We start from the raw sequence: 72,089 nt of genomic DNA, 5'->3' as shown, positions 1-72,089 counted from the left end.
AGATCCTGTATTGGATGCAAAATATTTCCATGGAATAGATTATGGTTCTTAGGTTCTACACTGGGGGTTCCTCAGATATACAGCAGGAAAGCCCAAATGAATGGCTATTGGAATCAGTACAATTGATGATTGAATGCATCAAACAACTGCACTGTCCTTACTTCCTCCAGGCCTTTGGTTCCATTCTTTGAACACATTCATAATCTTACCTTGTTATTCTAGTCAGTCAGGGAGGGAGAGGAGCTCAAATTCTAAAATGCTGAACCATCTGTTTGCCTTCCTTAGAGGAGATCATACAAAAAGTAATCTTTTTTCTATAACACTCATTACACGCAATTATATAATTAAATATAATCAATACACTAATATTTCCTGACATCCATCGCAAACACACAAGGAAAGGGAAACAACACCTCTTCCGTTGCCTCACAAGAATTGCCAAGATGACAAGATCTATAGCTTTTACATTTGGTAGCACGAGGTCAGCATGTCAGCATGAATTAAATTATGTAGACAACCAATTGCTGTTTTTGAGAGGCAATAGATTCCTCTTTCAAACATGTACTTCAAGTTAGTAAGGATTAAACAAATATATTACGTAATATATTATAAATCCACCTAATGTAAATTTCCATTGATTTTTAAAGTTAGAAGAAAAAAATTAAATAAGTATCACGGAAGAATATGAAGCAATACTGCATCTCACTACTTATTATAATTACATTAAGTGGGCTTTACTTGTCTCTTTTTCTGGATAAAACTTCCTATAATATATTATAAATCCACCTAATGTAAATTTCCATTGATTTTTAAAGTTAGAAGAAAAAAATTAAATAAGTATCACGGAAGAATATGAAGCAATACTGCATCTCACTACTTATTATAATTACATTAAGTGGGCTTTATTGTCTCTTTTTCTGGATAAAACTTCCTATGTACTAGAGTCATCCATTAAAAAATAAAAAAAATTTTAAAAACTACAGTATTCCTTCTAAAAACTCCCAAATGCAGCAAAACTTTGATGTGTCTGATAATGGAGTCAAGAAAACCTCTGACTTTTGTGTTATTTTCTACATTGTTACAAAAGTAGTGCTAATTTTTATTCTTCAAGAGAACAGCTACTCCAGTTTTTATTTGCAGCTTCCTCTGAACCTAGGACTCAGACACAAATCCATAGAAGCTAACCTGATGACAGAGTGACAGCTCACAGCGTATTCATAATCATCTATTCTCCCCACCCTACTGCTGGAGAGAGCCATGTGCACCAGATATCATATTGGTCCCTTAAGCAAATGCAGTCCTCCTGGCCCTTCCCTCCAATCTACCAGATATGCCCAGGCATATGTATAACCCAAAGAACACAGATTAAACTTAAAATAAGCCATTTTACAAGAGAAGACTCGCCCTCTGCCTCCCAATTTCCAGTCCTGGAAACCTCCAATTCCATCTTCAACCTCAGGATGTCTCTGCTTTTAGAATTATTCCTGTTTCATATTTAGGGGCACTTGTGCTTATAGCTTCAAGGATTGCATACCAAGCCTCACCACTGCTTCTCTCTGGCCTTTGTGCTCCAGTGTTAAAGAAAATAACAGGATTTCTGCCATGTGCCTACAGCCAAGTCCCCACGTGTTTGCGGAGATCAGGAAGCTGAACCTTGATCCCTGCCTCAATAAACTGTATGGGATCCTAACACCCCCAGAAGCTGTATCTGCAAGCGCCTCTTCCACCTTTGTGAAATCATCCAGTAAAGAAGCCTGACCCTTCCCAGGATGACCTTGCTCATCCCTAAGAAGCTCTTGGCTTTTCCTCTGACACCACCCTTCATGCAACAGCAGGAAACCAGGTTGCATACTACTATGAACAGTTGTGAAATCCAGAGAGAAAAGCTCAGAATTGACTCAGTGACAACAAGGAGCCAGGCTAAATTCTCAAGCAGGAACTCAACAGAATGAAAGTGGCGTTTAGGAAAAGTAAGTCTGGCAACAGTAAGACAAACAACTTAACGACAAATCTGCCTTGTGTGCAGCCCATTAGTCACATTTATACTACCTCTGCCTTATCATGGCTGCAAGTTCATTTCACTCCACCCTTGTTACCCTGAAAGCGAACCAGAAATAAGGGCTTTTGATGGCTGGTTATTCTTATTTTCTCTAGGTTTCATTTTCTTTTTTATATCACTTTACATCTTAAAAAACATAAACAAAAACAAAAAAAACCCTGCTGTTTCTATGCCTAGAATAATAAAACTGTGATGATAATAAAACTTAGAAAATGTCCAGAGTAAAATTGAAACCAACTTGGGCATCCTCAAATATTGTAAATGCCTTTTCAAGTGTCTCAGGTCCAGGACGTTTTCTATTTCTTACTGAAACTCAGTGGGCTTTCAGGAAAACAATTCAAGCATTTCTTATCCCTTCACACTTGAGTAAGCCAAATATGATTTGGAAAGCACTATTTGATATCCAAGAAAACCTTTCTTCTTTTTAATGAGTTTTTTTTTTTTTTCTTAAAAGAGGTAGTAGGAATTCTAATGTAAACCAACTCAGAATTCTCCCAGGATAACCAGAAACTTAAGCCACAAATATTCAACTCGATGGGTTTCTTTGTTTTCCAGTAATGTGCCCCTCTCCCTTGTACATTTCAAGAGACATTTCATGTCCATGGTGTAATTCCCACCCTTAAATCTCAGTGTCCATTTTCATGGCCACAACAGAGATCAGCTAAGTCAGTGCACAATAGATTTCAACAGATATTGTTAGCAAATTGACGTGGGTGTAGATCTTACCCCAGGTCCAAAACAGAGTGAAAGCAACAGACACAGGGAGCCCAGGGTGGAATTTGTTGAAGAGCGGCTGGTGAAAAACAGACTGACTTAAAGTGTAGCAGATAATATTTGAAGGAACCCTAGAAATATCAGACACAGAGAAATAAGTTTAAGAATGGGAATTTAACAGCTATGCAATGTTTTTGGGTGCTTTTCTCTTCCTTGCAAGAAGTCTTCAGAATGCTAAGTGCAAAGCACTAGCTTGGACACTAGGAGAGGGCAAAGGTCAAGTACCTGATCAATCACATGGTACAGATGTTCATTTATAAAGGCTATCGATCATCATACTAAAAACAAACACATCTTTTTAGAAGCAAATAATAGGATTTGAAAATATGGGTTTGAGTACCAGCCCTTACAAATTCACTAGCTGAGTAAGCAGAGCAATTCAAAAACTCAGTTTCCTCACTTGGTTAAAATGGATAATAACATCTACTTCACAGGGGAGTCTAAGAACATGTCATCCTAGAGATTCTCACCAGTCATTTCCATATGTGTGCCTCCTTTTTCCATCTGGAAAATAGAATATCAAATGGAATATCTAATGGAATATCTGCACAGATAAGTCTTTCCCTAGCACTTTTATTAGCAATGACTAAGGTGACCGAAAACAGACTTTGAAATGATAAAATGCAAAACAATTTTTTTAAAAAAGATATTGCATTATCAAAAGATATCTGAATATTAGGTAGAAAAATGCAGTGAAGTGCCCCAGGGAGGCAGGGACAAGCCAGAGAATATCCGGGTGAGCTTGGTCATCTTCACTCACCAGAAGAAAGCCAATCTGGATGTGAAACTACCTTGGGAGGGCTGTTTCAGAATGTCTATGAACCTGCATATGTCTGAACCTATGTTATCCAGATATCCACCAAGCCTGCATACCTGCCTTGCTAGTTTGGCTTTATAAAAGACTGGGACTTTTGGATTTTTCATGGATGAGGGATTTTCCAAACCCAGCCAGGTTTCACCAAATTGCAAGACAACTTGTCCCTGCCAATAGGCCTCTGGGCCAAACTAATACCTTGAACTTCTAGAAAAATTATTCAGTCATTAAAAGAAGTTAAGATCCTTGTACCAAACAGATGGTCCACTCAAAGTGGGTAATATGAAGAGAGTTTAGTAAAGAGAATATTTTTCAAACTGTGGGTAGACTGTGGGAAAACCAAAGTGGAGAGAGACAGAGGAGAATTATGGATCTTAAGCCTGAAGTTTTCAAGAAACCCTTATGGATCTTCAGAGACAAAGATCTTTGTGGCTAGGGTCTCCTTACAGAACACCAGCCTGTAGTGACACCTGCTATCCTCAGGGATGGATCCCTTCAGGGGAATAAATAACCCCCATACGACTCCACTCTCCTCTTACATCATATCTCCTGCCATTGCTAAACCCATCTGGAAGCCAGAGGACAAAGGAGTCCCCTGGTGTGATCCATGTAGGCCTGCCTCTCGGGGCACAGAGCAACATGGAGAATGTACTCCGATGTCAAAGAGAAGACACTCAGCACAGAGATTTGCTAGTTGATTGTTGTTATGGGTTGACGAGCATCCACCTAAAGATATGTTGAAGTCTTAATCCCTAGTACTCCAGAATGTGACCTTATTTGGAAATACAGTCTTTACAGAAGTAATCGAGTTAAAATGAGGTCATTAAGGTGGGCTTTATACAATATCACTCCTGTCTTTATAAAAAGTGAAAATTTGGACACAGAGACAGAAATGCACAGAGGGAAGACCATGTGAAGACACACAGGGAGAGTAATATGACCAGAGCAAAGCATCTACAAGCCCAGGGATGCCAGGGATTCCCAGCAAATACTAGAAGGTAGAATGGGATAGGAAGGCTTCTCCCCTAGAGCCCTCAGGGAGACCTGAGCCCTGCTGACACCTTGGTTGAAGACTTCCAGCCTCCAGAACTGTGAGAAAATAAATTTCTGTCATTTTAAGACACTCAGTTTTTGGTACACTGTTACAGTGGCCTCAAGAGGCTAATGCACTTACTAAGGTATAATTGGCCCTTGATTGGACAGCCTTAATTTCTCAGAGTGGGTGTTAGCTTCAAAACGGACCTTAGAAAAGATTATGACTAACTCTTCTATTTTTCAAATAAGAAAATTGAGGCATAAGAGAGACTTTCCTACAGCCACACAACTAGTAACCAAGATTACACAGCAGAGTCTCAGGAAAGCTCTCTGTCTGCCCCACATTGACAAGAGGTCGGAGACACAATTCACAGCCTGGCTGAGGCGACACACTGCATGACACTCTGCCATTCCTCCAGGATGGCATCCATGTTAAAGAATTCTCCAGAATAGATGACAAGTGTCATGCTTTCCTGAACTCCCAGATCTCCACAATACCAGCAGCTTCTAAAGGGGCACCAAGCTAAAAAATACAGTTCAGAAATAAAATGTGTCCTCTGTTCTTTCCTAGTGCTAATGAAAAAAATCTAATGACCCTGAGAAAGACCACCACAAACTCTCCACACAAAGTGACTTACTTCCTTGTGAATTAACCATAATAAAGTTACCTAAACAAAGCTCATTGTTTGAAGATTGATTGCCCCACTTATCCTAAAGAAATGATAAGGAACGACACCATCAGCAGTTTAAAATGTTTAAGAAAAAAAGAAGAGAGAGAGAGAGAAAGAGAGAGAGAGAAAGCAGACAAGTTCCACCCAGAAGCAAATAGATTTCCTGTGGTGCTGTGATCTTTCTTATCTAGAGGAAGGTTTTGTTTTCTCCTCAATCAATCCCAGCAGATCTTCTGAGGACTGACCACACCTTTGACTGGGGAATGCTCAGGAAGGAATGTGGGAAGGAAGAGGGGAGAGGCAATTTCCTGATGGGTCAGATGCTGGCAAGGGTCTGGACCCTGGGAAAGTGGTGGTATAGGAATTCCTCTCCTTGGAGAGCAACCGGAGTAGCAGGAACAATGCTGTGAACCGCTGCTGGTGACTCCCAGGTCACGCCTTGAGCAGGGCGGTCCGCGGCCAGCGGGTTATGCCACAACATGCCCCGGAGTCTCTGCAGCATGTTGTTTACTCTCCTGTTCAATCCAGCTGCCAATGCGAAGTATTGTTCTCAAGTTCTCTCTGAGGGAGATAATTAGCTTCATACAAAAATAAAGCATCAGAATAACTAAAAAGGCAAATCACAGAAGAAAAGTCCCCTAAGGACTTCTAGGTTGCCAGTTTCTTGATTCTTGACTCATAGTTCTTCCAAGGGAGAAGTGTGTTTTGACTACCAAAGTGATCCCCTTATGTGCAGTTTCTGATTCGTCTGCAGAGATGTAAGTACTTGGAATAGCGTCCTCCCTCGTAAGACAACTAGGAAATTATATAACAGTTAATTAAAGAGCCATGGTCCCTGCTTCCAGCCTCGGCATGCCCATGCCTTTTGAGGACAGTGCAGTGAGGAGGCACCCTGCCTTGGCCAGAGTTACCCCTGAAAGTGATACTCATTTAATAGGGGCTAAAATAGCCTGTTTCTACATGAGTTTTTCTCCTATATAAAAAAAATTTCTTCTCTGATTTCCAAAATTAAGCTATCAGTTGAGAAGCGTTTAACCATTATGGGTATTTTCTCCAGCTAGACTAATGCAGAGGGAAGCCAAGATAAACCAAAACAATAACAATAATAATTAAAAAATGCTTTATTCAAAACAAGATTTCCTACTTAAGAGACTAGCTGGGGAGGGGCCGACCCCGGGGCTCACTCCGGAGAGTGCGGCGCTGGGAGCGCAGCGGTGCTGGGAGCATCGAGGCCGCAGGTTCGGATCCTATATAGGAATGGCCGGTGCGCTCACTGGCTGAGCGCGGTGCGGACGACACCAAGCCAAGGGTTACGATCCCCTTACCGGTCACAAAAAAAAAAAAAAAAAAAGAGAGAGAGACTAGCTGGGGAGCAGCATTAGTATAATGTATTTGCCTTTTTTTCTCTCTCACTCAGACATGAGCAGGACACTTGGCTCTTCCTGAGCAGACTGGAAGCCTCCACGGCCTTCAAATCTGGTGCACGGGTGACCTCTAGAGGACAGAATTTCAGTCCAGCTCAGTGTTCAGATTAAACAATCCGTTGCTCTCGGGAGAATATGAATACAATATCAATTTTACAGCTACAAAATAGCTTTTGACTCTTCCAGGCACAAGAGATTTCAAGAAATTATCTCCAAGATGTCAAATAATCCATTTTTCTGTAAATGAGAGAAGTTTGTTGTTGATGAAAATCTAAAAAAAAGATGGATTTTTTTTTCTCCCAAGACATAGCTCATCTTGTCACAGATTCCCCCTGTGGCTGAAACATTCAAGGCCAGTCTTCAGCTCTCTTTTGCCTACTCCTCAGCCCTCACTGTGCTGCCCAGTTCTCCACACAAGTGTTCAAGAATGTCAGAAAAATCACTCAAAAAAGTCATTTCTGAATCCCTCTAAGCTGACAGGGCTTGGCGTCTCCTGGATGTGAGTGGAGCAGGCGGTTGTGCTTCGCCACATTTTCTCTCACCACAGAACTTTTCCACAGAGCTGAGAGGGTTAGGAGGTTCTCAGGGCCCTCCAGGTGGGCTGAGGCATAATTGTGCAGAGGGGCTCTAACCTCCCATAGTGTTCCCAAGAGGCCCTGGGACAGAGGTGCCTTTTCATTTACACACAAAACCAGGAGCTTTGAGTCACTTTCCCTCTTGGGTGGTAGCATGGACTTCATGCTACTGATGGGGACAGAAGTCAGCCTCACACCTCAACTTGTATCATAGGACCATTTAGGACTAGGTTGTAGCATCATTGGGTAAAAATTACTTTTTCCTTAAAATTATAGTCTGGGCATTTTTCCAGGTATTATTACGTGTTATCTCTCATTTTCACAACTGCTCTGCAAGGTATTATTCTCTTCATTTTACTGGTAAGAAACAGAGAGAGAACTTGATCTCAGGGTCATACAGCATATAATGGTAAGCTTGTTTGTATTCAGAAATGCGTGTTATTTTCATTATATCACAAAGCTTCTAACATCATCAAGTGTTAGAGCAAAAAAGGGGTGTTGCCCTCACGGTTTACTCTGTTTGTAAACAAAGAGGCGGAGGAAGTGTAGTGACACGCCTTAGGTCACACACTTTAGGGGCAGAGCTGGAGCTAATATAAGATACTTTAATTCTCAGGCCAGTGCTTGAGTCACTATCAAAAGTCTGTAATAGTTCCCCTCCTGCCTTTGCAGGAGCTATGAGGAGCATTCCGGGATCAGCATAAATACGAGAAAGTAATTCTCCTTTAACGTTCCCTCTCCCATTTACTTCACCTAGATTTCCACATAGGTGAGCTTTTTCTGAGGAACCCAGGGAGGCTCCCAGCTCTAACCCCAAGGCCTCCTCACCACTTGTTCTTCTGAACAGTTGTCCTTATTTCTATCTATGTGGGAAAGAAATTTGGGTTCTCCCAGGCACAAGCAAAAGTCCATTAAAATAATAAGAGCAGCAGGTCTTAAAACTCAAGATTTGGAGAGGGATTTATGATAGAGAGTTGAAAATCAGATAGCTTTTCTAGAATTGGAAGTTTTATTCTTCTCTGAGAACCTACTCATATGACTTCTGGAAAGCCCCATTAATTTCTCAACAAGTCACTTTCTGCTTCTAATATCTTGTTTAGGTTCTATAAAAAGATATTCTTATCTGGTTAAGGTCTACAAATAAATGATAAAACTTTCATATATTGCATTTCCAATCTGCAAGTTCAGATTGGACTATTCTGCAGATAATAAAAGGATGGAAGGATAAGAACTCAAAACTACACAACTGATTTTTTATACTAGAACAGATGTTTAATTTATTTTTGCTTCTATATCTTTCTACTACCCAATTCTTGACCCATCCTCCAAGTTAACACTTCTCAGAAAGGTACTAGCTCTTTTGAAGCTCTTATCAGTGAAATGCTGTTAGCAGTTCTAGTAAAGATTAGTTAAGTCAAGGATTATCAGGGAATTCCAGTGATCTCTGTTAGTGCTGTCCCCATATCATGGCTGATGACAGATTTTTCAGTGATTCATCTTTTTAGTCAAAGAAAAGGGTTTCTGAGAACCACCCAGGTCTTCAAGTCCAGTTGATAAAAGGTAGAAAGACTTCTTCATTACTAGAAATCAAGGACTTCTTATCTGGCCTAAGGAACCAGACAAACTGAATCTTATTAGTTTGACCTTTAAGAATCATTATGGACAATCAGCAAAATATCCATGTTGGGTGGCCAGTGAGCTGGAGTTTTAGCAATCTCTGTAAAAGTACAAGAGGACAAATAAACATGTATGGTAGCTCCCCTCTTATCCGCAGTTTCACTTTCTGTGGTTTCAGTTACCCCCAGTCAACCACCGTCCAAAAATGTGAAATGAAAAATTCCAGAAATAAACAATTCATAAGTTTTAAATTGCTCACAGTTCTGAGTAGCGTGATAAAATCTCATGCTACCCCACTCTGACCTGCCAAATGATGGCATATGAATCACCCCTTTGTCCAGGGTATCCATGCTGTCTACAGTACCTGCCCTTTAGCCACTTAGTAGCCGTCTCAGTTATCCAATCGACTATCACAGTATCAGTATCGCAGTGCTTGTGTTCCAATAACCCTTATTTTATTTTTATCACAGTATATTATCATAATTATTCTATTTTATTATTAGTTATTGCTGCTAATCTGTTACTGTGCCTAATTTATAAATTAAACTTTATCATAGATATGAATAGGATAATTCAAAAGTTCACAAAAAAATAGAATTAAAAGATAATATGAACCTTTCCATGAACTTTTTGAAGTATCCTCACATAGAGAGAAAAAACAGTATATATAAGGTTTGGTACTATGTGCGGTTTCGGGTATTCACTGGGGGTCTTGGGATGTATCCCCTGTGAGTAAGGGAAGACTACTGTGCTATGAAGGGTTGCCCAGTTGTAGAACTAGGATGCTGTAAGAGAGAAGAGAGTTAAAGCATTCTGTGCTTTAATGCTTCTCCCCGAGTTTTGATGTCTGACTTGGCTTGTTCCAATTTCAAGGCCAGCCAGCTGACTGGCACTACACCAAGCACTAATTAGAAAAGCCCTGTTCACCCTTCTCCTTCATCCTTTTGCATAATGGGGCACTTAGTAACAGAACTGCAGCAGGGTTCCCAGCTAGTAATAAACTGAGGACATTTTCATGAGGATTATGTGCTGTTCACCTTTTTCTAGTTTCTGCCCTAGAAAGGGTGGCTCGTATAGTGTTATGAGGTGTTTTTCAAATGTCAGTGGTTTTTTTGCAGTAGTCTCTTACTGATGTATGTCTAGGGCTGAATGGAATGTTATCTAATTTCTCACCACTTCCCAAGTTCTGCAGTGAGGAAGCTTTGGCACAGTAAAATCTCCCACACCATGCCATAAAGCTAATCCATTCTTCTCAGTAAGCAGATGCCTAATAACAATTAAAAGCAGAGTTTGGAAAGAGAGCTTTTAACTGAGAAATGCTGTGGGCATTAAAACAGAAAACAGTAAAGAAGCATTTAAAAGTTTTTGATACAATTGTCTGGATAGATATGAAAAGCAACATACTGAATAGTTATCTAATGTTTTCTGCAGGCTGAGAAGGCAAAACAGGTCTTCCTAGAACAGATGATAAAAGATAAAGTAATACAGGAGAAAACAAGGATCTCTCTTACAGATGTAATATTGCTTCTCCATATCTAATATGGAATTAGGGATTTTCAATCAAGTTACAGATTGCTAGGGACCTAGCAACCAGAGAGAGAAAGACAGAGAGACGATGACATCAGAGAGCTCAGTGATGTCCAGGTGGATGCAGATTTTCAGTTGGGAGAGGTGGATTTGTTAATTTGTAGTTCCCTTTTGAATGTTTTACCAGGAGCAAGCTGGATGAGTTGGCTTACTTTACAGCCCATGAGGCCGAACACAGACATCAAATAGGGGTAAGCCCTATAAACAGAGACCACAGCTGTTGTCCAGGCTAATTGCAAAACACTCCTTCATCAGAGAAAATGTCACATAACTTCTAAAGCACCTGGACAATCTTGTTAGCGGTATTTAATCATCTTTGAAAATCAAGGCTGATTCTGCAAGCATTTCAGTAGTTGTCGGTAGTTTAAAAAAGAGTCATTTTGTTTTATTCCTAGTGTTTCAGGCAAGTCCTCCTTGAAAACTTCAGTGTTATGTTTAGGGAGTAAGAGAGGAATGCCCATGAGAAACCCTCCTCCAGTGACTTCTCAGTCCAGTGCCCACAATGTATGAGTCCTGTCTTTGAGACAGCCCATTCCTCGATTCCCCCTATTGGCTTCTCCGGAAGTTTGCTGGCGGCCTATTAAGTGTAAGGTACCATACGAGCACTTGGTTAAGTAGCATCTCATTTAATTCTCAAAACGACTTTTGTAAGGTAGGTAATTATTTGAATTATTATTACACTTTGCTGATGAGGAAACAGGCTATATGAAGTTAAGCAAATTATACAAAGTCAAGCAATAAGTAAATGGTGGAGTTAGTGTACCCAAAAGATCTTGACTTCAAAGTCTGTACTCTGTGTTTTTCACCATCTTCTATGCTAAAAGGCTACCAGAACCTGCTTCCAAGTCAAATTGAATTTTCTTGTCATATAATTGATTTTTTACTTAGCCAGGGTAGTTTTAAAGTACCAGGCATCACTTTAGTCCTCATGAAATTATTAACACTTTGAAGGCAGGGACAGTTTCAGCACAATGCCTGGCCCACAGGACACATTCAAATATTCGTTGTGAATTATCTCTTGATCTCAGGAGGAAACATGATGATTTAGAAATTGCCTAGGCTTTGGATCAAAATGACTTATCAGTTTGGACAACTTACTAAATCTCTCTCAATATTAGTGTCCTCAAATACAACCTGGGGTATTACCTTAGGGCATAATCTGCCTCATAAATTATTTTGAAGTCAGTCAAAATATTTTGGAGTAAGTCAGTTATGACAGAAGCCTACACAAGAAATGACACATTTCAGGGACTTGAGATGTCTCTTCCCTTCCCTGAAAGTAATGGTACACAGACACCATTAGATTTAAACCTTTAATAGAAAGAGAAGTCAATACCAAATAGTAAAAAAATAATAATCATAAAGTATACAAAAAAACTCTGTAAAGCTCCATGATTAAGAAATGTTTTTGCATGATAAGCACTAAATTCTCCTAGAAGCACATTATCTAGCACACTGAGAAGTTCATGTCTTGTAGGAACATCTAGCACTCATTTTGGTAAGACTGATTCACTTCAGATCATAAAATCCACTTGGGAGCTTGTATTACCCAGGGTTCTCCAGAGAAACAGAACCAGTAGGATATACAGAGATGTATAGAAAGAGACTTATTATGAGGAATTGGCTCAAGTGATTATGAAGGTTGAGAAAACTCATGACTTCCCATCTGCAAGCTCGAGGCCAAGGGAAACCAGAGCTAGAGTATCAATCCAAGCCCAAAGTCTTGAGAACAGGGAGCCGATGGTGTAAGTTACAATTTGTGTCCACAGGCCCAAGAACTAGAGGTCGTGGGGCAATTGTGTAAGTGCTGGTCCAAGTCTAAAGGCCCGAGAACCAGAAATGCTGATGTCTGAGGGCAGCAGTAGATGGAGGTCCCATATCCAGAAGAGATAGGGAAAATTCAGCCTTTTTCTGCTTTTTTGTTCTATTTGGGTCCTCAATGCATTGGATGACATCCACCCACATTGGTAAGGGTTTGGTTTGTGGTTTGGGTATTCGAAAGGCAATTAGCTATGTATGCTTCAGACAAACAGAGAGAGAGAGAGAGAGAGAGAGAAAGAGAAAGAAATACAAAAAGGACATTGTTTTTAAAAAATTAACTACTTTTTTGAATTAGCAGTTGGAGAAAAATCCTTGGTTTTAGACAAGAGAAATAATAATCAAGTGTCTAATAAAGACTGTGTCATTTATAAAAGCCAATGACTTACTTTGGTGATCCAGAACTCAACAATATGCTACTGTATTTTAATATTGTACACTTCAAACTTTTAATTTCAAATCTGTTATTCTTATGTGCTTTATCTTTCTTCTATACCAAATGTTAGATATTTTCAATAAAATCTCTCCCTACATCAATGAGATTAATCTGTTTTCTGTTTGATGTTTTATAAAGTAGAGCTAATTAGCTTGTACAATTAAAGGTTAATATCTTTAAAAGTTTCATTTAATATAATATTATTTCATTGTATGATATGGATAATGCTATGCATGAGCTAAAATAGAATGACTGAACGAGGTTGATTCTCTAATGGCCCTGAATGTGCTCTTATCTACCCAAAAGGAGGATACTGTTTATTAGTGTATTATATGCTCTTCTCCTCTTACCTTAAGTAATTAGTAATGGAAAATAATTAACTCTTCTAACACATTCTCTTGTGGGATTTATTAAATGACGTTAAAGTAATACTAAATCCCTAATGAGCAGCTAATCTTGGCACGTGACATTGCCTTGCTTGAGAATAATATTGGAAGAAAAGCATTGAACCCCATTCTTCTTTCTAACTACTTTTTAGAAGTAAATCCTCACCAAGATAAAAAAGAATACTTTAGGGGAGAAAAGAGAATCCTTTTATCCTTTTTACCTGAGTAGTCTATATAATGCTTCAGGATTTTATGTAAACGTGATCTGAGAAAATTATAAACCATCTACTGAGTTACAACAGTCCAAGGACAGAGGACAGGATGAGCTTTGAGGCCAGATGCTCAGGATTCCAGCTGTGGCTCTACTAGTATCAGCTGTGTGACTTTAGTCATTCGCTTATTCTGAGTTTTGTATGGCCTAGCATAGTTTCTCCCTAGGGTAGGTACTGAACAAGTGGCCAGTATTAACTAAAATCTAGGTTCCTTCTGAACAAGGCCATACTTAGAAGTTGGGAACGTGATTTGGAGATTTCCCAGCAAGCTGCTGCCCCCAAAACAAAGCTCACCAGTCATGGCAAGACCTAGAAACCAGTGATTCATACATTTGGTGTAGGTTTAGGTAGAGGTTCCAGTAGGTTAAAAGGTACCTAAGGACAAAGGTTTATCATTAGCCATTGTAGCTACCCTTCCCATTTGTAGCATAGATCTTCTTTTGTTTTAATACATTTAGAAACTAAGTAAATGTTTATAGAGAGAATTACATTAATTTTACTTACATGCATTTATATCTATTGTAGAGAGGGAATAAAAAAAAAACACCGATCAGGTCCTTTTCCAAAAGGAAAGGGGTTGGGAAAGAAGGTGAGGATGTGTCCCAAATGGGACGAAGAGGAAGAAATTGCTCCCAGAGGGCCTTTGTTGGATTACCCAGGGGACAGATAAAACATGTGCTTAGAACACCGATGAAGCTAAAACACCCAAATAATTTTTTAGGAAATAATTTTATAGCTTAAGAAAAAAAAAATAAGTAACAACAACAGAAAATATATTACTGGAAAAATCAGGACTTATTTCTAAATTTGGTAATATGTATTTTTAAATTAATATGAGGAGATGTATCTTATCAATGCTTTGAGGCCTCAAAAGATCTTAAACTGGCACTGCTGGAAGCAGTGGAGAAATCTGACAAACATTACCTCACCCAGGTGAGCAAGGCTAGCATCGACAGTGGTCAGTCACTTTGACAGTATGTACCCTTGACATGATGTGATAAGAATTGCACTTTACCTTCCAAAAATATATTCCACAGAATAATCATGAGAAAACATCAGACAAATCCCACCTGAGAGACGTTCTACAGAATACCTGACCCTTAAAACTATCAAGGTTATCAAAAACAAGGAAAGTCTGAGAAACTGTCACAACTAGGAAGACTTAAAAAGACATGATTGCTAAATGAACTGTGGTATCCTGAATGGGATTCTGGAGCAGAAAAAGGGAAAACTAATTAAAATTTGAATAATATATAGACTTCAGTTATAACCATGTATCAATATTTACTCATTAATTGCATAAATGAGCCATACTAATGTTAAGATGTTATTAACAGGGAAAACTGGGTGTGGGGAATAAAAGAACTCTCTGTACTGTCTTCTCAATAGTTCTGTAAATCTAAAATGTTTTAAAATTTTAAAAAGGATTTATTTTTAAAAAGGTTATTTCATTTCCAAGGTTGCCCTGCTAGTCACTACCCTTCTGTCCCTTAAAACCGCTTCTCCTGCTTCTAACATTTCTTAATTGTTTCAGAACTCTGAGGGCTGAGAAAACAGGGAAGATTAATGAGCCAGACCAAGCAGTCAAAAGTCCAGTTCTCCCCAACTTCTCTCCCGAGTACGGTTCATGGAAATGGCCCCTCACCCACTCACAGGCTCTGACAGAGCCCGAAACTCTCCTTTTAGACAAAAATTTCCACACTTCTATTTTCTGCTACAAAGCAAGAGATGCCTCACAGAGAGCAGCTGGGGTAAGTGTAGCGTCATCTCTGTCACATTCTGGGTTACAATGCTTTCCTTCCTCTTTATCCACAGCCACATGAGTGGCCCTTGAGAAATTCACACAAGCGCACATGCTCACAAAGAGGATCTCAGGCTGCTTCCCCACTTAAAAAACAAAAAATCGGATGCACTGGGGGCTCCTTTGACAGGAATTTTTAATTATTTACAAAGGCACAAAGTTTAAGGAGGGGTAAAGCACTAGGTTGGAAATTGGGAATTTAGGTTTCTAGTTAGAAATTGAGCATGAAACTCATGGCGTGACCTTGGACCATCTATTTTAATGTCTCACTGCTTTAGGATTTTCATTTGTAAAAAGAGAAAAACTGGTAGCTCTAAAATTTGATTCCTCAGTAATTTCCAGTCATATGAAATTCCATAGACATCTATTTAAAATCTGTAGTTGAACTATCCTTTGTGAAAAGAAGTGATGACAAAATGAAGATGAAGCATGGTGCATTTAGTAGTCACTGTTGAAAAGTTCTGTGTGGTCAACAGAAGAATGAATACAAAATGCCAAGTAGTTTAAGGAGGAAAAAGATCTCACTTTCTTTCTCAAGAAAGCTTATCCAGCTTACTCTACAATGTCATTAGCTCTTTGTCTCCCTTTGGGACTGTAGTGGATTGAATTATGTCCCCCCAAAACTCACTGAAACTTGAATTGTGTTCCTCGAGTTTTATGAATTAGAAACTTGACCGCACTGTGACTGTTAAGAGGGTGAGAAATCCTATTATGGTCATTGAAAGGCAGGTCCTTGAAGAGGTGATTAGATTGTAGGACCATGCTGTAGTGGATGGATTAAAAATGGTGGTCAGGGGCGTGTCTGAGGGCTTTGAAAGAAGAGAGAGGACAGTCTGCTCTCTCTGCTCTGCCATTTTTGCAAGATGATACCTGCTGTCACTGCCGCCACCACTAAGGCTCTCACCAGATGTGTTCCCTGGACTTTGGACTTTCCGGCCTCAGAAACAGTAAGTGGTAAATTTCATTTTCTTACAAATTACCCAGTTCCAGGTATTTTGTTATAAGCAACAGAAACAGACTAATACAGAGACAAAGAGAGCCCTTCTGCGTGTGCTGTGCATACAAGTTGCCATTATGGACTCCGTCCTCCTCCTTAACAATCCTTATCTTTTCTATCCTGACTTATTTTCTAGATCAGTATCTTCAAACTGATTACCCAAAGGTGTTTCAAGATTTTCCAAGGGATATGAAGAAAGAGATATTTTTAGAATAGTAAATTCTCAGGTCTTTAACTCTCATATTTACTTCTTCTAAAGTTGCTCTGCCTGAAAGTGAGTCTGTTCTGGAGGTTCATCTCTCTTTCATTTCCCATTTATAATAGCACTTGAAAAACAAGGTACATTAAATGGTGCTGGATCACATGAATGTTCATATTGGTGGAAAATATGTTTTGACCTCAACCTCACACCATACACAAAAATTAATTCCTTATGTATTGTAGATTTGAATATAAGAAGTAAAATAATAAATCTCTTAGAGACAATAAATCTGTATGGGAGAGCTTCTTCATGACCTTGGGAATGGGCAGAAATTTCTTAAATAGGGTACAAAAAAGCAAATATCACTTAAAAGAAGATAAGTTGGACTATATTAAAATTAAGAATTCTATTTATAAAAAGATATCATTAGTAACCTGAAAAGGCAACCCACTGAATGAAAGATAATATTTTGCAATATATATATATCAAAAAAGTATCATATTCAGGATTCATTAAGAAAACAAAACTGCTACAAATCAATATGATGACAATAACTCAATAGGAAAATGAGTAGAAGAAATGAACAGACACCACAAATTTTGAGATCTAAATGGCCAATGAACATATGAAATAATGATCAACTTCATTAATCAGAGAGATACAAATTAAAACCACAATGTAATACCGCTTTATATCCATTAGAAAGTCTAGTAAAAAGAACAACTGATACTAACTGTAAGCAAGGATATGGAGCAACCAGAAATCTCATTCACTGAGTTAAGGTTAGGATTATTCATTTGCTGGTGGGTATATAAATTGGTGCAACTACTTTGGAAAACTATTTGGCAATATGTACTAAAGCACTAAAATGCATATTTTATGACCCCAAAATTTCACTTCCAAATATAAACCCAATAGAAAAGTATACATAAATTCACCAAAACACATTTATTGGCATGTTCGTAATAGCTCTATATCTAATGGCCCTGAACTGTGAAACTAGCCAAATGCCCATCAACAGTAGAATGGATTAAAAAGTTGGGTTGTGCACCAATAAAAATGAACATTCTACAACTATATGCAACAATATGGGGATGAACCTCAATCTCAATGTTCATTTCAATAATGTTAAACAATTTTTTTTTTTTAATAGCAGGGTAGTATTCCATTGTGTAGATATACCACATTTTCCTTATCTACTCATCCATTGATAGGCATTTAGGCTGGTTCCAACTCTTGGCTATTGTAAGTAATGCTGCAGCAAGCATGGGAATGCAGGTATCTCTTCGACATGATGATTTCCATTCATCTAGGTATATGCCCAGCAGTGGAATAGCTGGGTCATACAGTAGATCTATCTGTAGTTGTTTGAGGAACCTCCATACTATTTTCCATCAAGGCGGCACCATTTTGCAGTCCCACCAACAGTGTAGGAGGGCTCCTTTTTCTCCACATCCCTGCCAGCATTTGTCATTCTCAGTCTTTGGGATATTAGCTATCTAACTAAAGTGAGATAGTATCTCAAAGTGGCTTTGATTTGCATTTCCCAAATGCTGAGTGATGTTGAGCATTTTTTCATGTGTCTGTTGGCCATTTGTATATCTTCCTTTGAGAAATGCCTATTCAGCTCCTTTGCCCATTTTTTCATTGAGTTACTTGTTTTTTTACTGTTAAGTTGTTTGTGTTCCTTGTATATTCTGGTTATTAATCCTTTGTCAGATGTATATTTTGCAAATATTTTCTCCCACTCTGTTAGATGTCCTTTTGCTCTGTTAATTGTTTCTTTGGCTGTGCAGAAGCTTTTCAGCTTAATATAATCCCATTTGTTTATTTTTCCTTTAGTTGCCTGTGCTTTTAGGGTCATACTCATAAAGTCTGTAACCAATCCCACTTCCTGGAGTGTTTCCCCTACGTTTTCTTTAAGGAGTTTTATTGTCTCAGGACATATATTTAATTCTTTAATCCATTTTGAGCTGATTTTGGTATATGGTGAGAGGTACAGGTCTAGTTTCGTTCTCTTACCTATGAATGTCCAATTTTCCCAGCACCATTTACTGAAGAAGCAGTCTCTTCTCTAGTGTGTGGTCTTGGAGCCTTTGACAAAGATCAGATGGCTGTAGGTGCATGGGTTGATTTCTGGATTTTCTATTCTGTTCCATTGGTCTGTGTGTCTGTTTTTATGCCACTACCACACTGTTTTGTTTACTATCACATTGTAGTATAGTTTAAAGTCAGTAGTGTTATGCCTCTGGCTTTGTTTTTGTTGTTGTTGTTGTTGTTTTTGTTTTTGTTTTCCTCAGGATTGTTTTGGCTATTTGTGGTCTTTTGTTCTTTCATGTGAATGTTAGGAATGCTTTTTCCAATTCTGAGACAAATGTCATTGGAATTTTGATGGGGATTGGATTGACTCTGTAGATCACTTTGGGTAGTATGGACATTTTCGCAATGTTAATTCTTCCAATCCAAGAGCATGAGATATCTTTCCATCTTCTTCTGTCCTTTTTAATTTCTCTCAACAGTGGTTTGTAGTTCTCATCATAGAGATTTGTCACATCCTTGGTTAAATTTATTCCTAGGAATTTTATTTTTTTGATGGCTACTGTAAATGGGCTAGCTTTCTTGATTCCTTTTTCTGCCAGTTCATTATTAGAATATAGAAATGTACTGATTTTTGCATAGTGATTTTGTGCCCTGCAACTTAGCTAAAATCATTTATTAACTCTAAGAGGTTTTTTTTTGTAGAGTCTAAGCAAAGGAGAACATAATGTATGATTCCATTTATATCAATTACAAACAGGCAAAAATCAGAGGAAGGAGGCAGTGGGTAGTGACTGGAGGGGAACAAGTATAGAGTCTGTGGAGTATAGATAATGCTCTGTTTACTGTTGATCTAGGTATTGGTTACAGTGATGCGTTCAGTGGTAAAAATTTATCAAGCTGCACAACAAGGAACACACATTTTTGTATTTATACTTTCATATAAAGTTAAAAACAAAAGAAAAGCACACATCTCACTCCTCCAAAATTAGTCCACATATAAAAACCTTGAGGAAAAATGTAGAATATTATTGTCTGTGTTAAGAAAGTGAATGACTAATACCTGGGTAAAAAACTTCTGTAATTTAGATGGTTTCCAATTCTTTGCTTTCAACAAAATTGAAAAAGGTCCTAACTGAGTTGACTGTTGATAAATCATTGAAATACAACTTGATGATAAATAACATATGAGAAATAAACAAATTGACTGATATATTGTTATAATAGAAATTTATCCACATCTACCTACTTCTATCAAAGTTTATCAAAACCTGATACCTATTTAAAAAAGGAAAAGAAGTTTCTGAATCTTATCTTGTTATAGCAATAACTACATGAATTAATTGAGAAAAAAGCCCCACGTATCTCATTAAAAGATAAAATTTTACTTTTTATATTTAATAATTATTTATCCAAGTTTATAGTAGTTATATTTTTGATCAATTATGTCTTCATAATAATAAGAATTCAGTCTGACAGATCCTCTTAAAATATGCTTAGAGCCTTCTTTTTGGAAAAAGAAAATTTAAAAACAATTAATTACCATTCATAAATATATTTGTGTTTCAGAGAAGTGTAACATCAATATGAAAATTTCAAGCATTAAATATATTATATAGAATTAAATTTTATGGGGGAAATAAAAGGAAAATACAAGCTCAAGGGAAAAAAAATCATGTAAAAATTCTAACTGTTAAAGAAGACCTTTATTCATTTTTTATTTTAATAGTAATGTGGATATCAAATCTCCATGGTATTTAGAGTCTATTGGATGCATTTTTAAAAGTTATGTATATTATTGTAAAATGTCGATATTTATAATTTGATGGAAATTATAACCTTTGCAAATAGTTAATCTAAAGATTTTAAAAGTGTTATTTTTTAATTTAAAAATGTGCAATAAGCTACATGGTTTTATGAAATTATGTTAGAGGTCAGGTCATGCTAGGAAAAAAGACTTGAAGACCGCCTCTCCAGCAGATACCACAAAAGTAGATTCAACCCTGAAAGCTGTCCCATCAAACCATTAAAGAGAAGTATGCTGGGGACATAGGGTTCACTTACACTTAGAATTGGTACCCCCATCTGGCACCACTGCTGCAGAGGAATTGGCTGGGGAAACATTCAAAGTAGAAACGTGTGCTGCTTAAGATGTCCTCTAATATGTAAAAATTCCAGGAATTTCACCTAAGTTCCTCTTTCTACTTCTCCATCCTGCTGGCCCAGCATCTTGCTGGAATCCCTTCCTTAACTCTATAATAGATATTAAAAATCTCAGCAAATAAGCCAAGGCTCACAGCCAAATAGAGGACAGGTCACCCAACATTCTACAAAGAGATGTCAGACACCACTGCAGGATTTCCAAGAATGTTCTTCTAGCTTTAGTCTATCATCCACCTCCAAGAAATATAAAAAGAAACTTAAAGAGTGCTATGGTCTGAATGTTGTGTCCCCCCCAAATTCATATGTTGAGACTGAATCCCCAAAGTGGTAATATTAAGAGATGGGTGGGAGATGATTAGGTAGAAACCTCATGAATGGAATTTGTGCCCCTGTAAAACAGGCCCAAGAGAGCATAGTATCCCTTCCACCATAGGAGGACACAGTGAAAAGGCACCACCTATGAAACAGAGAGTGAACCCTCACCAGTCACAGAATCTGCCAGCACCTTGATCTTGAACTTCTCAGCCTTCAGAGCTATGAGCAATAAATTTGTATTGTTTGTAAGTCACCTAGTTTATTGTATTTTGTTATAGCAGCTGAAACAGACCAAGACAAAGAGGTTTAGAGAATGAACATTTCTTAATAAAAGAGTTGCCAGAGTACATGCTGTTTCTGCTTCCACCTCATACCTAGTGGAGGAAGCTTCAAAGGAACTGTTCATAAAGAGGGGGGTGTCTACCAGAAGGAGAAACTGACATCACACACATGCTCCACACCTTGTCTGCTGAACTAAAGTCTTTCTGGAATGCCTCTGGTGGCAGAGACAAAGACAGAGAGGGCCATTGCTGGGTGGTGGGTGGGGAAAGATTATACAGACAGATTTGGATGAGGCAAAGACCTTAAGTTTTAACATGAATTAAGTGGATGTCACAACAGACAGTCAGGTTAGATCCAACTTGAAATGGCCCCATCCAAGAGGACTGCCTGACGGAGCAAAGTGACTCAGCAGAAAGAGGCTGTGTGGATGGATGATACCCAGAATGAGTGTGTAGGGGGAGTGAACATGCTCAGAGCAGCTGAATTTATATAGCTCTGGGGGCCATTGTTCAGGCCAGCAGAACAGTGGCCCCCAAAGATATATAAATTCTAATCCTTGTACCTATAAATAATTTATCCTATATGGCAAAAGGGGTTTTGCTGATGTAATTGAGTTTAGGATCTTGAGATGGGGAGATTATCCTGAATTATTCAGGTGGGCCCACTGTGATCACAAAGGTCCTTACACTGAAAAAGAGGAAGGCAGGAGGTTCAGAATCAGAGAAGGAAATATGAGGACAAAAGCAGAGGTCAAGGTGATGGCATTCCTGGGACGGAGCCATGAGCCAAGGCACACAGGCAGCCCCCAGACGCTGGAAAAGACGAGGAACAGATTTCCCCCTAGAGACTCCTGAACGAACCGCCAACACCTTGATGTTAGCCCAGTGAAATCCATTTTGGACTTCTGACCTTTATAACTGTAAGATAATAAATTTGTGTTGTTTTAAGCCACTAGGTTTGTGACAATTTGTTAAAATATTGATAGAAAACTAATACAAGTAACAAAGTTTCAGTATGATCCCCTCACATTTTTAGAGTGTGGGAAAATTAATTGTGAACAGAGATAAGCACGTGATGGTTAGATATTTGAGACACACTTTGAGGTATTACAATAAATTGATTATCTACAACATTTCTCTTGTTCCTTAGAGGCTAGCTTTCATAAGTAAAAAGACAAAACAAACAATGATAAAGTTTATACTTAAAGGGCCTAGCCATACCTTGTTCATTTGTTGTTTGAATGTTACTGCCGTCATTAACTGGGGAAGGAAGGAATCCATGAAGGATCAGAATAAAAATTTTAAAAATGGGAAGAGTCAGTGTTTACAATGAGGCCTAATCTCATAAATTATTGACCTATAATTGGTGCTGTGCCTCACCTGCTAACACAGCCTTCACCCTGGAAAACTGACAGGCCCCCCCAAAATTCATTGTGAATTCATTTCAAAGGAGCATTACAACTATGAAGTTGTAATTTAATCAGAAAAGTTCTCTCATCTCCAATTAGAATTCAGTTCGTATTTTTGGTGAAACAATAAAAGAAAAGCTAAACCACTTAGAAGTTTCTAACTAGCTTGACAGTAATGGAAATGCTATCAATGCTTCTCCTGAGGCTAAAGTCTACCAAGTCCAAAGAAGACTGTGAAAAAGAAATGCTCTCATAGATTACCAGCACACTTTGTTCCCATCTGCTACAATCTCCCTTTTACTATTAAAAATTTTAGTCAAGAGATGATTGATCTGGGCCCTGAATTTAGTGTATCAAATTGTTGAGGAAAAGCTGTAAGAAAAAATTATTTCTCAAGGAGTTTCACAGCAGGTTTCAAATTCCTAATTCTCCAGGAATATGGTTAACATAAACACTGTCAAGATAATTTATCTTGGGATTAAATATGCTTAGTGATAGCCCTTTATTTGATACTAACTAGTTGTATGATCATGGGTCTGTTGCTTAAAACCTACAGACTTGTGTGATTCAATTTTCGAAAAGAGAAAGTTTTTTTATGGTGAGAGGCAGTATCGATAGTTGTTAACAACAACAAAAAAATCTGAAATCTCTTTTCTCCATTTTCTCATATGTAAAATTGGGAAAATAATCTCCTATCTTTTAGCCTACCTATATAGGGACCTCATGCTTTGGTTGCTGAATACACCTTAATTAGGAAATGTTCGATACCCCAGCAACTGTTGTTTATGCCTTGACCCACACTCACATCTGTGTCAGAACTTCAGGCACAGAAGATTTAGACAGGATTATAAACTCAAAGCCTGAAAGAATGAAGCAGACATTTTTGCTCATCTTCTCCTACCTTCCCAATAGAAGCCCAATTTGTGTTTAGATATACACCTTCCCCCAGGTATAATTCAGTGGTTTGTAGTATATTCACAAAGTCATGCAACCGTCACCATTCTCTAATTTCAGGACACTGTCATCACCCCAAAAGTATCTCTACACCTATTAGCAGTTGCTCACTATTCCTTCCTCCTCTCAGTCCCTGGTAACCACTAATCTACTTTCTGTCTCTACAAATCTACCTATTCTGGGAATTTCACATAAATGGGATCAAACCCGTGATCTTTTGTGACTTGTTTCTTTAACCTAGTATACTGTTTTCAATATTCATCCATGTTGTAATATGTATCAATACTTCATTCTTTTGAATTGCTGAAAAATATTTCCTTGTATGTATATGCCACGTTTTATCCATTCAACAGTTAATAGACATTTGGGTTGTTTCTACCTTTTGGTTATTTGGGGTAATGCTGCTGCAAACATTTTTGTTCAAGTCTTGTGTGGACATATGCTTTCACTTCTGTTGGATGGATACCTAGGAAAATTTTGGTTTTCACTCTGAGACTGTACATCACTGGAAGGTTTTGAGCAGGATGATAACTTACATTTAAAAAAAATTATCCTGTAGTCTATATTAAGAACATATAGTAATTGGAAAAGGATGGAAGCAGGGAAATGATTTGAGGCTGTTAGAGGGAGCCAGGTGAGACTGGTTTAGACCAGATATGTAGCAGTGGAGGTGGAGAGAGGTGATAAAAGTCTGCAAATACACTGCAGGCAAAGCTAACTAGATTTCCAGAAGGATTTGATATGGGGTGTGAGAAGAAACAAGAGGTAAAGAAAGATTCCAAGAATTTTTCCTGAAAAAACAGAAAAATAGAGGTGCCATTTACTGAAAGGGGAAATACTAGAGTAGGAACAGGGTTGAGGGGGAAGATCAAGGGTTTGGGGTTGGGTGTTCAGTAGATACTCAAGGAGAGATTTGGGGTATTGTAAGGAAAATAGACAAATGGTCAGGCTCCCTCAGCTATTCGGAATCTTGCTAGCATGACCTAGCCTGTTTGATGTAAATATGTCACCTGTGCACGTGCTACCCAGGTGTTCCTTGGATATCTGACTTAAGTATAAAGGACAAATGGCTCTGATCCATAGTGCCCCCAGGCCTCCTGCTCCCCGCCGGCCCCCAGAGGTCACTAGGCCATTGCCACTGCATCTGCTGTAAGTTACTGCTGCTGAGGAAGAGGCTAGGGGTGAGCTTGTGTCTGAATAAAGCATGTCAACCTTGTCAACGGCTCCCAGGATCCTTCCAATTACCTAGCACGTGACCTGCATATGAGGGGTCTGTGTCCCAGTCTTACAATGAGTTTGAAGGATCTGTGAGCCCTAACCCAACAGGTATATAGTTAGATCTAGAGTTTGGAGAGGGCTGTGAGCTGAAAAGCACTTTTTGGAAGTCAATATGTAGGGGTGGAATTTAAAAGATAACTATCTCAGATTCTTTTAAACATGGGTAGTATCCCTACCTCCATCTCTTCGACTTTCTGTGGGTCCCACTGCTTGTTTCTACGGCAAATTCCCCAGATGTATAGGAAAATGCCCTCAAAGCATTATCCTATCTGTTCTAAGACACAAATGATCACATGGGAAGCAAAAATGCTGCGGCCTCAAAGCTCTTATCTTGCCCGGCACCATGGGTATTTTATCCTTTCTACAAGCCTTTTTCAGTGCCAGCCCTGGTCAGCACCGAATATTGCTGGGTATAACCTTTTCTCATTGGACTCAACTTTCCTGAAGTCCATTAGCTCTTTGAGGGCAGGAACTGTCCTATAATCTGTGCATTAGTTTTCCAGTGCTATGTAACAAATTACTACAAATTTAGGGGCTTAAAACAAACAGAAAAATTATCTTATAGCTCTGGAAGTCAGAAGTATGAAATCAGTCTCACGGGAATAAAACTGAGGTGTTAGCAGGAGTGTGTTGCTTTGAAGAGGTTCCAAATGAAAATCTATTTTCTTGCTTTTTCCAGCTTCTAGACACTACTTGCATTCTTTGGCTCATAGTCTCAGTTGTCCATTTGCAAAACCAACAATGTTGGGCTGAGTTCTTTTCGTGCTCCCATCTTTCTGGTTTTCCTTCCTCTACCTCTTTCTTTCTCTAAAAAGCACCCTGTGATTACATTGGGCCCACCTGAATAATCCAGGATAATCTCCCCATTTCAAGGACAGCTGATTGGCAACACTAATTTCATCTGCAACTTTAACTCCTCTCTGCCTTGTAACCTAACATATTCACCAATTCCAAGGATTTTAGGATGTAGAAATTTTGGGGGGCTATTTTTCTGACTACCAGGGTCTGAAATCTATACCTCCTAGAATAATCCTTAGTGCATGCCAGCACTCAAAGAGTGCAAATTAAGTAATTGATTAATGTATTTCTCAGTGTCTATAGCTGGGCATTTTCCTCTACTCTCCAAAAATAACCTACTGTTAAGTAGCACACCTGCCCAGTCAATTTTTAGTGGGATTGAAGAGAAGGGAGAGAAATGGAAAGCAGTTTTGAAGAGTTTAAAATTAGCATCTCCTTCAGATCCCTATAATAGCCAGCCACCAAAACAAACAAAAATAAATAAATAAATAAAAATAGAATTTCTGTGGGTATTGGTAGATTAAAGCAGAAAACCTTTAAGAAAGAAACAGAAATTGTATCCCAATCTTAAAAATCTTACTTATAGCTTAATGTAGGAAACCTATTCTCTTTTTAGTGGCAGTCCAAAGAATTGAAGTAATGACAGTTTAATCTTCTGACCAACACTAACATTAAAAATAATTTTTAAGTATTTTGCCCAGACCCTGTGTAAATATTAAAGCAGTGAAAGCCAACTATCAAAATTTCTTGACCCCCCCCTCCCCACAGAACTCTGTCTTCCCCATACACTTTATTTTTATTGTTTTATTGTCTGCTTTTCCATGAGCTTCATGCAAATAGTATTCATTTACATCTCTAACTAATTATCGTAACCATAGTGCTTGGCACACAAGAGATGTTCAGTGATCAGTGAATGACTGTTGAATTACTACTCACAAAGTAGATATTGAATCAGAAGCAGCTTTCCCATCATCAGTGCCTTCAACTTTAGATCTTGCAGACTCAGGCTTTTTTAAGGTTCTCGTGGGACCTCTCTGAATATTGCCCTTTGACTCACTCTTCAGACATTGACCTTTAGACTGTCTTGAAAAGACAATTATTTATCAATTAATCAGCGAACTGCTCTATGTCCTGTACAATTAAATAAGAACATTGCACATCACCACTGTGATTGTGTTACTGACAAAGTCACGGAAGTGGAAATTTCCATTCAGTGTATTTTTGAGGTAGAGACTTCACAGAGAAATATTTGTGGGTGTTATATGAGAACATGTTGTAAGCACAATTTATAAATTAGATTCATTTGATTTTCATTTAGTTTTTCAAGTCTAACTCCCTTGGATTTGTGAGTAATATTGTACAATCATTAAAAATGTGATTCATCCTGAGAATGAATTCCAAATACTTTATCCCTTCAAAGATGGGCTGTCATGATGGGTGAACTGATTTTTCAAGCAATGGTCCATGAAACCACAGAATTTCTTAGGGTTTGTTGGGAAGGCTATTTACGGGAAACATGAGTAAATTGTTTTATCAAATCCTGCCCCAATGTGGCATAAAGAGCTTTGGTTCTAGAACATTAAAAAAATAAAATAAAATAAAATAATAAAAAAGATTAAAAGTATAGAGCTCATTAAAAAGAAAAAAACATATTTAGTGGAAGTGAATTCTCTCACTACTGCTTATCGCTGCAGGACAGTTCTCTGTGTGGCCTTGGACTAACTCAGTTCTCTCCTGCTTTCTCCCTTGTGGTTCTCAAGATTAACTGTAGAATATGCTGGGAGTGTAACATCCTGAGATACCCAGAACAGACTGAAAAAGTCTCCACTAGAAACAGAATATCCTTCAAGATTTTAGCCCAGTGAGTCACATGACCCTTGGATGTAAAACCCAGGATGGGTTGCTTTTGGGTCCTTCATCTGCAATGCAAGTGGGGTATGTGTAATGAGATTCCATCTGCCCTGGGCAGCTTTCCTGGGCCTTGTGGGACCAGCTCAAAGTGCATTCTAGATTTCTGTTGTCTCTTGTTGACTATCTGTAAGAATAAACCTGCTTCAGGTAATTTGTGTGTTTGGGTGTTGTCTCACTCGACTCAGACTGTGCACAGTGAACCAACTTCACAATTACCAATTCCAGTTCCAATCTGCACTGGACTAGTTGCTTAAGGTTATAGAACACAGGGAAAGTGGATCTTAGTGGTGATTTTGTCTCTAATCTTTAATTCACCCAGTCTACTCTTAAGAGGACAGCAATATTGTATAAACTCAGGGTATGATAGAAAGCATGAACTCTTGCACCAGAATTCCTGAGTTTGAATTCCAGTTTGGCTAGTTACTAGTTACATGGCCTTGTACTAAGTTTCTCTGTGGAAAAGACAAACTCAGTTCCTCCCGCTATACTCACATCACAATCAACACAGAAGGCTTCTGTGACCAAATGCTTAGGGGTTTCTCCCCACACACCAGGCAATCAATTCTGCAGCAGACACCAGCTGGGTGTCCTGTAATTCAGTTCAATTCTGACACTGTCTGCCCAGAGATAGGGTTAGATCTCAAAGGTTGAGGCCTCAGTTCCACAAGACTGCCCCTATATCAGACAGCAGTCGTTAGTCCGGACCTCAGGAATTTCTGATTGACCGGCTTCAAGTTTGGGTTCACACGACTCCCTTGTTGGGTTCTATTAATTTGCTCAAGTGGCTCACAGAACTCGAGGAAACACTTATGTTCAATGGATTATTATGAAGGATCCAGATGAAGATAGGCATCAGGCAAGGTACATGTGAAGGGACACAGAGCTTCCATGCCCTCCCCAGGCATGCCACCCTCCACGACCCTCCATGTGTTCAGCTATTCAGAAGCTCTCTGAACGCAATCCTTTTGGGTGTTTATGGAGGCTTCATTACACAGGCATCCTTGACTAAAGCATTGGCCATTGGTGACCAACTTATCCTTCAGTCCCTCTCCCTGCCCCAGAATTTGGGAGGTGGGACTGAAAGTCTCAAGCCTCTAATCCTTCCTTGGTCTTTGCAGTGACCAGTCCCATGCTGAAGCAACCGAGGGGCTGCCAGCCACCAGCCTTCTCATTAGCATGCAAAAAGATATTACTTTGGAGATTCTGTAGATTTTAGGAGTTGTGTGCCGGGAGATAGGGATAAAGACTAAATACATATTTTACAATATTACAGTTTTTTAATCTCTGTACCTTGGTTTTCTCAACTATAAAATGGGGGTATGATAATAATAAAAGCTATCTCATTGAAATGTTGTAAGTATTAAATAAATTAATACATATAGAGACTGAAGTGCAGGACATGGCACAGGTTTAAGTGCTACATGAGAATTTATGATTTTTATTACTGTTATCTGGATCCTCTCAATCATTTTCTACCTGTTCTCTCTCCCCAAATGATCTCATTCAGTCTCATGCCTTTACAGCCCCTCTGGTCTACATAATACTGCACAGCTCCATCCATAGTTGCTCCTCTGAATTTTGGATGTATATAGTGAACATTCTGGCACAGACTCTCAGATGGCTTATAAGCACATTGAACTTTACATGTCCAAACAGAAGTCTTGATATCCCCCACAAATCTGCTCTTCTACAAGTCTTCCATAGTAAATAGCTATATACTCCATTTCTCACATCAAAACCTTGGAATAATTTTTGGTTCCACAGCCAAATAATCCTATCAGCTCTACCTATAAAACACATTCTAAATATATCCAGTTTTTTTCTATGTCCATGGCTTCCACCCTAGTCCAAGAACCCATGACCTTTCACCTCTACTACCTAATAGCAGCCTCATAACAGGTCTTCTACACCAACTCTTGCTCCCTGTAATCCATTTTTTATAGTCGTGTTCATCTGTGGTCATCTATTTAGAGCATAAATCAAAATAAATCACTCCTCTCTCAAAGTCCTCTAATGACTTACTATCAGCCTCAGAACACAATCCGAGCTCCTCACGGTGGTCTTTACAGCTCTTCATTGTCACTCTTTTAATAGCCTGTTGTAGATTGAATGCCTCCCCCAGTCTCATTGAAGCTTAAATCCCCACGATTACTGTTGAGGGTGGGGAGTCCTATTATGGTAATTGAAAGGTGGGGCCTTGAAGAGGTTATTGGATTGTAGGGCCATGCCATAGTGAATGGTTTAATAATGGTGATCAGGGGTGTGGTTCTGAGGGTTTTAAAAGGAGAGTACATGAGAGTTTAGTCTCTCTCTGCTCCACCATTTTCTGCCCTGTGAGACCCATGTGTTCTGTAAACCCACCACCAAAGAAGACCTCACCAGATGTGTTCCCTGAACTTTGGACTTCCAGCCTCTGAAACTGTAAGCAATAAATTTCATTTTCTTATACACTACCCAGTTGGAGGCATTTTGTTACAAGAAACATAAATGCACTAATACAGAGCCTGAATGATTCAACACCTGCCTGCCTCTCCAATCTCATGTCCTCCCATGCTGGCCTCTGTCCACATCAGAACAAGCCAGGCTCACTGCTGCCTCACAGCCTTTGCATTTGCTTTCCTTCTACCTGGGATGCTCCTGTCTCAGAGCTTTGTGTGGTGGGTTCTTAATTGTCATTTATCTCTCAGCTCCAAGTTTCTTCCTCACAGATCTCCATTCTCATTCCCATAGTTGTTCCCTCTCATTCCCATAGTTGTTCCCTATCAAAGCTAGAGCATATAATAGGCTCTAACACATAACAGGTCCTGCAGTGGACAGAATAATGAGCCACAAAGATGTTCATGTTCTAATTTCCAGAACTTGTGAATATGTTACCTTACACAGTGTAACAGAATCCAGCTTTTCTGTTTTGTTATAAGCAACAGAAACAGCTGCAAATTTTCAAAATCTTTGCGCTCTGCTTCCCTTTTAAATTTTGGCTTTATGTCATGCCTTTGCTGCCATAACCCAGTGCAGGCCATTACATGTAGCCATACAGCTTCCTTAGTGCTTTGCTGCTTAGAAATTTCTTCTCCTAAATACCCTGGATCAGCACTTTTAAGTTCCACATTCCATATAATTTTGGGCCATGTTCCTTGCCAGTTCATAGCAAGGGTGATCTTTCTCCAGTTTCTAACAAACTCTTTGTTTCTATCTGAGACCTCCTTAGAAAGGCCTTTACAGTCCATGTTTCCATAAGCATTCTGCTCACCACCATTTAACCAGTCTCTAAAACATTTCAAACTTTCCCCAGTTTTCTTGTCTTCTAAACTTTCACCAGCATCTAGGCTTTTTCTAGCCTGTTCCTTCAAATTCTCCTAGCCTTTCTTCAACACCCAGTTCCAAAGCCCCTTCCACATTTTCAAGTATTTGTTATAAACAACACCCCATTTCCCTGGTACCAATTTTCTGTATTAGTCTGTTTCTGTTGCTTATAACAAAATAGCTGGAACTGGGTAATTTATAAGAAAACAAAATTTATTGCTCATACTTTCAGAAGCTGGGAAGTCCAAAGTCCAGGGAATACATCTGGTGACAGTCTTGCTGGTGGCAACAGTGACCCAGGGGTCTCACAAGGCAGAAAATGGAGGAGCAGAGAGAGAGAGAGAGAGCTCCTTATGCACTCTCCTTCTAAAGCCCTCAGAACCACGCCCCTGACCACCATTATTAATCCATTCTCTATGACATGGTCCTACAATCTAATCACCTCTTCAAGACCCTACCTTTTAATTACCATAATAGGATTTCCCACCCTCGACAGTTACAGTGGGGATTTAAGCTTCAGTGAGGTTGGGGGTTGGGGGAGCATCCAATCTACAGCACATAGTAAAACGCATAGTAAAAGGGAGTTTGTAGATGTGATTAAGTTAAGGATCTTGAGATGAGAAGATAATCCTGGATTATCTGAGCAGGTTCAATGTAAATACAAGTTTCCTTGTAAGAGGAAGGCAAGAAGTTCACATCAAAGACAAGCAGAGGATGGTGTGGTGCACTGTGAAGATGAGGACACAAGCCAAGACATGCAGGCGGCCTCTAGAAACTTGAAAAGACAAGGAAACCGATTCTCCCCCAAAGCCTCCAGAAGGAATACAGATCTGCTGACATCTTTGTTCCTGCTCCATATGACTAATTTTGAACTTTTAACCTCCAAAACTAGTAATATTATAAATTGTGTTATTTTAAGCCATAAAGTTTGTGATAATTTCTTAGAATAGCAAGAGAAAATGAATACAGGTCCTCAAATATGTTTGCTGAAAGAATGAAAAGATTCTGACTGTTGGAGATAAAGCAGTGAAGAAAAAAATAGCAGACAGACATTTCTGCCCTCATAGAGACTATAATCTAGCAGAGGAAGAAAGAAACAAAGTAATCAAAATATATCATGTGGTAAAGTAGAAGGTAATAAGCACCAGGAAAATAAGTATATCAGGAAAGAGAGATAGAAAAGGTTGGCTCAAAATTATTGCAATTTTAAATAGTATTTTTAGGGAATGTCTCAGTGAGAAGCAGAAAGCTCAACAAGCACGTGAAGTGGGTGTGGGAGCCAGCGGCATGGGTGAGGAAGAAGAGGATTCTGGGCAGAGGGAACAGGCAGTGAAAAAGAGTCAAGTCAGGAGGGTGCCTGATGTGCTAGACCAGTGGGGCTGGAACAGAGGAGGGAAGGGGCCAGGAGATGGACCTGAGGTCAGAGAGGTGAGTGGGTGAGAGTAGACTGTAGAAGTCATTGGAAGGACAGGGACTATTACTCCAATTGAGAGGGGAGCCTTTTGAGCCAAGGAATACCATCACTGATTTACATTTTTAAAGGACCACTCAGGCTGCAGCAGGGATCATGGTAGCCATGGAGTTGCCCCTGTCTAGAATGAATTTACTCTGCTGCTGGCCAACCTTTTCTCATTCTAAAAACTCTAAGTGTCACCTCCTCTTGTATTTTTTCCAAAATTTTCCACTTTTCCCTCATCTCCAACATGAGTAGAGATTTTTTTTCTCTTCTCCTCTGTATCCCATAACAACCTCTGCCTATCTCTCATTAAAAAGAAAAAACAACTTTTTATTTTGAAATAATTTTAAACTCATGAAAAGTTGCAAAAATAACACAGTTTCAATATGCTCTTCACCCAGCTTCCCCCAATGAGAACATCTTATATCACCATAGTATATTACAAAACTAGGAAACTGACATTGGTAAATACTCTAAACTACAGACCTTATTCAGATTTCATCAGTTTTTACATTCACTTTTTTCTGGGGGAGAATATATTTCTATGAAATTTTATTTCAAGAGTAGCTTTTTGTAACCACTGCCCACTACCATGATCAAGATACAGAACTTCTCCGTGGCCACAAAGAAAAACTCCTTCTTGCTACCCCTTTGTGATTAAGCTCTCTCCCTGATCATAATTCCTGGCAACTACTGTTCTGTTCTCCATCATTATGATTTTGTCATTTCCAGAATTTTAAATAAATGGAATCACACAGTGTGTATGCTTGCTTATTTCACTCAGCATAACACCCTTGAGATATATCCAAATTGTATGCATATCAGTACTTCATTCCCTTTAATTGCTGAGTAATATTCCATCCTATGGGTGTGGTACAGTTTGTTTACCCATTTATCCATGGAAAGACATTTTTGATTGTTTCCAGTTTGGGAATATTACAAATAAAGCTTCCATAAACATTTGTGAACAGGTTTTCATGTGAACATAAATTTTAATTGCCCTAGAATAAATACTCAGGAGCGCCATTGCTGAGTCATTTGGTAACTATATGGATAACCTTGTAAAAAGCTGTCAAACTTTTTCAAAGTAGCTGTTCCCTTTCGCATTCCCACCAGCAGTGTATGAGATATCCAGTTGCTAGGAATCTTTGCCAGAACTTGATATTGTCAGTACTTTTATTTTAGCTGTTCTATTAGGTGTGTAGTGGTATCTTATTGTGGCTTTAATTAGCCAATTCTCTAATGACAGATAATTTTAAACACCTTTTCATTAGCTTATTGGTCATCTATATATCCTCTTCAGTGAAGTGTCCAAGTTTTGCCCATTATCTAATTGGGTTGATTGTCTTATTACTGAGTTCAGAGAGGGTTTTTTTTTTTTTTTTTATAGATTCTTGACACAAATCTTTTGTCAGATAATGTGATTTGGCAATATTTCTCACCATATATGACATGTTCTTTCATTCTCCAAACAAGATCTTTCTCAGAGCAAAAGTTTTTTAATTGTTATAAAGTCCAATTTATTGATTTTCTTTTATGGTTCATATTTTTGGTGTCATGTCTAAGAACTCTTCGCTTAACTCAAGATCATAAAGATTTTCTCCTTTTTTTCTAGAACTTTTATAGATTTACATGATACATTTAGATCTCTAATCAATTTTGAGTTAATTATTGTACATGGTATGAGTTTTAGGTAGATGTTCATTTTTGTGCCAATGGATATCCAATTGTTCTAACTCCTTCTTTTGAAAAGACTACCCTTTCTTCATTAAATTATTTTTGCACCTCTTGGTCATACTTGCGTAGTTCTATTTCTAGACTTTCTATTTTGTTCTATATCACAGTGTATTTTAATTACTGAATTTCTCATCTCTCTCTCTCCCACTGGACTTGAAAGTAAGGATTATGCTTTTTTCAACTCTGCTTCCAGGGCATTTGGCACAATGTCTGGCCCATAGTAAACACAAAAGGAATAAAAGTTTATTAAATGAATGGAAGAAACCTGGCTTTTTTGTTGTTTATAAGTGATGATCCACCTGGTCAGCTTACATTTTTGAAAGTAAATAAAAAGCATTTTGTCTGAATTATTATCTGTTCTCTTTTTCAGTATTTATTCAGCGTCCATGTGTTCACATCACTCCATAGCTTTTTGGACCAATCAATACATTACTATATTTTGTGTAACATATGCAGAGATGTACCAACTCTAAGGGAAATATAATATGAGAAATGGCCCTCGTTCTTAAAAAACTTGCATCTTGCAATATAGCATAGCAGGAACAAGCAGAGACTTCATGGTCAAGCAAAACTGAAATGAGTCCTACATAGCCACTTACTAGCTGTGTCACCTTGGGAAGGCTATTTAATTTTTAAAGCCTTGGGTAACCAATACATGGGATGGTGAGGAAAATCCCTTGTAGGGATGCTGCAAAGAGGAAATCCGATGATGCAGATAAAGCTTTAGCACATGTGACCTCCTAGTATTCAGTAAAGCCTTAATAAATACTGCTGCCTTCATTTATTTCCATTCATTAATGTTCTAAATAGAATTTTTTCTCACATAATATCCCTGATCACTGTATCCAAGGTACAGTTCTTTGAGAAGGACTTGATTGGGCTCCAGCAAAATGAATTAAGAAAACACCTCACTCCCATCTTGCAGCTTAAGTCAATATTACAAATTTATTTTCAAAACAACTTTATGGTCAGTAATACTTCTGGTTTCTAGCTAAGTCACAAAAATCTGATATAAAAAAGCTTGGGACATTTTCAGATCAGCATAAAGTGTATTTTTCAGAATTGCGTCAGTGGATACCAAAATATTTGTCCAACAAAGGGAGAAAGTTGCTAACTTAGCAGGCTACAATTTGATCACAGAGGACTGGCCGTCCCAAAAAGTTAAATAAAACTTTCTTCTGCTCTGAGGAGACCATTTATGCTTTTCAATACAAATGGTACTTAAATGAATATGATACTCTTTGTAATCATTAATTCCACATCTGTAAACATTCTAATGGGTTCTAGTGAATTTTATAATTGTTCTATGCTTTCTGTGAAGACCTTACTCTAAATGCTAATTATAATTATAAACAAATAAATACACAAACATTCAGTGTTTTTAACAAATTTTTCACCCTTCATGAACACCTAATATTTTTCATCATTTCTGTGTGTACTTATCCCCAGTTTTCCTCTGGATGCAGTAGTGGGTGAAATGACAGCAAAATAGAACTCTAATGCCTCAAGTTTCATTACCTTGTAGTTGCAGCTGGTAAGTGAGTCGGAGAGGGTAGCACTCTGCTGGCTTCTAAGAAAGTTCCTAAGCAGTTGAGATGTTGTCTGTTTTCTGACCTCAGGTCTTCAACTGAAAAGCCAGTGAGCATCTTCAAACGTACCTTTCATTTAAGAAAATCCTTACTATATCCAAACAGCATCTTCTGAGTGACATTTTTGCATGGTTTATAGCACCCATTGGAGGCCCACATAGGTGTGTCAACTTCTCGTTCCCTGAAAAAAACACCCTAATAACCTGTGGCTGAAACAGAGACAAGTTCATGGCTTAGTGCAGTAAAAAAGACCACTGCCTTGGCAGTATCTTAGTAGCATCTTTGAATGGAACAGGCAAAGATAAGATATTTATGAGGTTTGGGGGTCTGGTTTAAGTCTTTTATTGGTGGGAGATGAGGAAGAGGAAGCTTGACTGATACTGCACAAAGGTCATTACAAAACCATTAAGATAGGTGGAGCAAGATGAGATATGGAAGGGAGGGGAGTCTTGAGGAGTCATCAGTTGTTAGGTGAGCCTCGTAGAGAGATCTAGTGTACTGAGAAGGGAGAATGAGGCTGGCTGAGCAGTCTATTGTTCAGAAAAATGGATTTTCCAGAAGTAATAAAGCTATTCTTAATTTCATTTTCCTAGGCAAGAATTTCTTGGAATAGTAAAGTCATATTAATAAAGTGGCAGTGAGCTCTGTTGTTGCCGTTGGTTTTGGTTCTCATGAGAGTGATGCACATGTGATTTTGAAACCTCCCTGACTCCCAGTGTCAACACTGACACCCTCTGCTTCAGCAATCTTCCCTTTATTTATTTTTTTCCTTTGGGTTAAGTCATTGGTGTCTCCAGGATGCCTCTCTTTAAATATGATTTCTCTTGCAAGGGGTTAGAAAAATACATTGTTAAGAGCATAAAAAGACCACTCAGAAATTATAAAGTCATTTCCCTGAAAGGTCCTGAGAAAAAGAGGTTTTTGAGGAAGAAGGTGTGGGGAGATGACTGCCTGGCTGGAGCTCCGGCCATTGCCCCACAAGGATGGGCAGCTGCTCTTAGGGATGCTCTGGGCTAAGATGCTGGCAACTGACATAGGTTGGACTGTGGGTATAGGGAGACATACTGAAAGAAGACTACCTTCTCCTCTTGTCTCTCTAAGACACCCTTTGTGCAACTTTTAGGTTCTTAGAGGATCCTTCCCCAAAGACATCTCCCTCCCATATAAAGGTAACTCCTGGGGTTTCCCCACAGAGCCGCCTGAAGGATCACATGTGTGCTGTGAGCTTGTGTATACCAACTGTTTTCATTGTCATGGAATTTTGGAGTTCCAAGTACATAGAGATTTAATCAATTAAATATTCAGATATAAGCCCATATGTGTAACTCAACTCAGGTTAACTTTCATTGTCTTTTCTTGATCATCATGGTTATTTTCTTACTTTACTCCTCTTTTTATCAAAAGGATTCTTTTAAATTCCTTACTGTCTTTTCTATATAGTACTTCTCCTTTACATCTGATTCATTTATTTTGCCTTCACTTCTCTTTCTTTACTCCCACCAGTAATATATTTATATATATTTTCGGTTTGGCCCTTGGTCACCTCCCTTAAATTCAAGATGAAACCCTTTTATAGCTACTATTCTGTAGGTAAAGTCCTTCCACAAGCCTTTTCTCTCCATTCTGCTTACAGCACAACTTCACTCACATGGGCAGAAGCTCTGACAGGCACCTCCCAAACTCCCCCTACCCCAGACCTTCCTCAATCTCATCTGAGAATTTGCTTTCTTTTTAAAAGATTATTAGGAAAAGTGATTTCCTCCATTTCTCCAATTTTGCCTGTCTCTTTCTCAGTTTGTCTCTCATTCCCTTCTGAATCCACTCCTCTCTAAAAGTTTTCATTTTCCTTTGATTTCATAAAAATCTTCTCACATACACCACCACGAATCCCCTCCAGTATCACCAACACATTTGGTTGCCAGAGCTTTCTTCTGCTAGCATGTAAAAAACAGACAAACAAACAGATAAACAAAAACCCTAACTTGCATGGTAGATGGTTTTCCTTAGAATATTAATACTCTTAAAACAGGTACCTAAAATACGTACATGTAAAATCATTTTTTATTAAGACAAACATGGCATACTATTAGATTGATGGAGTAAATAAAAATTTTGACCTTCCTTGGTACTTTGCTTTATGAGAAATGTATTTCAAGAAGAGAAAATTAGAAGTAAGGTAAAAAGACCTAGACCACATAGAAGCTTATGTGGATTATGTTAAGAGAGTAAGGATTTAACCTGCAGGCAAAGGGAAGCCATTAAAATGTTTGAAGTTGGTGATGATAATTTGCATTTTTAAAGCTACTTGTAAAGTGGCAAATTGATTAAAAGAGGTCAAGAGTAAACACAGGGAGAAAAACTAAAAAGCTATTCCAGGGGCTGAGCCCGTGGCGCACTCAGGAGAGTGCGGCGCTGGGAGCGCAGCGACGCTCCCGCCGCGGGTTCGGATCCTACATAGGAATGGCCGGTGCACTCACTGGCTGAGTGTCGGTCATGAAAAAGACAAAAAAAAAAAAAAAAAAAAAGCTATTCCAGTAGTCAAAGTGAGAGAAAAATACTAGCTTGGGTTTCAGTGGTAGCAGGGAAGACAGAAAGAAACCGAAGAATTAAAGATAATTAACGAACATTAAAAGAAACGGTGATGAATTGTAAATTGCATGTGAAGGAAAGGGAGGTGTTGGGGTGGAGTGTTAGGTTTCTAACATATGACACTCCTGAAAGAGCACAGCTCACTAATATAGAAGACACTAGAAATGTACTGTCCAATATGGTAGACACCAGCCCCATGTGGCTATTTTAATGTAGCTTAATTAAAATTAGATAGAATTTAAAATTTAGTTCCTCAGGCATACTAGTCTCCTTCCAAATGCTAATTAGCCACATGTAGCTAGGGGCTACCAAAATGGCCAGCACAGATACAGAACACTTCCATTATCGCAGAAATTTTTATTGGACAACACTGCAATAGAAGAGAACTGTTTGACAGCAGTGGCCAAGAGCCGTCACTCTGGTTACTTATCATTTTCAGGTTCTTTTACTTATGATTATACCTAATGCAAAGAAACTCACATGTATGCTCTTCAGCTAAACACACCAGCTCAAGTTTGTATACTGCTGTCCGTAACCACTTTGCCCCAAACTCCATGTAAAGTCATGTTCAGTAGCCCCACCCATATGTAATTTTGTCAGTACATGTTATTTGGAAGGAAAGGAAGGAAGAGATCATCAGAGTGAGGTGTAGGTCCCCAACAATGCTAAGTCCATTAATCTGGGTTTTCCTAAAAGTACACCTTGAGAAAAGAATTTGAGTGAACATCATCTATGTTGGAGGTGATCCAGGAAGCACAGGGAGGAAGTGGGAAAGTAAGAAGGGAAATGGTAGAAACCCAATAAAGGGGGGCCAGCCTGTGGCTCACTTGGGATAGTGTGGTGCTGATAACACCAAGGCCACAGGTTCGGATCCCTATATAGGGATGGCCCATTAGATCACTTGGGAGAGCATGGTGCTGAAAACACCAAGTCAAGGGTTAAGATCCCCTTGCCGGTCATCTTTAAAAAAAAAAAGAAATCCAATAAATGGTGCATTAATGAGTGGGCTATTGCTGTGAGCAGTGGAGTTCAAGCCTGCTGGTGACATCCAGGAGAATGTGACAAGCACAGCTCAAAATTCTCCTTCCAGCTGATGAGGAAGACAGGATATTTATCCACCAACTCCAATTCCTTATTGATTAAGGGTTTATTCCTGGGGTGTTAAATGCCCAGCCTACCAGCATTTCTGACATACTGCTCAGTGTACCTATGGGCATAGAGAAAGCACTCAAACAGAAAGACAAAGAAAGTCATGGGCACATATAGGAACTCTCTGAAAGTGACTTCAGGGGTGGATGAGAATATGTGGGATGGGCACCAACAGCATCTGTTCTTCTGTTTTGTCCTTTTTTAGGATGGGAAAGCATTTCCTTGCATCTGCTTCAGTAGTCTGGTGACCATCTGAAAGGTATCTCATCCCACAATTCAGGTAAACCAAGAGAGAACACAGAGGAATTTTCCCAGAGTTTCCTCCAGCTAGAGACAAATGTGGAGGGGACAATCATCAATTCAGTTTCATACATATTGAGTTTGAGCAGATTGACTTTGAATCATCTAAGTGCAGATATCATGTGGACATTGGAAATACAAGACTGGAGCTCAAATAAGAGGCCTAGACCAAAGATCTATGAATTGTCTGCCCATATGTATTTGAAACCACAGAAATGAATGATATTTTCTGTGGAGAGAAGATAAAGTAAATAAGAAGGAGGTCTAGGCTTGAGCTTTGAGGAGTCCTCCAACTCAAAGTCCAGGTAGAAGAAAGTGAGCTTATGTCTTAGTCCATTCCTGCTGCTATAACAAAATACCACAAACTGGGTAATTTAAAAATATTAGAATTATTTCTCACAGTTCTGAGGACTGGGAAATCCAGGATCAGAGCACCAGCAGGTTTAGTGTCTGATGAGGTTCCAGTCTATGCTTCCAAGATGACACCTTGTCACTGTGTCCTCACATGGTGGAAGAGATAGAAGGCCAGGAAGCTGTCTGAAGCCTCTTCTATAAGGACACGAATCCCACTAATTAATTAAGGGCATTAATCCTGTTAATGTGGACCTGAACCCCTTCCCCCACCCTTGAATATTAACTGACTAGCTTTTCTGCTTCTGTAATTAGCTTGCACAAGGTTTTACAAGCCCCTGTGGGTGGGACTTTCCCAAACTGCCCAAAGTTCACCCAGTTCCAGGAAGGGCCTAACCACACAAGGGGTGGGCTGTTGGGCAATTCCCCAGTTCCTCGTCTGTGTACCACCCCACTGAAAGCCACCAATGAATTTAATAGTCACCTCAGGTGACCAATAAGCTCTATACAACTCATCCTGTTGCCAAAGTCTGCCTACCAAACTGTATAAAAAGTGCTCGCGTTAAGAGCTCGGGGCTGTTTCTGTCCTGAAGACGGAGTGACCCCAGCATGCTGGAAATAAAAAAACCTCTTGCTTGATTGCAGCGATCTCTGTCTCTTGGTCTTTGTGAGATGAGCCTTCCCAACAAGTAAGATTCGCGCTTTCGGGTCAGTCTTACATTAATCCATGAGAACTCTTGCTCTCATGACTTCATTATTTCTCAAAAGGCCCCACCACTTAATACCATCACTTGGGGGTTGAATTCCAACATATAAATGTTTGAGGGACACATACATTCAAACCATAGCAGCCAAAAAAGAGAAGAGGCAGAGAGAGAACTAGAGAAGAAAGAAAACAGCCAGGGAAGCAACAGGTCAATGAACCCAGGAAAGAGTGTTTCACTTTCTTCATAGACTTAAACCAATAAAAGAAGGTCACAGAAAAATCTGCACTACATGGCACTTAAATATAGGAGATTAGTTATAAGTAACTTACTCTGTTTAACTGAAATCTCCTAAAGGAAGAATTCAGGTCTGTGTAGTTTCTTTTGTTCAAAGACAAGCACATAAAATAAAGCCCAATTCTATACTGGGATATTTATTATGTTAATGCAAATTGGGAGTTGACAGAGTGATTGGGGAAAATTGTTTTGTTTTTTTATTCTAAAGAGAACTAACAAAAACATCAAGTAATCCATCAGATCTCTGTACATAGTGTTCTCTGAATTCCCTTCTACAAAACACTTTGAATATAATAATTTAAACTTTACTCTCCTTCAGAAAATTTGATAAAATAATATTATGGAAAAAACAGTATGGTAGAGAATATGATTAGGTAAGATTCTTTCTCAAGTGTTTACAATAAAAACTAAATTAGATCAAGCATGAGTCAGACAAAACAAATTACAAACAATCAGCGAAACCCAGTGAATACTAGGAGAGAATATATTCTAGACATAATGAAACATGCTGTGTTAGGCAGCCCACACAGAGGAGAAAGCTTCTGAGAGATCTGCAAAATCAATTAGAAATGAAAGCTTTCTGTATTTAGAGCGGGGGAAAATGTACATCAGGAGACCTTAATAAAGTGGTCCAGTCAGTTGCTTCTCAAGAGTCTTTGTGTGTGTGGACCTGAGTTAAGATTCTTCTTATGGCTAAGATCCTCACTGAAATAAATGTGTGTGTGTGCACATGCGTGTGTATGAGAGAGACAGAGACAGAAACAGAGACAGAGAGAAAAAAAGAGAAAGGAAAGAGAGACCAATGTATTAATTAAGAAGAAGCACGCCCACGGCCAGTACATCTACACTACATGGCACTTGGATATGGGAGATTAGTTAGAGGTAACTAAAGCAATTTCTTCAAAGTTTTAATAATATCACGTCCTAGACAAATAACAAATGAATGAAACATATCCATGAAGGAAAAACAGAAACTAAAAACACTCAATACAGTGCAAATGACAATATGTGAGTCCTCAGCTCATGAAGAAGCCAGACATAGCTGATAGGACACTAATGACAGAGTCCAGAGTGAGGTGCTGGAGTTTAGAGCAGCTTCACACTTTAAGGTGCATAGGAATCACCTGGGAATCTCTTTGCAAATGCAGATTCTGATTCAGTGGGTCTGGGGTGGGGCCTGAGATAATGATGTCTATTAAACCCAGGTGTTGCCAATGCTGCTGATCTCTGGACACATTTTGAGTAGAAAGGTTGGGACAAGACCTAGAAGTGGAAGTTTTACCTCAACCAGGACAAAAGTCTACATTAGTTGTTTGAGTTATAAACTAGGCAGAAGACTCAAGGCCAACATAACAGGATGAAATAAGGAAAATCACCCCATGCAGGTGGCCAGAGACAGGAGGCTGTGCCCAAACACCTGGTGCGCTCAGTGGCTGAGTGCGGTGCGGGCGACACCAAGCCAAGGGTTACGATCCCCTTACTGGTCACAAAAAAAAAAAAAAAAAAAAATTGACATTTTAAGCCTCTTTTTATCCTGCTAAATCTGCATTTTTAAAAACTTTTTAAAAAATCTGTATATAAAAGTACCTTATTTTAAAAGTTCTTTTATCTTTTGGGTCTCCCACCAGCACAATGGCAGCCTGTTTCACCACTGTACCATCAGCAACTAGATCGCCTGGTACTGGATTAGAGCTCCATAAATATTGGAGGTGAGCAAATGAATGAAGAGAGGCTTCCTCCCTTACCTCATGTGTCCCCCCTGGCACACAAGGCGTCCGCGTGCCACCTGGTGGTAGCACAGCACCCAGCAGAAGCCCACAGCCCCTTCCTCAGCTCACACCCCTTCCACCTCCTGCCCTCTGCCCCACCCGCTGAAACTCAGAACCAGGAACCACGAGTGAGCTTCACGGGTGCATGCCTCCTTCTCCTCCTTGTTTCTAAGACAATTTTCCTGCCTCCACATACAGTTGGGAAATTGAGTTTTATTTTATAGCCAATGTATAAATTGAATGTACTGCTTCTTTCCTACCTTGAAAAATATGGTAAATTTAATGTGTATCATACTTGCCATCTAGAGCCTCCTAGAACCGAAGAAATATGATACAAAAACGTAGAATGGTGCTAAGTAAACATCTTGCTGCCCATTGGAAACAGTGCTGGATGCCGGCCACAGAGAGTTTTTTATGTGAATGATCAGAGAAGCTCGTCTCCAAAGCCCTGGCTCTGTGCTTTGCTAGTCTCTCTCTGGACTCCTCCTAAGGGGCTGGGTTGCTAACGTGGACCACTGCACTGCCTTGAGAAGGCTTGGCATGGCGAGCAGAGACCAGCTCCTTTCCAAGAATGCTGGTTTATTTATTTTCTCCTCTTCTTTGGCTTATCTTCTCTTACACTGGAAAGATAAGAAGGAGAGAACTTTGATAGGGTCTTAGAGGCAATTTGGGAAAAAAATGTTCGTCCTGACTCTGGTTTAGGAAAATTGAGTTTTGTGTGGCTCAGCCTTTTTCACCAAGGGGCTGGAGTGGAGTTTGAAGCAAACTCCTGTGGTAACAAAAAGCACATATTTCTTTTTCCTTCATGCAGGTATTTCTTTTAGGAGCCTCACTCTGAAAGGGAGATATTTTGGCAGAACAGGATTGAAGTATATAAACTCTTAGGTCTTATTTCTTTTTTAAGTCTGAAAAGCAGATAAATTATAAGATGACCATAAAGTCTGAAAAAATAGATGAATATAGCTAATAAGTGGTTTATTGAGATTACATTATAGTACATAACATAGTCAATGACATGTTTCAGAGTTATTGTAGGAACATTGTTCCTACAATGATGCCTTCTCCATAATAGGCTTCTTTAAGACCTACTAGGCCATAACATCAAATATGCAGGTTACTATTTGTTATGGTCTAAGCGACAGTATTAGGAGGTGGGGCCTTTGGAAGGCAATTAGATCATGAGAGCAGAGTCCTCATGAATGAGATTAATGATCTTAAAAATGAGACACCAGAGAGCTGCCTTCCCTCTTCCACCAAGTGAGGACACGGTGAAAAGGCACCATCTGTGGACCAGGAAATAGGCCCTCACCAGACACTGAATCTGCTGGCACCTTGATCTTGGACGTCCCAGCTCCTAGAACTATGAGAAATAAATTTCTATTGTTTATAAGCTACAGAGTTTTGTTATAGCAGTCCGAAAAAGCGAAGACACTATTTCAGCATCGCTTTGATAAATGTCTCATTTTCCCATATGTTGCATCATACCCTGCATGTGTTCTAAACGACTGTATGAAATAATGGTGTTACTGAAGTGCAGCCTTTGAAGTCTGAAATAACATTTGATGTGAGAAATGATTTTATTGCTACTGGTGAAAACCTGCAATGTAACAACTACAAGCTTCTGGCTGGATATAGAGTTGTCAAATAAAACACAGGACATAGTTAAACTTGAGTTTCAGAAAACAAATTATTTTTTAGTATAAGTATGGCTCGTGCAATATTTTTTTTAAAGAACCACCACTGGTCACTGTAATAGAGGGAAGAAAGTACTGTGAATCATGCCCTGGCTCCTAAATCTTCCATTCAGAAATGACACACATCAGTTATACTAATGTTTCATTGCCAAAACAAGTCATGTGGCCATGGCCAACCTCAAGGGAGCAGAGAAGGGTGATCCTACCTGGAAGGAAGGAAGCTGGAACATAGGTGGAGGGTCCCAATGACAACCACATGCACACAAACACACACACACATACAATTTCAATTCACATTTTATAAGAATGCTTACTAATTAAATGATGAACATCAAACACATTACAATGGTTGCCTATGGAAGTAAGAGGAAAGGGAATGGAAGTAGAAATGAGCATTGAAGAGAAGAAATAAATAAATAAGAAATAAGGGCAGGTATGGAGAATCAAGAGTTTTAATGTGTCACCATGATCCCAGCTAATAGTTGGGATGAACTCAAACTTGGGTCTTCTGAGTCCACATCCCATTCCTTGTTCCATAGATCTCCAGATCCCAGGGCTACATGCTATGACATAAGTACATTTTTAAAAATTGATAATAACTTCCTATCTACATGATAATTTGAATAGGATATATCAATATTTCTAACTTGGCATTTTTTATTTCACTTGGTGTTTTAATCAAGAGTACCCCACATACCTAAATTAAAGCTCATCTTATTCCTTCTTGATAAGCATCACTAAGAGCATTTTGGAAAAAGCAAGAAGTTGGGAGCCAAATGGACCTGAATCAGAATGCTGGCCTTGTCAGGTAACAACTTTACAACTTTTGAAAAGTAATTTAATCCCTCTAATTATCAATATCGTCATTTGTAAAGCAAGGATAATAATGCCTAACTTAAAGCAGCCACATAAAGATTAAATGAAAAAAGGACATACCACAGAGCCTGGTGCATAATGTTTTGTGTTAGGCAATTATGTTTTAGCCGATGTGTAAGACGGCGGCGGGCGGACAGGAGGAACACCCACAATGGCTGCAGAGAGTTTCAGGTCCCTAGAACAGCACGTTTACTTAGAATCACACACACACAAAAAACCCTTCCTCCTTCTTCCTCACCAGCACATCCCCTTCCCGTGCATGCGAATTTCTCCACCTATAGAAAAACCCCAACTCAGCTTGAACCCCACTCGCTTCCCTCCCCTTCCTTCTTAGCCAATTGGAACAGTCCAGCTGAGCCTAACTGGATATAAAAGGCCCAGCCCGACTCTCCCTGCTGCTGTTCCCAGTCTCAAGAGGGCAGCCCGCTTGTTCATTTTGCCTGCCTAACACACTTCGGTTGAGTCCCTGTCTCCTGGTGTATTTCTTTTCGTATTCAGGCTGGGGTTTTTCTTTTCATTTTGGACATTGAATCTTAGCTTCTTATTGCCCCAAAGTACTGAACTGATAACCTGTGTTTTTCTGCTCCAGCTCACTTGGTATTCATTGGATATTTCCTCTATTTTGGTCACACTATTATTAGTTACCTCGTTACCTAGGAAGCTCACCACAAACATAACGAGCTAAAGTAAAAATCAGTCATTGAGGCCTTCAGCTTGGTATTTTAAGTTTCATAGCTGTACAAGAAAGACTGTAGCAAGTGAAATATTCTGTATTGTTGCTTAAATTTGAGGCAAATGCCAAATGATAGGTAAATAATTTCTGAAGTAACTAAACTTTTGTTTAATTTGTTCATAGGAATTCCATCCTATTTATTCATCCAGCATAATTGTGTTAGTCAGGACTCTACAGAGAGACAGAATAAGTAGGATATGTTGTAGATATATGAGAGGGGATTTATTAGGGGAATCAGGTCAGGTCACAAAGATAATTTGACCTAGGTCCTACCCTCAATAAACTTACAATCTAATGCTTATACTACAGTGTGCTTTGCAAATATTTCCACAACAGAAGTCATTGTATCATATTGAATAGCCTGTCTGTTCTGAAATAATTGCTTCCTCAGGGTAGGATATTCATCTGACTGCCCAGTGCCTAACAGGGTGGCTGGTGCAGACAAGGTCCCAGTAAATGTCTATTGAGGGAATCACCAATGAACACTGAATAGCCCTAGAAATCTGTAATTTTTGGTTACTTTCCATTTTTTTTCTTCTTGCAAGATGCTGTATTTTTATATTTTTCCTTCAGAGCCTAAAAATCTTCAAGGCAAAGTATTCACCCCCATATTTTATACCCTCAATGTCTGTACCCTGACTCTACACACACACACACACACACACACACACACACGAAAAAAAACTTTAAAAATGACCATTTTTTTAAAAAAATTTTATTTTGTCGATATACATTGTGGTTGATTATTGTTGCCCCATCACCAAAACCTCCCTCCCTCCTCCCTCTCCTCCCTCCCCCGCAACAATGTCCTTTCTGTGTGCTTGTCATATCTACTTCAAGTAATTGTGGTTGTTATATCTTCTCCCCCCCCCCCGTTTTTTTGTGTGTGTGTGTGTGTGTGAATTTATATATTAATTTTTAGCTCCCACCAATAAGTGAGAACATGTGGTATTTCTCTTTCTGTGCCTGACTCGTTTCACTTAATATAATTCTCTCAAGGTCCATCCATGTTGTTGCAAATGGCAGTATTTCATTCGTTTTTATAGCTGAGTAGTATTCCATTGTGTAGATGTACCACATTTTCCATATCCACTCATCCGATGATGGACATTTGGGCTGGTTCCAACTCTTGGTTATTGTAAAGAGTGCTGCAATGAACATTGGGGAACAGGTATACCTTCAACTTGATGATTTCCATTCCTCTGGGTATAGTCCCAACAGTGGGATAGCTGGGTCATATGGTAGATCTATCTGCAATTGTTTGAGGAACCTCCATACTATTTTCCATAGAGGCTGCACCATTTTGCAGTCCCATCAACAATGTATGAGAGTTCCTTTTTCTCCGCAACCTTGCCAGCATTTATCGTTCAGAGTCTTTTGGATTTTAGCCATCCTAACTGGGGTTAGATGGTATCTCAGTGTGGTTTTGATTTGCATTTCCCGGATGCTGAGTGATGTTGAGCATTTTTTCATATGTCTGTTGGCCATTTGTATATCTTCCTTAGAGAAATGCCTACTTTTGCCCATTTTTTAATTGGTTTGCTTGTTTTCTTCTTGTAAAGTTGTTTGAGTTTCTTATATATTCTGGATATTAATCCTTTGTCAGATGTATATTTTGCAAATATTTTCTCCCACTCTGTTGGTTATTTTTTAACTCTGTTAATTGTTTCTTTTGTTGTGCAGAAGCTTTTTAGTTTGATATAATCCCATTTGTTTATTTTTCCTTTGGTTGCCGTGCTTTTGGGGTCGTATTCATGAAGTCTGTGTCCAGTCCTATTTCCTGAAGTGTTTCTCCTATGTTTTCTTTAAGAAGTTTTATTGTTTCAGGATGTATATTTAAATCCTTAATCCATTTTGAGTTGATTTTAGTATATGGTGAGAGGTATGGATCTAGTTTCATTCTCCTGCATATGGATATCCAGTTATCCCAGCACCATTTGCTGAAGAGGCAGTCCCTTCCCCAGTGAATAGGCTTGGTGCCTTTGTCAAAGATCAGATGGCAGTAAGTGTGTGGGTTGATTTCTGGATTCTCTATTCTATTCCATTGATCAGTGTGTCTGTTTTTATGCCAGTACCATACTGTTTTGGTTATTATAGCTTTGTAGTATAGCTTAAAGTCGGGTAGTGTTATGCCTCCAGCTTTTTTTTTTTTGCTCAGCATTGCTTTGGCTATGCGTGGTCTTTTATTATTCCATATAAATATCTGGATAGTTCTTTCCATTTCTGAGAAAAATGTCTTTGGAATTTTGATGAAAAATGACCATTTTGAACCATTAATAAGAAACTGGAGTTTAACAATGGAGTCTCAGGAAACTTTCCAGGGAATTATTTGTTTCACTATCTCATTCTGAAAGACAGCCTACTGCCCCAGCATTCTCAAATACAGAGAATTGAGAGAGCTAACAGAAACTCTGCGTCTTTGTTCACTGCACAAGTCAACTTGAATAGTGCAACACACAGATGACCTTTGTACAGCAAGGAGTTCAAAGAAATTAGCAAAAAAGACATCAGCCTAGAGGAAGCAAAGCAGAGACAAGGATTTTGAAAGCCAGGCTAGAATGTAGCATCCTCGGATGAAAGAGAAGGAAACTGAGTATGCTGCCTTGTTAAAAAAATATGGCAAATGAGAAAGGAGATAAAGCCTAGGATCCTAAAGGTTTAGGATTTTATGGAACGTGGAGAAGGCTGACTGATGGCAGTAGGCAGGGGCAGGAAGCATCTCTGTATTTCTTACAGATTTTCTGTTGGCTGCTTATATCTTGATTTATTTCCCTCATCAGCCCTTCAAGGGGGGTCAGCACTGAACTGTGGGACTGGTAAATATGCTCTGGATATAAAGATAAGCTGTTTACTACTACTCTTCAGAAGATTCTGTCCTCTCAAAATTCCAAGCAATCTAGAATTTTCTGTAGTCAGCAGTCAAAGACCTCAAGAAAATGCCTTAATTTCTAGTTTCCAATTCCTGTTGGTCAAAACCCCAGGCCTCAGTCTCTGGCCTTCAATAATAAATTCTTTTGACATATCAAAATTTTATTTGTGTTAATCCTTTTCATTTTAAATTGATGTCAGTGGATTAGAATATAATTATTAAGGGATAGAATTTAGCATAAATACCCGTGGATAGACAGCAAATGGTTCATTTTGTCTCTGTTTATAGAGATGTTCCCAACCCAACTGTATCACTGACTCTGGGGCTAGCTCTCTCTTATATCTATAACTGTGTTTGAATCAGGCTGAGAAGACGATGGGTGCCTAATATATATGTTCTAATTGATATTTAAAGAACAGACCCTACTTTTAACATTAGGCTATCAGAAGATGCTTTAAAGCATTGCTTACTCTAGGTACAAGAGATACTTCTAAAAAATCATATTGCCCTTGTTTAATCCAAGAAAGACTCATCAGATTCTAACTAAAGAGTACAAGTCAAGTACAGAAGCTTTGCCCTTAGCTGGGAGGCTTCCTCCTAATGGCTTCCAAATGTCCGTGGCCACATTATGGCCAAAACAGGTCACTGAATCAAACTTACAGAAGTTGTTTTGTAGAATGAGCAAATGCCTGTTTGCACAGAGGCCTGGTTTTCTCTACTTTTCTGCTCCTGAAAGTGACCTAAGCACAGTTTTCAAAGTTGAAATGCTTCACAAGCTTCTTCTATCAGTCCAATTTCTTTGTTTTCTCCTTATTTATCAAGCATTTATTAATCAAAGTCCTTAGACATGCCAGGCCCTGAGAAAAGGTGTTACAGCCACACTCATCATGGAGTTAGAGAAAAAAGAGAATGACCAGGCTATTTCATAGCAACAGGATCAGGATAACCTTAGGAGACAGGTGAAATCACCACTGAATGCACCTAGAGAGCAACAGCTGGTAGGGGAGGTCATGGACAGTGGAGAGAAGGTTGTCACAAGTCTCTGTCACAGATCACTTCGCACTGCCACTAGCTTCCTTGAAATTATTTTGATACATCATCTGGTTTTGGAATAAAGTGCTAAAATTCATTTGGGAAGTCATAGCCAGAAGGAGCTGGCAACAGGGCTTTGAGTTGGAATGAGGCAGGGAAATCACCACACATCTCCCCTCTTCCTTTGTCAACAGGCTACACAAATGGGCAATTACCAAACAGTCTTATAAGTCACGCGTTCTGATGTCTCTATTTGATAATCCGTGTGGCATCCAATTCCAGTCCAGTTTGATTCCTTTGTTCTTTCATCCCCATACATAATTCAAGGGATTAATGGCTTTAAAATTGATCTAAGTGACAGAAAAGGCCTTGAAAAAAATATCTTTATCTCTCCACAAATCTCTTCATTTACTATTAAGGGAACCTTTTCTTCCTCTTTCTATAAAGGTCCCCCTAGGAGATTGGAATCTCCTTTGTCTAATGAACTACAGAGAAATGAACCTTGAAATAAGGATGTGTCATAGATCACCTGAGCTGTGTGGCATTAAAGAGAAAAGTTAACTTTTAAAAGGAATGTGTAGGATTTGAAAAAGAAGAAAGGATTTACAATTTTCCAGGCAGACATCAGATATTTCTCAGAGAACTAGGCATGGAGTTAGTAATCAAGGCTTGTATTTTGAGTCTTTGTTGACATAGTCTCTCCTACTCAATTTCAAATAGCTCTAATTAGCCTACAGTTCATACTAAAATTCAACTGAATATACCTTGGTTTCCACACCTCTAGACAAACAGTCCTAAGAAGAATCTACAGTTGGAACTGAGTCAAAGAGAAAGAGAGACTATGAGACCAGAACATGTTAGCACTGCTTTTTTGAAAACGTCATCACAACACTAGAATCAACTAAGCCTAAAAGAATAATTGTAATATTCCCACTGCCAAGGGAAGAGTTGGTCGTTCTTTCGCTAATAGGGAAAAATCCCTGGTTCCAAAGGGCCAGATGGAGACTGACCAAAGCTGATTTCCAAATCACTCCCCAAACCATAACAGGAGAAAAAAGCTCACCAACATCCCTTGACTGGGAGATATGCAATGCTTTTTCTTTTCTACTGTAAAGGCATGAATTAGAAAGGTAAGGAGGTGTTAGTTTACCACTCTCTCAATTGCCACTGGGTTGCACAACAGATTTCACTGAACACATTTGTTCATTATCTGCTTAGGTCTTTTAAGGTGGAGAAGATCTTTTAAAAATGACCTCTAATGTACCTGCTTGCTGACATTCCAGAAGGTGCTTTTGATTCCAGCTAAGAACTGTTTTGTGTTTCAGAGTGGTCACTGAGGGTAGATTGCTGTGGATGTTTGTAGCCCAATGCAACCCACCACAATTTCAGAAATCATCAAGCTTTCCTTCCTGATGAGTCTCTATAGTGACACTTTATTGTTGTGCATTGACTCAAGGCCACAGCATATTCAATTAAATCTTCTTAAGTGCAAGTCTTTTTATCTAAAGTTTGGCAACCACAAAAAAACTTTTATCTCAAACCTACTTTAACCCTTCTGGGAAATATACATACAGGAAACTTACACTTAAATGGGGGTCAGTTAAAGATGAGAGACTTTTCAACATTTCACCTGAGTATTTATTTCTCCAATAGACCAGAAAAGCTGCCACCTTAGCTATCATTCACCTTCCTTACTGATTTTGGTGAAATTGGAGGCAAAAATGGAGCTCTGTTTTGCCTGATACCTATCTTTAGTCTCTCTTTAATGGCAACAGATGTTTTAGAAATGCATTCTTCAAGTTGTTAGGAAGCTACTTTTTCCCGAGCGTGGGCTGACAAGTTAAAATTGAGCAGTGTTCTTTGTCTCTTTTCAACTTAGGTAACAGGAAAAATAACTTTTTTGTGCCTGGCAGGAATAATTCATCTTCACCACTTCACAAAGCACTGTGTTGAGCAGCCTGCACTATGACTACACTGCACGCAGGAGGGAACGAGCAGAAGAGCAAAAATGTTCTTAGGAAAGAATGTCACTTTTCCTTCAAAAATGTGCAATGGCAGAGTGCTCATGAAATGAAAGACACAAATGGTCTAAAAATAAGCAAATGCTATTCATCATGCTAAGGCTTTCTGTATTGTGTTGCTCAGAGCAAACAAAATGTGAAATCAATACTATTGTTGCAATGGGGGAAAGCACATGAAAACGCTGATGAAAAAAGATAGCCCTCTGTTTATCCTTCCATGTATTTACCCACCATAAGCCTCTGAGATGTCACCTTGATGAAGACTGAAAAGGAAAAGCACGATACAAGAATAACTCAAAAATGCCTTCCTCCACCCACATCAGTCACTTTGGAAGAAAGGAAAGTGAGAAGTGAAAAACAGATAATTTGAACAGCACAAGATAAGCTGAACCCCAGAAAAATGAAAACGTGGAAATGCAGGGATGCTTTGAATAGAGAAAAGGAGACTATTCCTAGATGAAGTGAAAAGGCCATCAATTTAGAGCAGGATTTTCTGTTTTATGGTATGTGGCCTAAAATATTGATTACTGTCAAAGCAAGGTTCAGAAAAATTGTTCATGTGAACTTCTTATGATGCCGGTAGGATTGTACTGTGATACAGAATGATTCTGTAACTCACTCATTCAGTAAACGTGGATTAAGCAGCAGCATTAAAGGAAATCAAAGGGCCTTGTGCCAGGCCCTGTGCAAGGCACTAGAAATACAAAGGTGTGTAAGAGAAAGACACTCCCTGAGAAGAGCCAGCCATTGGCGAAGGAGGAATTCTAAGGTTCAGTAAGCTCACACATGGAATGGTTCAAAAGAATCCCCTAAAGCATCAGTTCCTCAACCTTAATGTCCACATGAATCACTTGAGGATACTGTTAAAGGGATCCTCTTGTCAGAAGATTCTCCAGTGATGTTGATGTTACTGTCTTTGGGCCACACTTTAAGTAGCAGTCCCCAACTCACAGCTGACTTCAGTTCTTTCTACCACGAGTTCTCTCAGCTCATTCCCAAACGACATGGAACTGAGGGGTGTATTTATTTGACTGTGCTGTGTGTGCTCCCCGGGCAGTAAGAATAAGGTCTCTGTGGCCTGTGTACAGCAAATTGTCATGCAGAAGATGGTGAGTGGCTGCTCTTCACCTCCTCTGAAGCTGAAGAGGGATCTACTAAATTGGCAGCAGCAACAAAGCAGTTTAGTGATGAGGAGCCTCTTGATTGGAAATCTTGTTAAGGGCTTGTATTAATTATTTTCTCTTGCTTATAACAAAAATACATGGAACTGGATAATTTATAAAGAAAATGAAATTTATTGCGTACAGGGTTTTTACAGGCCAGGAAGTCCAAAGTCCAGGGAACACAGCTGGTGAAGGCCTTGGTGGTGGCAACTGTGATGTAGGGTATCACATTGCAAAAATGGTGGAGCAGAGAGAACAGAGAGACTAACGTCCTCATTCACTCTCTTTGTAAAGCCCTCAGAACCATGCCCAGGACCACCATTTTTAATCCATTCACTATGGCTTGGTCCCACAATCCAATCACCTCTTCAAGGCTCCACCTTTTCATTTCAATAGTAGGATTTCCTACCCTCTTAACAGTCACAGGGGGGCCAAGTTTTTAATACATAAAACTTGGGAGTCATGATTCAAGCTTCAATGAATTTGCGGGAACATTCAATCCACTTCAGGGCCTACAGTAAGTTTTCTGTTTTAATTGAAACATAATTGATTATACATGTTTGTGGGGTACAGTGCTGACAATCAGTATTTGTGTACAATATGTGATGATCAAACCAGGATAGCTGGCATATTCTTCATTAGAAAACGTATTTATTCTATGTGTACATTAGCCAATTTCTCCTCCCGCTTCCCCCCGTAATAACCACAGTTCTGTTCTCTCCTGTTCAATTATTCATTATTGTGTGTGTTATGTTAGAGTAAGTTTTAAAGTAGGTTATAGGATTCCCTCACCTGGGAGTCTAAGGGAAAAAAGAGTATATAGGTTTTTCATCAGTCCTGAAGACTGAAATAAAAATTTGGCTTTTCAGTGACTCAGCTTGCTCTGAGAGTCTACGAAAAAGAAAATGTATGAAGATGAATTTCAATATTTGTTCAATACGTTTCTATTACAAGCATGAAAAGAGTCAACCTTTGGTCAAACAGAATTGGAAGATAGTTGGTATACTTAACCAAGATCCTTCCTCTCAAGGTTTATGCCACCGAGAGAAAATAATCAAAGATTCTGATATCTTGACAAAGGCATCAGGATAATAACTAGATATGAAAATTAGCTTTCTTTAAACATGTGCTCATTTAAATGTTTATTTAAAGCTTAAATGGGGAGAAAAAAACACCAGCAAAGAAAACCTTTCAGCTTTTACCTTTAGAGCTTATAAACTGAAGAGATGCAAATCTGTTCAGGTCACTATGGATCCAACCTGTCCCCCACAGTAGGACCTTGGCCATTTTTCCACTATTTCCTGCCGTCCTTTGTGTCAGACTTTCACGCTCTAACAGCACCTTCTTCTTCAACCTAAAAACAAGCTCATCCTAGTTGTATCTTAACAAAATATAAATTTCTTCCTTGTCCTCAAATCCTCTCTCTTCTCAGTCACCTTTCTTGAAAGGGTCATTCGCATAGGTATTTTAATTTTCTTACTTCTCATTTATCTTTTAATACCTTTTAAAAAAAAACAAACAGAAGAACGCTACTTTTCAAATTAAATCTTATGTGGAACTCTAACACAAGAAATAAACAAAGGCACAACTTCACTGGTGGAAAGAGGGATGGAGAGCAGAGGAGCCCCTACTCAGGCTCCCGTGCACTCCTCCTGCTTGTACGCTCAGTCCCTGAGCTGCCTCCAAAAGACCTGAGCCTCTGCACACCAACCGCTTAGCTCACAGATCCCTGCCTCTCCTTCTCTCCAGTCTGAGGACATGATCAGGGCACCTAGGATCTCTTCAAGTCAATCAGTCTGTGTCTTACTTGATTCTCCAAAATATTTGATACAATAACAAGTGTGGAACTACTTCTAATTCCCACATATTTGGTTCTCTCTCTTCAGTGCCTTTGCACGTTCCATTTTCTCTGTTCTAATCCTCCAGTGGCTCTCCATCTGGCCTACATGAAAAGCCCAATTCATTTTCATTACCTGTTAGCCCCACTCGACCTGCAACCCCCCTCTCTCCTCCATCTTCAGCCTTGTCTGCTCTCTCTACACACCCTGGCCCTAACAGCTGTCTCGCTGTCCCTAACACTCTTAAGGACTCTCTTCCTCATCTACTCAGTGGCTTGCTCCATCAGAGCCTTCAGGATTTTGCTTAAATGGCATCTTTTGGGGTTTCCTGTCCATCCCCATTTGCTGCTTAATTTATCTTCTCAGCATTTATCATCATCTAACATATACTACATTTTACTAATTTATTTTCTATTATCTATCTCTTTCCCTAGAATATAAGCTTCATGAAAGCACAAGCTTATCTGTTTTGTTCACTCACTGGCACATAGTATGTGCTAAAGAATTGTTTGAGAAAATGAATTAATTGAATTTGTTAAATAAATGAATGAATTAAGTAATTAATTAATGGCATGCTTTTTCCTTGCTTGTCAGCCTGAAAAACTCCCACATTAATAGCTCAAGTACCATTGGATCAAAACAGCTTCTGTGAAGGTTTTTGATTCCTGAGGCAGGTGGCATGAAGTTCTCCTGTTTGTTGTACCTCCACCAAAGTTGGTGACTAACAAGAATGTTTGTTGCTGGGTGATCTTCATTACCTTGGTGAATTTGCCTTAGGCCAGGGTCCACCCCCAGCATTATGGCTAGATTTGATAATCTTAGGGAATGCTGCCTAGCACACTGTTTTTCTTGGGATTCCCAAGACATTAACATATGAAAATCTCTGAGTAATTCTGTAGTTAAAAAAGCTGTTTATTTAAACCTATAGTTTTCCAAATTTAGTTGACAGTAAGCATTGCCTTTCTTCCTTATTCAGTATCTATGTAACATGCTTTGGTAAATAGCTCAATAATTTCTTAATTACAATTTTAAAATTAAAAAAATTTTAAACCATGGAAAGCTTTTTCTAATTGTGGTAAAATACACATAACATGAAATCTCTCCTCTTACCAAACTTTTAAGTGTACAGTACAGTATAGTTAACTATGCACATTGTGGTACAGATGTCTAGAACTTCTTTATCTTGCAAGTCTGAAACTCTTTACCCATTAAACAGCAATTCAATGGGGAAAAGGGAGTCTCTGCAATAAATGATGCTGGAAAAATTGGATATCCACATGCAAAAGAATGAAATGATACCCTTATCTTTCACGATATACAAAAGTCAACTTAAAATGGATTAGAGACTTAAATGTAAGACTTGAAACTATAGAACTCCTAGAAGAAAACATAGGGGAAAACCTTCATAACATTGGTCTAGGTGATGATTTCTTGGATGTGGTACTAAAAGCCCAGGCAATATGAACAATGAAAGTTTTTACTTAACTTATTTAATAACAAAGTTTGACTTAAACCAGACAAGACAATATCTGATGAGCTCACTCAAGGCTCTTTAAAGTTTTTATTTATCCCACTTATTGTGGATATCCATATGTTTTCCCTCTAGAATATTTATGTGTTTCATTATAGGGCTACCCCAGAGACCAGATGGTCAAAACAACTATGAATTACATAATGTATTTTTCTGCAAAGATATTGAATAAAGGTTAGAGAAGACTTAAACTACATCGTTCACAGCTCCCAGACTGGTCCTGGTTAGGAATCAAAATGCCAGTTCTCTAAATACTACTAGAAATCTTTTGTGCATTTTGTTTTTTTTAATGAGTTAACTAACTAGTAAATTCCCATACCTGCTACTCATACCTATAAGGGATAACATAAGAAATGATATTAGGGTTACTAGGGTTTGAGTTTCTTTCTTTGACCATGAGACCCAATTGTGAAAATTCTACCAAAAAATAGAGAAATGCTCTAGCAGTTAACATTGCTCTTGATCTTTCTTTTGGAAACACAGAGTTCAGAGATTTATGAAGTTCTTTCCTGAAATTTGTAAATACAAACCATATTAAGTTTTTAATAGCATTATTTGCATCTCACATTTACTATAAGTAAACATCTTATCTAATTGCATTATTTTTCTAAGAGTTTGTTTTTCTGTTTTATACATACATATGTTTCTATTGTGTCCTTTTCAAAAGTATTGATTGAGAACAATTGCCTATCCAATTCACTGAAAGTTTGCTTTGTTATTTAATATGCAGAGTATCATTTTATTTTGAACTGAAACATGAGACATCCTCTGGTCTCTGTCTAGAATGGGAATGGTTCCAGTGTAGCAAATCCTCCAAACTTAGTTATATCTAACTGCAGTGTGTAAAAAGTCAAATTTAACAATGATTTATTGAGCACTTTCATGGGTTAGGTATGTGGGAGCTATTTGAGAAGAACACGACATACTCTCCTCACTAAAAATGATACGGCTGAGTTTATGGCTGTCGATTCAGATTGATGTGCGTTATATTTGATTACATGCTGAGATAAGGAAAAAGTCTTGTAAGAAACCGTTGGTCTTTTTTTCCCCTTAAATTTGAGTTCCTGATCTTCTAACTTCATTTTTTCAGCAAAGCTATTCTGCTTCAGAAAAGGGAAATCAACAGAACTGGATCCTCACTCTCATCCTCATGTTCACAGTTCTAGACAGCGATTTTATTTTATCTTATTAACTTCATATTAGTTAAAATTAAATTAGCAGAAAAAATAAGTTGGCAGGATCCACATGGTGTTAAACTGCAAAATTCTAGCTCACCTCTAATTTCTCTTTTTGCTTTTACATTTTAAGTTAAATTCTCCACCAAATAAATCCAATGGGATGATAATTTTATTTATGTAAACAGAAGTAGGTCAAAGTCACTCTGAACACAAACACAAAGATGCTGCTAACATAGGCTCATGTACTGCTATAACATTATAAGCATTCATTTCTAAACCTAGACTTTGAGGATCAGAAAGAAGTAAGCCTCTCTGTACTTCCTGGGGCTGCAAATTAATGCTTGAGCAGTCAGTGCACTTGGGGAGCTTGTGGTTTCCCAAATCACATGCAGTAGCAGATTCATGTCCGTACTGACATTCTTCACTCTGCTAATCCACAAGAAAGTGTGCTGAAAGTAAATCAATTCAGTAGCTTTGCAACATGCTCAGTACTCATAATTTTGATGATAAAATTCCTCCAGTTACATCAAAACTTCCAAATAAATATAACATTTGATGTGGTGGGTCTCAGATATAGTGGACTCTTCTGGTTATGTCATTCCCAGATAATTGTACATTATGCTGGCTTCAAATACAACCACAACCTTACAATAGTTTCCTCAGATGTCTTTGTCACTTTCAGAACTGAAAGGGGTGTCAGATGTCTAGGCCAATTTTTTTTTTAAGGTCCTTTTTATTCTTTCTTTTTGTTTGATTTTTAAGTTTTACACATAGTGTTTCTTTTCAGTCAGGTACTAAGCATCTTGACGTTACTCATTTCGATCATTCTGTGTTTTCCTTTAAAAATGGTACAAAAGTTTGACTGTCACATTTGAAAAGTGAACAAGCTTAGATCATCCTACTATTCCCTTTGGCATCATATTTGGCTCCTGTTTTGGGCTCCTCCTTCTCTCTGCCCCTTTTACTGGGCCTGCTGAAGTTCTACATCTGCAACTCAGCTCCACCAACTTCCTGGGCCAATCAACATTCAAACACAGTATCAAGCTGACCAACAATCTTAGTCCATCAGCAAATGAGATCAAGAACTAGTCTCTCCACCAGCTACCAGCCCAGTGATGACCACCGAGCCGCTGCAAGAAGTACCCCAGGCTCCCAACTCGGGCAGTGGGTGGTGATGGCTTCAGCCACACTCTTTTGACATCTGTACCCAGCCCAGCAATGACCAAGCCACTGCTGGAAGCTTCCTAGTCTCCTCTGCAGGAATGAAGGGGGTGCCACAGGCCTCAACCCAACCCTTCCTCCTTCCTCCTTCTCCCACTCTATTTCCTTCTCCCTTCCCCCCCACCCCCAACTGCTCCACAACAACATCATTGAATGTGAAAAATATATATATCAATAAATAAATAAACTTAAAAAAAAAAAAAAAACTAGTCTCTCTCTGCAATGCATTTCATACTTGAGTTGCTTAGAAGATCTCTAAGTAACTGCAGACCTACTCGTTTGGTATCTGTCCCAAACCACTGTAATATTAATGGGATCATTGGCACTCCAATATCATATTAGCCCAATGGCCTTGCCATCAACTCCAGATTACTTGACAGGGCTCTGACATCCACCCTAGTACTTGTCTGTCCTTCCCTCTGGAGGGCTGGACCTTGTCCATTGTACCTCAAGCCACTTAACAGACTCCAGCTGTAAACAGACCGATTGCATTGGAACATGGCACAGTGGCCTGCTTGACATAAATTCCAACCAGAAGCCTGAACATTCTTATATATTAGATATGAAAAGTTGCTGTAACCAATCCCAGTTTGAAGACAACATTGAACACTGACACTGGACCACTGGCTACCCATTGTGGCAATAAGTTTATAGTTGACTTGGTTCTCCAATCCTGGGCATTCTTTTTTTTTTTTTTTTTTAAAGATGACCGGTAAGGGGATCTTAACCCTTGACTTGGTGTTGTCAGCACCACACTCTCTGAAGTGAGCCACGGGCCATCCCCAATCCTGACAATTCTCAAGAGGGCCAAGTCTCTTAAGCAGTATCCAGCCTAATTCTGAGACACTTCACCTTCAAAGCCTTCAGAAACAGTGTTATGGGATGCATCCTCTAGTCTCAAGATGGGGCATGATGCATCTTTTAAAACACAACAAAAATACTTACAACATGCCGTTCCCATTCCTGCTATTTTAGACTCTGCTGACAGAGGTATTAGTTTCTGTGTGAGAAATACTTTCACTTGGGGATACAAGTATGATTCTAGTAAGTTGGAAGCTAAGAAAACCACTGTATATTTTGGGCTTCTCTTGGTATTGGATGATTATTGAAAATCTAAAAAAAAAAAAAAAGTTTGCAGTTTTGCCTGATTCTCACTGTCTACGGGAAGTGAGGTTACTATAACATAACAGGGATATGAGAATAACATGGATGAAAATCAAAGGGTGTCTTTTAATACCTACAGTATTAAAAAAACAAAAACAAACAAAATAGACGATCACAGCAACCCCATATAGGTGCTGCCATCAGGGGTTAGGTCCTTAAAGAATGAAAGTTCCTGAGTAAAGTCACAGAAATGCTAAGTGAATAGCAGAGAAAAGAAATCATATCTATGACCTAGTGTCACTAGTATCTACTTATATTCTTTTCCTTGCTATGTCAGATTGACAATTATTTATTTAACCTACCTTTCCTTTTCTTTCATAATTACACAGGGTGTATTGATGACAACCTTTCAATTCAGTCCATAGGTTACAGAACATGACACATGATCATGAGAGAACCAGAGGAAGGATGGGCATCTCCCAGAGATCGTGGACTAGGAGCTGCACGTATCAGTTGATAAGGCTCCGGGTTCCCTCATCTGGGGGAGGAGGTAACTGTGCTTTGGTTGCCAAACACTGTTTTTAGTATGATAGGCAGGAACCAAAATTTGTAAATGAAAGTATGTACATAGTATATCCAAAGGGGTGACTGTGCAAAAATCTGTCATTTTTTTTGCTACTACATATTCAAACCTACTTCTTATATTTGGGAAATTCTCCACTACAAGCCTTTGGAAGATGCAGGGCTTGCCTTCCACTATAGATGCTCCAAGAATTCCCTGTGGACTTTGAATCGAGAGATAGCAACACATAAAGGAGAGGACTAGGACAATGACAATAAACTTGAGTATTGCCCAGGTTAATGGTTGTTGCAGGCATAAGCTACGGCGCTCAGCATTCGGTGGAGATGGCAGAAGTTTTGTGAAATGGTTTTGGGTATGTGTTGGGCTGCCTCAGAACCCAGTTCTCCGGTCTTGTTTGTAATTAAGTAAATTACTCTTTTTTTTTTTTTTGTATATTTATTTTCTGCTTAAATCAGTCAGTCAGTTTCTATCAAGACAGCAAAAGATCTACCTTGTCATTCTGTTGAGTCCAAGCAGGACTCTACACTTTATTTGAAATCATTTGTTCCATGCCTTACTTCCTAGAGAATGAGTATCTATTTTCTGTTTTCTGTGGCTTTTGATATCACCAATGACCTAATTGCCATTCTCCTTCCCCACTCCCCTACCCCAGATAATTCCTTCACTATGATTATATTTTGATTGAAAATGATCACAGTGTACAGTAACACTGAAATTATATGCCTCACCAGAGTTTTGAGCTTTCTTTGTTCATGACAGATGTTGGGCATCCTTTTTAAAAAGAACTATGCATCTTCCAAAAACATGAAGAATGAAATGAAATATACATCAGTTATTGAAAATGTAATAGTAACATCTCTTAAGGAAATTAAACAATTAAAATACAATTTTAGAGTAAGGAGCAGGTCTTAAACTAGAAAAATGCAATATCAAATTTACTTTATATCAATAAATGGGATAGGAAAAACAATATTTACATAAAGATTTTAAATCTTTTCATGTATGTTATAATAATTATTCGTATATTAAGTTAGAAAGTTACAAGTCACTGTGCAACTGGGATGAACACATAAATTTTATTAAAAAAATGAATTTTCTGTATGACTGAAGGTGACCCCTTTAATTACAATGCAGTTTTAACTCTTTGATGAACCAAGTGGTTCAAAAACATACTATACAACTTTCCTGCCTTCCTAGTAAGGATACATGATGTAGAATGTAAGCTGTCCTTTATGAAAAGGATCATTTTCATGAACCTCAGTTAGTGAACCATGTTAAAGAGCTTTAAGAGCTCTTAAGCCATATGAAGCAGTTTGCTGCAAGCTGTTGAACTTCTACTTCACTTCAATGCCTTGAATTTGGCATAAAACCCCAAACTCTTACATGCCCTGCAAGCCCCTTACGATGGAGTCCCTGTGCACATCTTAGCCCCCTCCCAAGCCACTCTTCCTCTTGCTCACTATGCTCCGGACGGTTCCTCTAAGCTCTTTCACACCCCAGCAACCTCCTATGTTCTCCCTATGCTGAAATCCTCTTCCTCGCAGGTCTCACCTGGCAACTTCTGCTCATGCTTCAGATCTCACCTGAGATACTGCTTTCTACAGAAAACTGTTCCTTAATCCAGAGCCTAGCACAGTACATGTAGTAGACTTTTGGTCAGCGTTTATTGAATTCATGCATAAAGTATCAAAGAAGAGTAGATTCTACAAACATTCTGGAATAAAAGTAAAATAAAACTCTTTTTTTGTAACAGCATTTAATTTCTGTTTCTAAAAACTGCAATGAATGCCCATGAAATAGATTTAATGGGAAAAGCATAAAGTAAATAGAAAATAAGTGCTCAATTGAACAGAGGATATGCGGATACCCAGTCCCCTTTCATTTCTGCTCTCAACATAGCATACTGACTTAACCAGCTCTGCATAAATCACCCAGAGGAAGGGAAACAAAGAACCAGGTCTGCTTCTTACTTAGGTCCTTTAATGAAGCCTGGGGATGATTATGGATGTCAGAGATTCATGCTATTCCCCATTTTCCATCGCTATGGAATTTTTCCCATGATTTTCATTTAACATAGAAAGAAAAGCTGTATTACTACAAGACTAATATTTGAATGCAGTAGAGTAATGCTAAACAGATGGCAAAATTTGGGGGTTTCTATGGTGTTATATGTTGAGTTGAGAAAACATAGGTGTGGAAGTCATGAGACCCAAGTTCTAGTCACATTTCTTCTAACTTGCTGTGTGCATCCTCGAAAATAATTTCTTAATGCACCTGTATGTGTGGGATACAGGGCTAGGAACTGTATGTATTTGCTTGTGTATAGGGAGGGAGGTCAGATACAGTGGGAGACATCATATCTATGTGAATATATAAAACCATCTTTTTCCCTTAAGTAGTTAATAACCATTTTGGAAAACTTGAAGCTATCATAGAAAAAGCAAGCATAAACAAAAGTTAAACTGTGTGGTTCAGACTCCAAATGTAGTAGGAGTTCAAAGAAGAGAAAAATGAATGTGGGCTGGGGTTTCTTAGGAAACTTGTGGGGGAGAGGGAGCCCCAGAATATGTTTAATACTGCTGCAAAGGATTGAAAATACTTGCATAATCTTTCACTAAAATATAAAACCCCTCTTCCCAGGATGATAAACTTTGCTTCTAATTGTGAAGCTTCTGGAAACATACAAGTATTCCTAAAAGAGGAAGGCACTAGTCTATCCAACCAGTGTAGCAGAATCAAGCCTAGAGATGAATGAGTTACAGATGTCATAGCAGCTCCTCTTTGTGTGCGTCCTTCATGGAGAGAAGAGGAAAGGAACCAGATCTCAGAGACAGACTGAGTTTTGGTGGGCAGCAAAGAAGCAGAGAGAGTGGACATGGTGGAAGTTAGTGACATGTATATGCACAGCAGTGAGCAGACTGCCAGCTGGAATATAGAGTTATGTTGGGGATAGTGAGGAGATAGCTGAAAAAGCACATTACAGCATGGATTTGCTCTAAACCAGAAGAAAAGCCAAAACTCCTTGAGAAATGACTGACTGGGAGAGGGAAAGTGCAAGATGAACCTGAAACACCTTGTTGCACTAAAAAGCTGCACAAAAAATGACAGAGATGTGTCAAAACCATCAGGTAGCAGAAACTACCCTGAAATGGTCTGGAGCAATTTGTGTATTTTGGGAAAAGACTGCCTCTTCGATAAATGGTGCTTGGAAAATTGGACATCCACGTGTAGAAGTATGAAACTAAACCCGTACCTCTAGCCGTATATAGAATCAACTCAAAATGGATTAAAGACTAAATATAAGACCTGAAACTATAAAACTCCTAAAAGAAAACATAGGGGAAACACTTCATGATATAGGCCTGGACAAAGACTTCATGAATATGACCCCCAAAGCACAGGCAACAAAAGGAAAAATAAACAAATGGGATTATATCAAAGTAAAAAGCTTCTGCACAGCAAAAGAAACAATTAACAGAACCAAAATACAACCTGCAGAATGGTAGAAAATATTTGCAAACCAGGCATCCATCAAGGGATTAATATCCAGAACGTACAAGGAACTCAAACAACTTAACAGTAAAGAAACAAGTAACCTGATTGCAAAATGGGCAAAGGAACTGAATAAGCATTTCTCAAAGGAAGATATGCAAACAACCAACAGACATATGAAAAAATGCTCAACATCACTCAGCATCAGGGAAATGCAAATCGAAACCACATTGAGATACCATCTCATGCCAGTTAGATTGGCCATTATCGTAAAGACAGAATAACAAATACTGGCGAGAATACAGAGAAAGGAGAAACCTCCCACACTGTTGGTGGGACTGTAAATTGGTGCAAACATTATGGAAAACAGTGTGGAGTTTCCTCAAGCAACTACAGGTAGAACTGTATCATCATGTCAAAGGGATACCTGTACGCCCACGTCTATTGCAGCTCTATTTACGAAAGCTAAGAGTGGGAGCCAACCTAAATGTTCATCAACAGATGACTGGATAAGGCAGATGTGATATATATACACAATAGAACACTACTATGCCATAAAAAAAAATTGAAATACTGTCATTTACAGCAACATGGATGAATTCAGAGAAAATCACATTAAGTGAAATAAGCCAGGCACAGAAAGAGAAATACCATGTTCTCACTCATAAGTAAAAGCTAAAAATTAAATAAATTTAAAACAAAAAAAGAAAGAAAGATACATCAAATTTTCTAAAGGAGAGAATAGACCTGAGGTCTCCAGAGGTGGGAAGGTTGCTGGTGGTGGGGAGGGGGTGTAAGGAAGGAATTGGTAAAGGGCCGTGAAAAATGATTACATTGTGTAGTGTTGAATATACTAATTATCCTGATTTGAGCATCACATATTGCACACAGGTAATGGTATTCAGCTCTGTACCCCACAGATATGTACAATCAATTACATTACAATAAATTTTAAAAAATTAATAAAAATATTTTTTAAAATAAAATAAAGTAAATATTACCTACTTTAAAAAAATATCGTTGGTAATGGATTTTAACTACTTAAATGAAACAAGAATCCTTGAGTCTGTGCTGATATAAATAAACAAATGAATAAACAAATATATTGAGGGAAAGGAATAATTAATGAAATGCAATCTTGCACTAAGGAATAATCTTGCAGTACAATGCCAATTAATAAATATATAAGATGTGAAGAAGATAGAAAATCATTAATGCATAGTAAAACTGGTAGGTAGAAGTTTGGTAAGAAAGGTTATTTATATAGACTCAAAATATCTCCCACAAACTACTTATTAATAGCAAAGGGAAGATAGTAATTTGACAATGGAAGAATCTGGACAACATCTCACTTTAATCAAGCAATCAAAGCTAACATCACCAATATTGGGACACATGGACATCATGTGACTCTTGATATACTGAGAAAAACAACATGCTGCCACTGATATTCCTGCCAAAAGTGTATTGCAGAAACTATTTATGAGCAGATATCAGACAGAACTGTTCAGGTAAAAGGAGCCTAAAGGGACATGAAAAGTAAATGTAATATATGATGCTGGATTGGATCTGGAGCAGGAAAAAAAATAGCTATAAAGGGTATTATTGAGCCAATTGACAACACCTGAATATAGAGTATGGATAAAAGCAGTCAGCCCTCCATATCTGCATCCCCAAGTTCTGCATGTGAGGACTCAACCAACCGTGGATCAAAAATACTTGGGGAAAAAAAAATATATATATATATATAATTATAGGACCATTAAAAATTATACAAATAAAAACAATACAGTATAAAATCTATCTACATAGCATTTACATTGTATTGGGTGTTATAAGTAATCTGCAGATGATTTAAAGCATACAGGAAGATGTGGATAGGTTTTATGCAAATGCTATGCCATCTTACATCAGGGACTTGAGCTTCTTTGCATTTCGGTGTCCACCGGGATTCCAGGAATAAATCCCCCACAGATATCAAGGGACTGCTGTACTATATCTATGTTAAATTTTCTGATATCATAGTTGATAGAGTTTGGATGCATTGTCCCCCCAAACTCACATGAAATCCGATCTCCAGTCTGATGTGGCAGTGCTGGAAGCTGTTTGAGTCATGGGGGCAGATCCCTCGTATATGGGTTAAAACTCTCCTTGTGGGGTGGGGGTAGTGAGTGAGTGCTCACTTTATGAGTTCCCATGAGAGCTGGTTGTTTATAGGACCCTGACACCTCTCTCGCTCTCCCACTCTCCCAGATTCTCTCTCTCACTCTCTCGCATGCCTGCCATTTTCCACCATGAGTAGAAGCAGCCTGAGGCCTGCACCAGATGCAGCTGTCCCAGAATCGTGAGCCAAATAAACTTCTTTTCTTTATAAATTACCCAGTTTCAAGTATTCTGTTATAACAAACACAAAAACAGACTAATACAATAGTTATGTAAGAAATTGTCCTTGTTCTTAGGAATTGCACACTTAAGCATTTAGGACTAAGAAGTACTGATGTCTGCCACTTATTCTTAGAAAACGATATTGTGGCATAATCCTGCCAAAGATGCCAATTGTCGATCTAGAGCTAGGGTCTGAAGCTCACTGACCCCTCGAGCCCATTCACAACTCCTTCACATGCAGGTCTATGAGCTAGCTAACTGGACAAAAAGGTCCTTGGAGCCTTGGTTGAAGAAGGAGTAGTCTTTATTCAGCACACACATATCTAGAGCTAGGCAGTACACAGAGAAACTCTGAAACTCAACTGCTACTGGCAAAGTCCAAAGGAAAACTGAAAACTGAGCAGCTGCCAGCAGAGTAAACATGCTCTATTGTTAGACACAAGCTCTCTGCTGCCAGCCTGCTTCACAAAACTGCAGAACACACAAAAGCAATTAGCTAGAAAGATACATGGGTGCACATGCCCACTAACTCCACCCACACAACTTGTTTACAAGAAATGTGCTGCTGGACCCCCCAGCCAGACTTGAGCAAGGGAGCCTGACTAAATTATTCTATTTTCCCCACAGATATTAGCATAAATTTTATGTATTCGTGTGTGTGGAGAGAGAGAATGACACAAAATGTAAATTATATCAAAATATAAAGTCACACAAGAAAGAAAAAAGAAAAGCCAAAGTAATGTTTAATTATAAGCCTTGGAAAATAAGTCATGTATATGGCTGTAACAACAAAAACCAATATTAAACAACAAGTTTCCTCTTTACATAATAGAAAACTGTTATTTTATTGAACTCACCTGAAAAAAAAAATTCTGCCAGAAATTAAGGAAAAGGAGTTCAAATTTAAAACAGTATGATTTTGTCAAAAGTATTAATCCTGAAAACTTGATGATTGGAGCATGAGGAAAGCATTCTTTCTTCTCAACCAGTTCAGAGGAGGCAGAACAAACCCTACTGCAAATGAGAAGACCTGCTTTTCTCCCACGCCAGTTCCTCATCCTGTTTCATGCTGTAATAGGTTACTTTTTGTTGCTTCTAACTAAGGGCAAAAAAAAAAAAGTGAATTTTTCTATCAGAGGGTTTGGGCTTATAACACCTACAATCTTCAGATTCATCCCCACCGCTAAGCCCATGAGAGAACATCTGGCAAATTTTGAGAATTCGTGGGGTTTAGGTTTATTCTTCTGCTCAAGGTCAAGTTTCCATGTATCCTGAGGGAGCCTCCTCAGCCACCCACATGCTCTCTCATTTGTGGCTTCTTCTTTGACTCTTCATCAAAGCTCCTTAAGCTAAGCCCTAGCACTGAGTTTCTGCACTATTTCCTAGCTATCCTCTAATTTCTCCTGAGACAAGAATTCATACCATCTGTCTAGGACCATGACAATCTATTTGTTCTGCCAACTCCCTTCTTATTATCCAAATAACTGGATTATTTTCCATCAGTCCCTCTCCTTCATTAGGTAAATTCTTCGAACCAGAAAGTCTTTCCTGAAACTGTGCTTCTGTGAACCCCTGACTCTTAGGAGCTTTTGATCTATAAATGTTTGTGAACTCAGGTTGGGGTATGTTGTCTCTCTATGAGACAAGAATATGCCCCCTAGAATAATCTGAAAACTTCTAGAATGATCTGGGACCTTTATATTAAACTTTTCTGAAGAAGGTTGTATTACCTAATCCAGAGAATAAATTACAAAATATATCAAAGTTGGTTTCTTTTGATTGGAGACCTTTGTAATAAAGACTCCTCCCAGATGCCTTTAACCTTCTACTGAATTTCCAGAAGTACCCTGGTAGCAGTTTACTCATTTACAGTTATTAAGCAATATCCAGTTCTCAACTTCTTTCTACACATATGGAAGATTGTTTTTCCCAGGGAGGTATTGATAGTTTGGATGTGTGGTCCCCCCAAAACTCATTTGGAAATCTGATCCCCAATGTGACAGTGTTGGAAACTGATTGAGCCATGGGGGTGGACCCTTCATGAATGGATTAATGCTCTCCCTGGGGGAGGAGGGGTAGTGAGTGAGTTCTCGCTCTATTAGTTCCCATGAGAGCTGGTTGTTTAAAAGATCCTGGCACCTCCTTTCTCTCTTGCTTCCTCTCACCATGTGATCTGCTTGTACCCACTGGCTGCCTGCCACTTTCCACCATGAGTAGAAGCAGCCTGAGGCCTGTGCCAGATGCAGCTGTCCCAGAATCTTAAGCCAAATAAACCTCTGTTCTTTGTAAATTACCCAGTTTCAGGTACTTCTGTTATAGCAAGACAAACGGACTAATATAGGTATGGACCTAATTTTATCTTTTTCCAAATGAATAAACAGTTGTCCCTGCTTTGCCCCAGTGTTTTGAGGCAAAAATACATATCTATATGTATTTGGGCCTGTTTCTGGACTTTCTTTTATTTTCTTCTGGTCTAATATTCTATTCAAGCACCAATACCAAAGAATTTTAATTACAGAGGCTTTTTAGTATTATATGTCTTAAGATCTAATTGGGCTAATCACTCCTCATAACTTTTTGTTTATTTCTAACTATTTTCAAGATCCATAAAAACAAAGCAAAACAAAGAACACTTGTAGTTTTATTAGGATTCTGTTAAATTTATAAATTAACTTAGAAACGATAATGTTGAGTCCCCCAAAACGAGGGATGTCTTTCTATCTGTTCGAGTCTATGTTTGTGTCTTTCAGGAATGATTTAAAGCTTTCCATCTATAGGATTTACATATTTCTTGTTAAATTTATTTTTAAGCGTTTTGTCTTTTTGTTGCTATAGTAAATGGAATTTTCTCTACAATTTTATGCTGTAACTGGTTATCATTTGTTAACTTTACATCCTGACATGTTACTAAATTCTTTATTGCTTGAATCACCATTACTGTTGAGTTTAGTTTTGTCATAAATTCTCTGGGGGTTTTCCCGGGACATGATCGTATGCTGGTTGGAATGAAAATTGGTACTACCCTCATGCAGGGGAATTTGAAAATACAGAACAAAACTACATATATGTTTTCTTAGGATATAGAGTTCCCACTTCTAAGTAATTTATCCTGCAGATATATTTCCAACAATTTGAAAATATTTGTGCACAAAGATATTCCTTGTAGCATTGTTTATTACTGTAAGACATTGGAAGCAGCATGCCTAAACAGATTAGGTTAGTTTAATAAATGGCAGTATATCTATGAAGTAGAATACGAAGCAACTATGCCAGGGAATGAAGAAAAGCTGAATGAACAGAGGCAGAGTGCAAAAGAGAGCTCCCTTTTTGTTAAGGGAAAATAAGGTATCTAATCATTTGTGGAAAAAACAACAGAAGGAGCATAAGTCAAAGACTAATGTGATTGGTTACCAAGAGAAGGTGGGTAAGAACAGAGCAGAAAGCAGGAAAGGAATGGCAGAGCGTGGGCAGTTGTTCTTCCTCTGTGTATCCTCCTTGTACAGTATTAACTTTGGGGATGATGTTAATGTTTTACATACTCAGAAAAAATAGCAAAAAGAGAAAAAGAACACAAACCAAAGAAAATTAGAAAGGATAGGGAGGAACTCTACAAACAGAAAGAAAATTAAAAAGAGAAAAACATATTTTGAAAGAATAACCTAATGAAACTGAATGAGTTGGGGAAAGAACTAATCCAAGTAATTTTTGCATACAGGATTTAGATGATATGCCCTTAGGCTAAAGACAAAAGAATTCTAAAGAAATATTGAACTCTAATTTAGTAAACTTCTCTTTGCAGAGGCATGGATTAGCAATTTGAAACTATTTTCTTTATATTTAGGATTGGCAAATAAGTCATTATAAGTGGATAATGGTTGCCAGATATCTCACTAGTGGAAAAAGGAATTACAAATATGGGAAAGGAAAAAGCTAGAATAAACTCTGTGGTATTGGACTGGAAATTGGAAGTGGAAGTATCAGCACCCACTCATGCTTTTTAGATACAAATAGAAGAGAGAGAGAGATAATAGATGAGAAATTGAATAATGGACAGAAAGAATGACTACGTTTTATAATGATGACTATGCTAATTATTCTGATTTGATTATCGTATGTGGTATACACAAGTATGGATTGTCAGCTCTGTATCCCACAAATATGTATAATCAGTTATGTTTCAATTAAAAAATAAATTAATTTTAATGAGTGAAAGGGTCTAGAAGTGATTATGCTTCAAAAGAAATGAGCACATCTCTTTAGTAAAAGCCAGCGCTGAGGCAGGATGATTAAAAAATGAGTTTGAAACATCTTCTTGCCCCAGAAAGTGCCATGAGAAACATGAGGGCATGCCAAAAGGACAGGGGAGCCAGTCTGAAAGACTCTCAATTGCCAAAACTGAGATAATTTTGACATCAAAATAAATAATAGTAAAGTATTGATAGCCATTGAATAAAACAATAATCCATGAGTCTACATTGCTATAAACAAACAAACCAATGAGAAAAGGCAAATCTCTTCTTTATAGTAGAAAAGCAGCTAACAAATTATTTGCAGAAGAAATTACACAAAACTACCATTTAGCAATAATAATAATTGATTCAAGCAAGAACCTCCAGTGGGTGTTAAAACTTGTAAAAATTTGAGAAGTAATAGGATATTTCCATAGTTTCAAACTGTCTCCCCACAAGATACTTATCAATTACAAAAGGTAAAGTGGTAATTTTACAGTGGAAAAACCTGTCAGACAGCATTTTAAGTAATCAAAATTAATATTGCCAGTAATGGGACAAGTTGCAGTCATAAACCTCTTGATATGACACATTAGAACAAAACATTGCTTCTGTAGTGTTCCTGCCTAAAGTGCATAAGCTTAACCTAATCATGAGGAAACAGCAAATCCAAATTAAGGGACAGTCTATGAAATACTTGGCCTATTCTTTTTAGAAAAATAAAAAACCGTTCCATATTAAAAGGAAGCTAAGAGATGAGACAACTGAATGCAACACATGATCCTGGATTTCTATTTTCCTAGAAAGTACATTACTAAATTGCAAACACCTGCATAAGGACGGAGATTATATAATAATGTATTAATGTTTAATGTTCTGATTATGAGAATTGTTTTATAGTTATGTAAAAGAATATTCTTGTGCTAATAAAACATATGCTAAACTATTTAGGAATACAGAAGCATCATATCTGTGCCTTACTGGTGAATTGTTCAGGACAAAAAGCATGTATAGATAGATAACATGATGATGATGATAGTGATGATGATGATATAGATAGATAGACAGAGAGATAGCGTCTCAGTCCATTTGGGCTGCTGTAACAAAAATACCGTAAACTGGGTAACTTATAAGCAAAAAGAAATTTATTTCTTATAGTTCTGGAGGCTGGGAAGTCCATGATCGAGGTACCAGCAGATTCGGTGTCTGGTGAGGGTCTGCTTTCTCATGGATGGTGCCTTCTGTCTGTATCCTCACGTGGTTGAAGGGGCCAAGCCACTCT

The sequence above is a fragment of the Cynocephalus volans genome, chromosome 2 (genome assembly GCF_027409185.1).
Source record: "Cynocephalus volans isolate mCynVol1 chromosome 2, mCynVol1.pri, whole genome shotgun sequence".
Lineage (NCBI taxonomy): Eukaryota > Metazoa > Chordata > Mammalia > Dermoptera > Cynocephalidae > Cynocephalus > Cynocephalus volans.
Note: the sequence above shows the minus strand (reverse complement) of the source record.